At 47.4% G+C, this 72,089-nt stretch overlaps 2 protein-coding genes across 2 annotated transcripts; both read left to right on the top strand.

The window, feature by feature from the left end:
• The first annotated feature begins 51,182 nt into the window (after positions 1-51,182).
• LOC127295187 (putative serpin-Z5) lies at positions 51,183-53,250 on the top strand. Its single transcript, XM_051325087.1, has 2 exons — positions 51,183-51,702; positions 52,258-53,250. The coding sequence occupies exons 1-2, from the start codon at positions 51,307-51,309 to the stop codon at positions 53,107-53,109; spliced, it is 1,248 nt and encodes a 415-aa protein (XP_051181047.1). The 5' UTR covers positions 51,183-51,306; the 3' UTR covers positions 53,110-53,250.
• A 13,383-nt stretch (positions 53,251-66,633) lies between these two features.
• On the top strand, positions 66,634-68,322 carry LOC127295188 (uncharacterized). The gene is made up of 2 exons (XM_051325088.2): positions 66,634-67,337; positions 67,471-68,322. The coding sequence occupies exons 1-2, from the start codon at positions 66,797-66,799 to the stop codon at positions 68,040-68,042; spliced, it is 1,113 nt and encodes a 370-aa protein (XP_051181048.1). The 5' UTR covers positions 66,634-66,796; the 3' UTR covers positions 68,043-68,322.
• Positions 68,323-72,089: the final 3,767 nt, after the last annotated feature.

Raw genomic sequence — 72,089 nt, 5'->3', positions numbered from 1 at the left:
CGAGGGCCTTGCTCTTGGCCAGGACGGGGTCCTTGTTCTTGGACGAGGACGGCGCATGGTCCTTGGACGAGGACGGCACGACGTTCTTGGCCAGGGCCGACGCCATGCTCTCGGCCAGGGCAGGGACTGCGCGTGGCGGGGAGGACGCCGTGCTCTCGAACTGGCAGGGATCCTTGCTCTTGGCTGGGGAAGACGCCATGTTCGGGTCGAACTTCTTTTTCGCCATTCCCGCCGACCAAGAAGGGTTCTTGGCCGCGGGGCTGCTTGGGGGCGTGGCGGGAAAGAGCTCCGGAGAGCAGCGAGGCGGTGCGGCTGAACGGATTGTAGAGGATACTTGAGGTAGGGTTCTGGCGAGGTGTGCCGTGACAGTGGCCGGGGGGGAATTTCTCGATTCCCGGCGAGGTGGCGGTGGCTGATTTTAGGAGGCGAGAAGGCGCGGGGTGAAGGAGGAGAGGGGACGGGAAGGGAGAAGGGGCAGCCAGCCATGTACATATACTGTAGGAGCTAGCTGGGCTCCGATGGGCCTGTCAGCCATATGCGATGGGCTGGTTTCATTCTGGGAATGCACAAGCCTGCAAACTGCAACGATGCCATAAACAAGACACGTGTAGCTGTTCTCAAAAAAGAAAAATAAATCCCCTGAAAAAAATCATCAAAGTGTAGTTGATTGACTCTTATATCCAACGAATAGAGATTTGGTGCTCGTGGACATCACTCCTTTCGGTAAAAAAAACAAAAAATATATATTTATGTTTCAAGTTTTTGGAAAAATGCGGTAGTTAATAATATAGTTAGTCAGCCTTAGGTGTTGATGTCGTCGTGCCACAGATGAGGTGGCTGCCTACGGGAGAACCTTCGGCATAGATGGGGGGACTGGTTTGGGGACATACTCTCAGTACCGTGCGCCATACCCGGTGGGCATGTCACATCTTTGGGGGATCTAGCTAAAAGACCTTGTTACGATCCCTCTGCCGATACACCAATTGGTGTGTATTAAATCAGAGACGGTTGGTGGGCAACAAGACGGGATTGTGTCATGTAGGCAACGAGTACAACCTCTGTAGAGTTAAAATTATTCTAATAGTCGTGTCCATAATCATGGAGGGCACATGAATCTTTCTTGACATACATGAACCTGTCTTGCTATTTCCCTCTTTGCCTATATCCTTTCCTTCTTTCCCTGGAATCCGAATCCTATTAAATATGTGAGTTGTCAAGGACAATCACATTGATGAGAAATATTACACTCATTATAAAACATGTTTTCATCTAAAACACCTTTATCAAATATATTGCAAATAAAATGAGCTTTTATGCAAAAGAACCATACAGCCTTTCGTTGAAGCCTCATGTAGATATATTAGGTCTTGCATCGAGGGGGTGTGTTGAGTACTCTATGTACTCATGGAAATACTTTTGTTGATATCCAAAGTACTACAAAGACAAGGAAGACCTACGACAACTACAACGACATTGAAGAGTGAGGCCTCATGGACTACATCAACTGCGTGTGTCTAAGATGGAGTTGCTTCGCGTTTTAGTTATGCGATGTGCTTTCTGATTGTAATGAATGTCACACTATGTGGCTATTCAAACTTTGTAATAATTATTTTTTGTACGTCTGTAATGATATACATTTCGCTGTATCGTCAACATTGATCTTGGGATTGACGAGTAACACAGGAGGGTCGGAAAGTAAAGTTCCGATTTTCACAGTAATGCTAGTGGTAATGCCTTGTTTTCCCACGTCACGAGGTATTTTACAACACTGAATGCAAGTAGATGAGAGAGATGTGGCATGCGACATCAAACACAACTTTTGTTGTTGTAGTGTGTTTTTATGTAAAGGAGTACAATGTATGTTTATAAAGGGTGTAGCCGAGTGACAAAACAGTATGATGTACTACCATCATCCCAAAGCTTAAGGCTTATATTATTTTTACGAAGTCAAACTATGTCAAGTTTGACTAAGTTTTTACCAAAAATCATTAACATGCAAAATACAAAATCAATATCATTAGATATATATATATATAATGAAATATATTTTCATATGTTATCTACAAAATATTATATTTGTTGATACATTCTTCTAAAAGTTTGATCAAACTTAACTTGATTTGACTTAAAAAAACATAAGCCTTAACCTTTGAGATGGAGGTAGTATGTAGATAAAGGAGTATGATGTCTATAGAAATGGTACCAGCAACATCCTTTATCTAGGGTTAAAAAAAGGATAGGAGTATGACATGGCGGAGTGATAGAAACCACATGCTGAAGTGACGCAACATACATATGGGTACTTCTTCTTAACTATGCAGTAACTATGCCTTTTAGCACATATGTATCCATTATAAACGTTAACCATTAAAGCATGACAATTGTCTGTAACTTTTATCATCTTACAACATGATCACTACCATTGTTGAGAGAGAGGGATCAAGCGAAACTATGAACCAGGTCTATTGTTTCCATAAGAGTTAAACATCTATTTTGTCCTCCTAAATATTAGAGGATTGCGACACTTATATTTCATATTTTGTTTTTTCATAAGAATTAAACATCCATTATGTCCTCCTGAATATTGGAAGATTGTGATACTTATATTTCATGTTTTTTTTTACTTTCAAGCATGAAGTTAAACCCTATAGTTATTTTGTTTTGTTTAGTGCAGAGACAACTAGAATTATGACACTCTAGTTGGAGAGAGTAAATATCTTTTCCTTCTTGCTACTGCAGTTCGAATACCCATACATTCACATTAAGTGGTGCTACAGTGATCTCGTGCTATTGGAGCTTCTCAAGTACTTTTCTCGCGTGGGAGCGTAGCGCTTAAGATTTTATTCTTGTTTAAAATAGACATTAGTTTTATTTTTAGGTTGTTGCATATATACCTTGTAATCATCTAAGCTTGGGGATGTACACTCTAAGTTGGTTTGGTTGTAACACTTCTCTTACCTTTCAGTTCTGTATCTACTTTATTTACTTTCAGTTTTGTATCTTGTACTAAAAACCCATAAAATTTTAAAATGTAAAATATTTTTAAAACTCTTGCTATGAAGGGATTTGCTGAAAACTCTGCGTCTATATATTATAAAGAAATATGTGATGTTCATGATAACTATTGCTCAGCCCAAGAAGGAAAAAAAGAATTCAAACCTTGCTTAACACCTTAACCATATGACTTGAGATTTTTGTATGTTGCATGATGTGAGTTGTTGCACTAAGAACTTCCCTGCACATTTTATAGTAGGTCTCTAGCGATGTCACCCATGAGGTTAATTCTGCAACAATAGCACATATATTTTTGCTACGAGGTCTCCGGTGAAGTCCATATCTGACGTGTTTTGTTCTCTTGTTTTCAGTCAAACCGTTTTTTCTAGTCCCTCGATCCCAAATAAGTTGCTCAAGTTTATCTTAATATGGTTATATTTGAATATGTTTATAGTGTGTAGATACATCATACATCCTTATTTAGAAAAATTACGTAACTTATCATAGTAGTAATAAATGAAAAAAAGAACTTGATGGAAAAATAGACAAGCGTAAGAGAATCTCCACCGGGTGCTCAACAAGCCTATCCCCACTAAAATCAACTTTTTAGCACGCGGGAGGTGGAAATCGGCGCTTCAGCAGGCGTGCAAAATCAGTGCGCGGTAAAAAAAAAATTGTCGTGTAGGATAAAACGGTATTACTCGCTACACATTTGAAGCTTTCGCTCAATCCATCGATCGGCAAACCGACTTGTCGCTTGAGAAACACAACTGCTAACATGTTCTTCTCTCGTGCGCTCTCACCGTCGATGCTTCCTCCGCCCCTCACCTCCGCCAACCCCGCCGCGCTGAACCCCGACGCTAACACTGCATCGAGGTCCTTTCATAGACGCCAATGATATGTCACGGGTAAATCGCCACCGCTCTCCCATTTGAAATTGACCTTGTTGTCACAAAGCTGAGGTCGATTCGCTGCCGCTGATGCCCCCCCACCCCCGCACAAGGTGCTTGAAGGTATGGCGTGACGTCGACCCACCCTCCCACCCTTTTAATTTTAGCATTGTCATTTGTTTGTTGAATGTAGTCCGTTCTTCATTGTTTGTAGAGGAGTGATACGTCCAAATTGCATCACTATTTTATATCATAATTTACTGTTATTCATTGATATATTTCATATTTAAAGGTGATACTTATGTTATTTCATCTATTTTTTCATGTTTGATGATTATTGGAGAATTAACTGCCGGAGTCAGAATTCTGCTGGAAAAAGAACCGTCAAGATACCATATTTCTGAAGAACATCAATGCCCAGAAAACACCCAGAAGATCCTATTTTGCAAGATTCCGGAGGAAGCCAAAAGGAGAGCCTGAAGTGGGCCATGAGGGGCCCACACCACCCCTAGGTGCGGGCCACCCCTGGCCGCGCCTAGGCATGGTGTGGTGGCCCTGGCCCACCACTGACATTGTTCTTTCACGTATTTCATCCCCGAGAACCCAAAACAGAGGGGGAGCGAACAGGGAAATATTTCGCCGCCGCTACGGGGCGGAAAACCACAGAGAGAGAAAAGCTCTCCAGCAGGCAGAAATCTGCCGGGGAAATTCCTTCCCGGAGGGGGAAAATCGTCATCATCGTCAGTGTCATCGAGCTGGACTTCATCGGGATCATCATCATCATCATCTCCATCACCCGCACCATCATCACCACCATCTCGACTTCGTCCCGCTGTAACATTTTTGGTTTTGATCTTGTCTGTAGTTCATAGGGAAAACTTTCCCGGTGTTAATTACTCCTTGTAGTTGATGCTATTGAGTGAAACCATTGGATTAAGGTTTATGTCCAGATTGTTATGCATCATTATATCACCTCTGATCATGATTCATATGATGTCTTGTGAGCAGTTCGATTAGTTCTTGAGGACATGGGAGAAGTTAAGATGTTAGTAGTGGAACTATGTTGAGTAATATTTAATGGTTTGATATTTAAGTTGTGGTATTCTTCTTCTAGTGGTGTCATGTGAACGTCGACTACATGATACTTCACCTTTATAGGCCTAGTGGAATGCATCGTGTATTTGGCTACTAATTGTGGGGTTGCAGGAGTGACCGAAACCTAAACCCCCGCATGAGGAAGGTGTAGGATCTCAAAATTTAAGGCTGTGGTTAGATTTATCTTAATTACTTTCTTGTAGTTGCGGATGCTTGCAAGGGGTATAATCACAAGTATGCATTAGTCCAAGTAGGGGTAGTGCATTAGCATAGGTTCACCCACACAACACCTACCAAACCGATAAAGATTATTCAGCTGCGTGAAGCGAAAGCACTTGACGAAATTCCCGTGTGTCCTCAGGAACGTTTAGTCATCATAAGTAAAACAACCAGCTTGTCCTTTGCTCTAGAAAGGATTAGGCCACTCGTTGCAATTATTATTACTGTCTTTTATTTGCTCGTACTTTATATATTTGCAATATCAAATACCCCTGAAAACCTGTTTGCTAGTATTTAGAGTGCCCTCGATCAAAACTGCTTGTCAACACATCTTCTCATCGTTGGGTTCGACACACTTATTTATCGAAAGTACTACGATACACCCCATATACTTGTGGGTCATCAATACTATTTTCTGGCGCCGTTTCCGGGGAGTGAAGCGCTATTGAAGAGTGGAATTGGTAAAGGAAACTTTTACTGTAAGTGATGTTTTTATTTCTGATGCTACTTTATTTCATTATGGAGAAGTATCCATTTGACTCCCTATTTGGGATTACTACTACCACTGTTACGGTAGTAGATGAAGCACCTCATGCTCAATTGGATCCTTTTAAAATACCTAAGAAAATTGTTGAACGTGTTATGAATAATTGCTATTTAGGAGATGGAACTGTCCATCCTCGTGATCACTTACTCTTTATACATGAATTATACGAGTTGTTCAAGTGTGTAGGTATTTCAATGGACCAAGTTAAGAGGAAGTTATTCTCTTTATCACTGAAGAGCAGAGTTGCGGAATGGTATAAGATGCTGAAGAATGGCCAATCTATTGGCTGGGAGGAAATTGTACCTCTCTTTTATTCCAAATTCTATCCTCCTAGTGAGATTCATAAAGATCGGAATCAAATATATAATTTCTGGCCTCAAGATGGAGAGAGTATTGCCCAAGCATGGGGGAGATTGAATACACTAATCTCAAATGTCCCATTCATGAGCTCCCTAGTAATATTGTTATTGGATGCTTCTTGTTCTAGATCATTTACACGTATGAAAGAAGAAGCTAAATGGGATCTCCTCGACTGCACTCAGGAAAATACTGAAGGATGGGAGAATGACAAAGGAAGAAAGTCAGGTATAAATTGATTATGAATGCATTGAATCTTTTATGAGAACTGATGACTTTCATAATACTAGTGATGTTTATGGTCTAGATTCTCATATTCTTGCAAATTGTTTTAAGGCCTTTGCCTCTTATCTTGATGTTCCCAAAAAGGAGTGGAACAAGTACCATGCACCTTATAAAGGCATTGTTAATTGTGTTCCTGCTAGAAATATTGAAGTTTGTACTATTGATCGTGTTTTGCCTGAACCTTATATTGAGAAAGTACCTTTCCCTTCCAAGGTAAAGGAACATTCTATTATAACTAGTGTGGTTAACAAAAGTTCAAAGAAATCTATAGAACCTAATGAATAAATAACTATTGAACCTGCGGTAGCAATAGTAAAGGACCTTGTTACTGAAAATGTAGAAGATGGACACATTATCTTCTGTGAAGATGCTTGTAATATTGTTTCACATCCTAGTAAATCCAAGAAAACTAGTGTTCATGTGCTTTATGTCAGAATAGGTGATCATTGCTATTATGGTTTATGTGATATTGGTGCAAGATCAAGTGTTATTCCTTATGAGCTTTAGAGGGAAATCATGCATGAAATTGGTTCTTGTGAACTTGAAGAAATTGATGTGGTTATTCAGCTTGCTAATAGAGAGACCATCTCTCCAATTGGTATTGTTAGAGATGTGGAAGTTTTATGTGGTAAGATTAAATATCCTGCTGATTTTCTAGTGCTTGGTTCAGCTTCTAGTAAGACTTGTCCTATCATTTTTGGTAGACCTTTCTTGAACACTTGTGGTGCTATTATAGATTATAAGAAGGAGAAAATTCTTACTAAATTTGATGGAGAGTCTTATGAGTTTAATTTTTCTAAGTTTGCTAAAGCTCCTTATGAAACTGAATTGCCTAATGAAGATTTTAGAGTTGAACAACTTGCCTCTATTGCTCTTGCTCCTAACAATGCTTTGCAGCAATATATGGAGGACCACGAAAGTGAGATCTTTATGGAGGAAAGAAATGAGATCGATGAGATTCTTCTTCGTCAACCAGCGATGCTTAAACACAATTTATCGGTGGAAGACTTGGGTACCACACTACCACCCAAGGAGGATCCCGTTTTTGATTTAAAACCTTTACCTGATGATCTTAAATATGCTTATATTGATGATAAGAAAATATATCTTGTTATTATTAGTTCTAAACTTTCAGGGCAAGAAGAGGAAATGTTATTGGGAGTATTGAAGAAACACCGATGAGCTACGGGATAGACTCTTGATGATTTGAAGGGGAGATGTCAGCATGCTATTAATATGGAACCTGATGCAAAGCCAGTTGTTGAACATCAATGCCGTTTAATTCCTAAGATGAAGGATGTGGTAAGAAATGTGGTATTGAAACTCCTTGATGCTGGTATTATTTATCCTATTGCTGATAGTAGATGGGTTAGTCATGTGCATTGTGTCCCTAAGAAAGGAGGAATTATTGTTGTACCTGATGAGAATAATGAGCTTATTCCTCAAAGAGTAGTAGTTGGTTATAGGATATGCATTGATTTTAGAAAAGTTAAAAATGTTACTAAGAAAGATCATTACCCTTTACCTTTTATTGATCAAATGTTAGAAAGGTTGTCTAAGAAAACTCATTTTTGTTTTCTTGATGGTTATTCTGGGTTTTCTCAAATTGCTATTAAAAAGCAAGATCAAGAGAAAACCAATTTTACTTGTCCTTATGGAACTTATGCTTATAGAGGTATGCCTTTTGGTTTGTGTAATGCTGCTGCTACATTTCAAAGATGTAAGTCTGCTATCTTTCATGGTTTTTGTGGAGAAATTGTGGAAGTATTCATGGACGATTTCTCCGTCTATGGGACTTCTTTTGATAACTGTTTGCACAACCTTGATAAATTTTTGCAGAGATGTGAAGAAACTAATCTTGTTCTTAATAGGGATAAATGCCACTTTATGGTAAATGAAAGAATTGTTCTTGGACATAAAATTTCTAAAAGAGGTATTGAAGTTGACAGAGCCAAAGTGGAAGCAATTGAGAAAATGCCCTGTCCTAGGGATGTTAAAGGTATTCGTAGTATTCTTGGTCATGCTAGTTTTTATAGGAGGTTTATTAAGGATTTCTCTAAAATTTCAAAGCCTCTTACTAACCTTCTCCAAAAGGATGTACCTTTTGTTTTTGATGATGATTGTAAGGAGGCCTTTGAAACTCTAAAGAAGCTTTAACCACTGCTCCCATTTTTCAACCACCTAATTGGAATTTACCCTTTGAAATTATGTGTGATGCTAGTGATTTTGCAGTAGGTGCTTTTTTTGGACAGCGAGTAGATAAAAAGTTGAATGTTATTCATTATGCTACTAAGACTCTTGATGCTGCTCAAAATAATTATTCTACCACTGAAAAAGAATTCTTAGTTGTAGTCTTTGCTTGTGATAAGTTTAGACCTTATATTGTTGATTCGAAAGTTATTATTCATACTGATTGTGCTGCTATTAGGTACCTTATGGAAAAGAAAGACGCTAATCATAGGCTTATTAGATGGGTGTTTCTTTTACAAGAGTTTGATCTGCATATTGTAGATAGGAAGGGTGTAGAAAATCCTGTTGCTGATAATTTGTCTAGATTGGAAAACATTTCTTATGATCCTATTCCTGTTAATGATAGTTTTCCAAATGAACAATTGAATGCACTAAAAGTAACTTCGCGAGAGAGTCCTTGGTATGCCGATTATGCTAACTTTATTGTTTCCAAGTATTTGCCTCCAACATTTACAGCTCAGCAAAGAAGGAAATTCTTTTATGATTTGAGGTATTATTTTTGAAATGACCCACACTTATATAAAGAAGGAGTGGATGGTATTATGCGAAGATGTGTTCCAGAATACGAGCAACGAGAGATCTTGACAAAATGTCATGGTAGTGCTTACGGAGGACATCATGCTGGAGATAGAACTGCACAAAAGGTTCTACAATCAGTTTTTTATTGGCCTACTCTTTGTAAAGATGCAAGAAAGTTTATTTTATCTTGTGATGAATGCCAAAGAGTTGGTAATATTTCTAGACGCAATGAAATACCTATGAATTATTCTCTTGTTATTGAACCATTTGACTGTTGGGGATTTGACTTTATGGGTCCTTTTCCTCCTTCAGAAAGTTATACTCATATACCTGTTGCTATTGATTACATTACTAAGTGGGTAGAACCTATACCTACAAAGAGTGCTAATGGTGAGACCTCGTTAAAAATGCTTAAGGATGTTATTTTCCCTAGGTTTGGTGTGCCTAGATATCTTATGACTGATGGAGGTTCTCATTTTATTCATGGTGGTTTTAGAAAGACCCTTGCTAGATATGATGTTAATCATAGGATTGCTTTAGCCTATCATCCCCAAACAAGTGGGCAAGTAGAATTATCAAATAGATAAATTATATCTATCTTGCAAAAGCCTGTTAATAAATCTAGAAAGAATTGGGATAGTAAGTTAAATGATGCTTTATGGGCTTATAGAACTGCTTACAAAAATCCTATGGGTATGTCTCCTTACAAAATGGTTTATGGAAAAGCTTGTCACTTGCCTTTAGAATTAGAACACAAAGCTTATTGGGCAGTGAAAGAACTTAATAGAGACTTTAAACTAGCTGGTAAGAAAATGTTGCTTGACTTAAGTTCTCTAGATGAATGGAGGAATGAATCTTATGAAAATGCTAGACTCTAAAGAGAAGGTTAAGAAGTGGCATGATAGGAGAACTCTTAAGAGAGAGTTCCATGTTGGTGAGAAAGTTCTATTGTATAGGTCTCGTCTCAGATTTTTGCAGGGAAATTACTCTCAAAATGGGAAGGACCTTTCATTATTGAAGAGGTGTATCGTTCTGGTGCATTAAAATTTGATTCACTGAAAGATAATACTACACAAGTGGTGAAGGGGCAAAGACTCAAACATTATATTTCTGGAGATTCTTATAATGAAGATATTGATATTATTCAAGTGGTGACTCCGGAAGAATTTATTAAGGAGGAAATCCAGGAAATTACAGAGTTCATTTTCGAATAGGTAAAAAATTTAGTAAGAAAAAGTTCGCGTTAAATTTTCCAGCTTATAGTTTTGTCGTTTTTATTAAATATGAGAAAATACGAGACGAAAACGGGTAGGAGACGGTGCCCGAGGGCACCACACCACTCCTAGGCACGGGCCAGCCCCAGGCCGCGCCTAGGCCTGCTGTGGGCGCCCCAGATCCCCTCTCCGACCCGGTTTTGCCCTGTACCTTACTTTTGTTGTAAAACTTTATACTATATAATCCCTCGGATCCCCTGAGGTCTGTATATCGTGTTCTCGTCGTGTTTTCGTTTTGATCTGTTTTCTGTCAGGATTTGTTCTCAGTTTTAGAGGCACCATGGTCTCCACCAACAACGAGGAGGGCAAGGAGCCTTCGGGAGATGATCTCGAAAATCCCAAGCTAGAGGAGGAGGTCAAGAGTGAAGCTGAAGAGGAAGTAGAAGAAGAACGGCGTACATATCCTCGCACCACCATTGCAAGCATTGGAGTGGTGGCAAACCCTCTCAAGGCCAAAAGAGGAGCACAGTGGCGCACTGGAGGAGGAGGAGTTCCACGTCTCTTGTTAGCTGAGAGGACACCGTCTTCAGGCAACAATAACCCCTTCCATACTTGAATTCATAAGCATCAATTCCAAAGGGTGCATAAGGCGGAGTTACCCTCTCGTTGGCATATAGATCATTCTAACAATGCAGGGAAAGAAACCTCTTAGTTTGAAGAAGGATCGGGGAATAATTCCAAGAGCTAGGACTCACAGTCTGACAACTTCATGAATCGTATTGAGCACAATACGGAGTTGATTCGTCCTCTCACCTACAAGATTGATGAGTTGAAGGAGTTGGTTGATAAGCTTATTAAGGATGCACCACCACCACCAAAGGAGTAATTCGTCATTGGTATTGGCATCCGCTTGGCTTGTTCCAAGCTTGGGGGAGTGCCGCGGTATCACACTACTATCTTTTACCTTTTTTACTTTTTAGTAGAGTCATATCATGAGTAGTGAAGTTACATATAGGATAGTTTGCAGTGTGAAAATATCTCTCTTTTAGTCGATTATCTATGTATCCCTTGGTGTAAGTTGTCGTTATGGAATATTAATGAGAAGTTTTTATCATTTACTTTCTTTACACCTTATTTTAGTTTGTAATTTCTATCATATCATTAATATTGTTGGTTAGTATTGGTATCACTTTGGGAGCATCAAGTAATTCTAGTTGGTCTTGGCAAACTTAGCATTGGTCAGTAGCAACAATACTTTGAGGCTTAAGTAGAAAAGAGAGAAATACATGTAGATACATTATTCCATTATCTTTCTTTTTTCTTGGCTCATAAGCTTAGTATTCTTAAGTTAAAATCATTTGTATTTCCAAGGAAGATTACATGATTGTTTTCTATCACATGTATATATGTTTGTTTTGCTCAACTCTCATGCTTGCTACCCAGTCTTGCTAGCCAAAGACATGTACTGAGAGGGAATGCTTCCCGTGCATCCAAACCTTGAACCAAAAACTCATGCATTTTGTGTCCACCATATCTACCTATATGTGGTATTTCACCGCCACTCCAATGTAATTTGCTTTTGTGCTACCTTTAAAACCTTCAAAAGATATTACCTGTTTTATGCTCCTGTTTTAGCTCATAAGGAATCGTTGGATGCTTTATTATCTCTTTCATGTTTATTTTGGCTTCACACCTTGACTAGCATGCATAATGTGCTAGTCCTTAATACTGCAAAAAGAGCATGCGCGGGTGCCCAGCCCACTAAAATATAAAATGAACCAATAATCCAAATCTCCTAACACTATGTACTTGAGAAATCATGAACCTAGCTTGTTCAAACAAAGGAGAAGAGGAACTTTATTGTTCTCTCTATGGGAGCCGCTCTTGAAGCCATTAAACATTAAAGGATGATAAATCATTTGATGTCATTCGTTGAAATATACATACACCACTCTCAAAATTATATTTTCATACCTCTGATTCATTTGAAACAAAAAGCTCTAGCACATGAGTAATCTTGTTTCCCTCTACGAAGGACCTATCTTTTACTTTTATGTTGAGTCAGTAAATCTATTCCCCTCTATCTAAAGCAAGCATTTGAGTTGTTGTGATCCAACCATTTATGTATGTTGATGTATTCAATCATATCTTTTACCCTTCCTTGTGTAGCACAATGATTTTATCTGAATGAATATAACTTTGAAAGCTATCTATGATTGTAAAGAGACTGTAATGATTGAGCATGTAATTTCTGCAATATAAGCTCTAATATAAAGACTCTGCTCGAAAGATAAGTACAATCTGTTAATTGTTCTTTGACCAAGAACTAAACTTTGCCATCACCAATTATGATTTTCTCTGTGCACCTCTATTAGTGACTCCTTACGCATTGCAAGTAAGAAGAAGTTGTTGTCTATAATGACTTGTGTATTGGTATGTGTGATGCTTCTTGTCCGTATTTTGTTTATCGACACTTCACTCCATAAAACCGTGGTCTGGTTTACTAAGTTCAGTTTTCGCTTGGGGACAAGCGAGGTCTAAGCTTCAGGGGAGTTGATATATCCAAATTGCATCACTATTTTATATCATAATTTACTGTTATTCATTGATATATTTCATATTTAGAGGTGATACTTATGTTATTTCATATATTTTTGCATGTTTGATGATTATTGGAGAATTAACTGACGGAGTCAGAATTCTGCTGGAAAAAGGACCGTCAAGATACCATATTTCTGAAGAACAGCAATGCCCAGAAAACACCCAGAAGTTCCTATTTTGGAAGATGTCGGAGGAAGCCAGAAGGAGAGCCTGAATTGGGCCAGGAGGGGCCCACACCACCCCTAGGTGTGGACCACCCCTGGCCGCGCCTAGGCATGGTGTGGTGGACCTGGCCCACCACTGACATCGTTCCTTCGCGTATTTCATCCCCCGAGAAGCCTAAACAGAGGGGGAGCGAACAGAGAAATATTTCATCGCTGCTACGGGGCGAAAAACCACAGAGAGAGAAAAGCTCTCCGGCACGCAAAAATCTATCGGGGAAATTCCTTTCGGGAGGGGGGAAATCGTCGTCATCGTCACCGTCATCGAGCTGGAATTAATCGGGATCATCATCATCACTGTCGTCGTGGTGAACAGACAGATGCCATTGGATGTCTTAAGTTGGGGCCGAATGTGCGCAAGAGGATTCGGGGGAGCATTTTGGTAACGCGAGGATGTATTTTTGGGTGAAATACCAGTATCTTTATTGATGAACTTGGCCCTTGGCCAGAGGTTGAAGAACGTACGGACTACAAGGTGAGCACCTCTATCTTGTTCTACTTCTCTCTCTATCCACTAGTGTCGTGTGTTCCCCGCGCAGGGGTGCCCCTCCTCTCCTTATATAGGGGAGAGGATGGCTTACAGGGGAAGAAACCCTAATGGCATCTTCGATGATCTAAGCCACTTTATAAAACTTCTTTGGCCCGGATGACTCCGGTCTTGACTTTAATCAGGAAGAGATGACCTCGTCCGGTAGCTTTAACGTCATCTTGTTCCTTTGGCGCCAGGGCTTCTTTTAAAGCTACTTTGCTTCACTCATCCTTGTCCTCTAGTCCTTGATAGAATCTTTGACCAGAGTGCCGCCAAGCTACAGTGTAGCTCATGCCGGTACTCCGGTATCTCTCCTGTTTACCGAGCTCCGGCATACCCCTCCTAGGATACCGGTATAGTTTAACTTGGCCCTTGCCAACTTAACTGACTCATCCGGATTAATCTTTAATCCGGCACCTTAAAAGATAGAGGACAACTTTGCCATGCCCTTGGCCTACCGGGGGCCATCCCCCAATATTAGTCCCCGAAGCTGGTATAGTCCGGCGGATTCTATCGTACGGACCATGCCAGGTTCCACTCCAAACGCACCGGATTAATCCTTCCGATTTCAAGTTAAAACCTCCCGGCGTCTTCGCCAAACTTAGCTCAACGTACCGTTCTCACCAAAACCTTCCGGTATCTTTTTCCGGTTGCATCGCTATTAAATTCTCCTCGACGAAGTCGAGAATATCTCGGAAACTGCGCCTAACAGGGACACGCGCACTGTGTCTGGCGCACCAGTGTCAAGCGTCAAATTGCTCGACTCCTGCGCGCTCATTTAATACGCCGCATTGGATCCTTGCGGCCGTTCCGGATCCTTGTGGCCCTTGTGTGGCACTTCCGCGCAGCGCGTGTTTCTTTGTGCCACGTGGCAGCCCATGGACAAAGTGGAGCGGGCCTGGCCGTGCTCCGGCCCATGAACCCTCTCGGTATAAAGGGGCGCGACGGTTCCCTTCCGTCGCCCACGCTCCCACTTCGCCTCTCATCTTCAACCTCCAGAGCTCCTGCGCCCTGTGCCGTTCGAGTTCGCCGCGCCGCCGTTCGCCGTCAAGCCCAAGCTCTCCAGTGAACCTTCGCGCGAAAGCACTGCAGAGCTCGCTCACCCATCTCCGTCAAGAACCGCGGCACTGTCCCTCTTCTTCAGCACGACATCCTCTGCCTCCTCCCCGTTCGCCGCTGCCGACGCTCTCCTCGACGAGCTCCGGTGAACCATCGGGCCTTTCAACTCCCAGGACGTCCGCCGCCGCTCTCTGGACAGTCCTTTAGATCAGATTCGCTTCCCCTTTACGGTTGCTGTTGGGTCCGGTAGGGAATTTATTTCCTCTTTTTCTTTTGTTTTCCTCTCCTTCGTGGGAAACCAATTTTTAGTTAGTCTCCAAACTGAGCTGAAATGTCGTCTGAGGATTCCCTCCCGGAACTCTCTGCAAGCACCCGGAACAGCGAGATCCCGGAGATCTCGGGAGAAGAGATCCCGGTTGATCAGGCTGACGACGGGCTCTCAGAAAACCTCGCCCCATCCGAAGAAGAAGCCGGCGGCTCGGATCAAGATACCGGCGATGATGCGGAACATGCCGGCATAGATCTGAATTCTTACACGCGTGGTGCCTGGATGGGTTCCGATGTCACCCAGGCCGAGATTGATTGGCTCTACCGATCCCGTAGAATACCGGAAGAGGTATTCTGCGGGATCCCTGGCAAAGAGCGGGAGCCTGCACCCCGGCCAGGCGAACATGTTGTCTTCGCCGTCCAAGATAGGAAGCTTCCGCATCCCAATCCCTTCGTTCAGTGCGGGGGCTGCATCCTCTCGCCCCGCCAAGGGAGCATGTTCTACAAGCTTGCCGGTCTGGAATCTGTCCGGACTTGGCAAAAATATTTTTTCTATGTTCGGAACGGAGGCCCGGAAGATTTTATCAACCTTCCGGAGTATGTGCACGGGCCTCCAGCCATGACCAACTGGCTACACAACCCGAAGAACGACAAGGAGTCCATCCGGGTGGCCCTTTTTGTCGAGACGAACAAGAAGGAGACCAAGCTCTCTTCGGATGATATAGTCCAGTTGTTTCTCTCGCGCCGGGTCCTGCCCCTTCAGCGCCGTGCTCACAAGATGAGCCAGATGTCAGGCCAAAGGGATCCGACAATAATCACGACTCACTCGCTGAGCCCTCAAGACTTGGTCCTTAAGGCCAAACAGATCTGCCGGAATACCTTGCGGCCTAACGGGAAGTACGGGCTGAAGCCTTAGAGCCGCACCAACCCTCCTCTGCCCCGAGTAAGATCTCGGGATCTCCGGAAAGCTTCTTCCGGTATGATTGTAAATCATTTGTTCTGACCTGGTTTCTATTATGCTGCAGAACTTTGCCCGGATCGCCAGGGAGGAGCTGCCCTCCTACGCCCCCAAGCGCAAGTTTCCCGATGACATGGACCCGGATCCTTACGTGAGGGGACCGCACCAGGTAGGGCCAACACACTCCCGGCACCCCGGTAACTTTCCAACTCAGACTCCGGCAAACGATTCCGGTACCGATGATGAGGTCGTTGTTCTTGAGGTATTTTGCACATCTTCATCTATCTCATATACTTTTCTTGTGTAGCATCCCACTCAGTTCCTGAGAACCCCCAGATACTGGTGCACGTGACTCCCCTCGCCGCCCAAGTTGGTCCGGAGTTTGAGCAGGCTCTGGCCCAGGGTCAAGCCCCCAAAGCCCGGAAGAACAAGGCTCCGGCTGAGGATGCCGGAACGAGCGAGGCTCCTCCCGCCAAGCGCCATAAGAAGAAGGGGAGCACCGGGCCTCACGGAAGGAAGCGCAAGCACGAGATGCCGACCGCTACTGGGTAAGGCCCCGGTGTTACCTTTTTCCGGTTGAAACTCTTTCACTCTGTCTCTCTCCTAACTTGTACTTGTTTCCCTTTTCAGGGCTCCCCTGGTACTTACCAGGAGTGCTCCGGGTATGATGCCGGAAGCTTCCGAGGAACCCGCCAGGACCTCTCCTCCTCCTCAACCTAGTCTGGCACGCTCTGGTACCGGCAAAGCTCCATCCTCCCCTCGCGGGGGGGGGGGGGAACAAATTCGGGGTGCGCGGCCCCTAAGCCGCCAAACTCCCACGCGGAGGACTTTGCCTCCCCTCCAGACGTTGAAGACACCGGCGCCAGCAACATGGGTGCCGGTACCGAAGATGCCGGGTGGTCGGAACCTCTGGTTCCGCCCGTCCTCGAGAAAAAGAAGAAGAAGAAGTCCAGCGCTCCTTCCCCCTCCAAGACTGTGCCAGATTCTTCCGTGCCAGCAACTTCCTCGCCGTCCAAGGATGCGCCGGTGCCGGCGCCGGCACCTCCTACCGTCAAACCAGCTCCTTCTCCCGAGCCAACCCCTCCGGAAAGCACAATCGTCACCGCACAGCAGCTCACTGCGGCGGTCACCGCGGAGACCGCGCCCCCTTCCGGCTCGCAGTCATTGGTGATGCATGCCAGCCGCGCCGCGGTCGTTGCCGGCGAGAAGGCCTCAGCTCAGCTGGTCTAGATCGTTGAGCTGACCCGCGACGAAGCCGACCTGGGCTCGCTCCGGGATTATGTGGAGAAATGGAACTGGGCGGATCTCTCCCCAGCCACCTACGGCTTGGGCAAGGACAAGCTGCCGATCGTGGATAACTCCGGTCCGCGGAGTACGGCCCAACATTTTGGCCGGCTCAGGCGTGCCATGAAGGAGTTTGACACGGCGTGGCATGACGCCAATGCCAACGTGGTGGTAAGATTTTTTCTTAAACTTGAACTCTTTTCTTCATAACGATGCCGGTTTTTAATTTTTCACTTGTAGATATATCCTCATAGTCCCTGAGTTTCGGGTTAAGCACGTAGCACTTAGCGCGAAACTGCGAAAAACCGGCATAGCTAGTTCCCGAGTTTCGGGTTAAGCACGAAGTACTTAGCGCGAAACTGCAAAAAACCGGCATAGCTAGTCCCCGAGTTTCGGGTTAAGCACGAAGTACTTAGCGCGAAACCGTGAAAAACTGGCTTAGCTAGTCCCCGAGTTTTGGGTTAAGCATGAAGTACTTAGCGCGAAACTGCGAAAACCAGCATAGCTTGCCGCAACTTTTAACTTGTGCAGGGCACCCTCGACCTCCGGAAGCAGCTTTTCGAGGGGCTGCTATGGGAGCACCGGGACCTCTCCGAGGCCTTTGCCAGCCTTGAGCAGGCCCATGGCAAGTGCCAAGGTTAGTTTCCACTTGACGGCTTCTTTTGTACCAGTCTACTCTTCTGATGCACATTACATACAAGTTTCTTTGTGCAGCTGCCCTTCCGGAAGCCTCAGTTGAGGACCTTACCGGCCAAATCTCGGTGCTCAAGGGTAAACTTCACTTGCTTGTTTGTCTTTTATCTGAGATTATCGGCTCTTTTTCATTTTTTACTGAACTTTTGCTCTTCCGGACTACAGCCGAGAAGGAGAAGCTTTCCCTCGAGCACGACACTTCCCTGCAAGTTCAGCGGAACAACTTCGCTGAACTAAAGGACCAGCTGATCCAAGCCGAGGTACGCCACACTGAGGCGCTTAAGAAGGCCAAAGCTGCCGGTGAGGCCGGGGTGGAGGAGGTCCGGAAGGAACTTGCCGACACCACGGGGCAGCTATAGAAGGAGTTGGAGGAAAAGGCCAAGCAGCTAAATGAGGCGCAAGACCGGAATGCTGAGCTGCTGTCAGATCAGGCGGACTTTGACTGGTTGGTCATTGATACCGACAAATACGCGCTCAATAAGTACTTATCTTCTCATGCTTGGTAGTTTGCATTTTTCGGCGTGTATCTTTACACCGTTTTCTTTATCTTTTCTATCAGAGCTTTTTCCGGATTCCCAGCCGCACGCATATAAGAGGGTCACGGAGCTGCGAGCCGAAAATGCAGTTAGCGACCCGGATGCCCCGTGGAACGCATACAATCATCTCATTGCGCTCTACACCCGGATTGCTCATATGAAGGTTGTTGACCGGCACCTTAACGATGTGCCGGAGGTTGCCCTTCAAATCTTCAAGTTCCTGTGGCCCTGGGAACCCTCGCCGGATGACCTCACTCGGCTTGCCCAGTGGCTAAGGGACACCGGCAAAAGGTTCAGCGAGTGGAAACGCTCTTCTGCCCGTGCCGGAGCTAACGCAGCACTTCGTGTTGCCTGCTCCTGGTACGATGATCTGGACCTGGACGCCCTCCACAGCATGCACGCGGATGCTCCCACTAACACCGATCCGGCCAAAACTGCCAAGCACCGCGACCGCGCCTACCAGATCGCCCAGTTCGCTCCTACCAGCACCTTCATCCCTCCTCCAGCTGACACCGCTGATGAAATCTCTGAGGATGAGGAGGAATAAGATGCCGAGGAGGATGAGAGCGACGCCGAGGTGGAGACTCCGGAAGAGGAAGCTGCTGCCCCTCCAGAGAAAACTCCGGAAGCCCCAGATGCCCATGTTGTGCAAGGCCAAGATAACTCATCCCCTCTGTACCGTACTCCCTGATCCTGTCTTAGTGGAAACAATATCGTGAAATTTCCCCGGAATGTCGGGTGAGAGATGTAACTCAAAACAGTTAAGTTCTTTTGGTGATGCTACTTTAACTTAGCCGGTAGGCTTGTATGCTTGACTTTAAGCTTATATATTTTAATCTGGTAACTTATGTGACTTAAACCTTCCCGGTTCATTTTGGTTTGCTTTGATCTTGCACGATGAAGATTCCGGATTCGTTTCCGAATTCAATCTAATGCACACTTGGTTCTTTTGCTCTGGCTCCGCCTACCTCTTTTCGGTGTTTGGCGTATGAGTCACAAAGTTCTATTGCCAAGCAAGCACTTTCTTGAATTTAGAAAAAATTCGAAATTTTTCACAAAAAACCGGTGTAACCGGGGTTAGTTAAACTTTCCTCGGGTTGTTTGTTGTCGGTTCCTTTTTACGTTTTTCACGTGCTTAGATCCTTCTGGTTTATCTTGCTTGCCATGAAGCCGGGTTGCGGACAGCAGCAAAGTCGGAGACTCCTTTAGGTTTAGCATGTTACTAAACCGGAAAAGAAAGTGTCTAACAATCAAACCGGTATACAAAAAAAATAACACATTACATGCAATTCCGGTAGAGGCAGTCCCCGAGAAACATTCGAGGTGCCGGCATTTTATTAACAGCATAAGGTACAAAAAGGAACTTATTACACCACATCTTCAGCAATAGAAAGGACGGAGTAGAGCTATGTTCCATGGGCGCTTGGTTTCCTCTCCTGGCATGTCCTTCCTTCCCTCCTTGAATTCATGTGCATCGATCAAGTAATAGGCATCATTGTGCAGAGCCTTGCTCAAAATGAATGGCCCTTCCCACGGAGGTGAGAGTTTGTGTCGTCCTTCAGTGCGCTGCACTAGACGTAACACCAGGTCTCCTTCCCGGAATACTCTCGGGTTTACCTTCCGGCTATGATAGCGTCTGAGGTTTTGCTGGTATATGGTTGACCTTGCCAGAGCCATTTCTCTTTGCTCTTTAAGCAAATCAACATCATTTTCTCGAGCCTCTTTTTGCCTCTTCTTCGGTATAAAGCTGAACTCGTGGTGAGTCATGGAGAATGTCGGTTGGTATGACCTCTTCTGCTCCGTATACCATGAAAAATGGCGTATATCCGGTAGACCGGTTCGGTGTGGTTCTTATGCTCCACAACACTGATGGTAACTCATCCAGCCAACATCCCAGCATTTTCTCGAGCGGCTCAATTAGTCTTGGTTTTATACCAGAAAGCAAGAGCGCGTTTATTCTTTCAACTTGCCCATTGCCTTGCGGGTGTGCCATAGAGCACACATCCAATCTGGTATTGTGATCATCACAGAACCACTTAAACTCTCCTTGAGCAAAGTTTGTTCCGTTATCTGTGATGATGTTGTGCGGGTATCCATACCGCAAGATGACATCTTTCAAGAATTTCACGGCTGTATGCCCATCACATTTTGCAATTGGCTTTACTTCTAGCCACTTAGTGAATTTATCGACCATCACCAAGATGTGAGTCATGCTTCCTCTTGCCGTTTTGAACGGGCCAACCATGTCCAGACACCAAACCGCAAAGGGCCAAGTTATCGGTATAGTTTTAAACCGGATGCTGGGATATGATTTTGTTTGGCGTAGCTCTGGCACCCATTGTATTTTCGGACTAAATCCTCAACATCTTCCAAAGCAGTGGGCCAGTAGAACTCATGCCGGAACACTTTTGCCACCAGCGCCCTGGATGAGGCATGGTGCCCGCACTCTCCTTGATGAACTTCCATAAGCATTTCCTTTCCCTCTTTCGGTTCCACACACCTCTGGAGGACACCGGTAACACTTCTTTTGTACATATCACCGTTGATGATGGTGTACGCCTTGGAGCTCCTCTGGATCCTCCTCGACTCAGTTTCGTCAATCGGCAAGGTGTCGTTGATCAGGAATTCCTTAATAGGTTTAACCCAAGTTGGTGCTTCCCGAACTGTAAACACCGGTACATCTATCTCCATGCAATCCACCGTCATAGTTTCTTCCGGTTTCGACCCCGAAGTCCCCGGGTTTGCCGGAACAGTCCCCGGGTTTCCTTCATCAACGTCCATAGGTACGATGTGGGATTCCGGTACAAAGATTGACTCAGATTCCGGACTTGGTGTGATCGATGGTTTTCTCAGGTGAGCTAAAGCTATTCCGGAAGGAATCTCTTGCCTGGATGAGTCCATCTTGGACAAAGTATCCGTGGCTTCATTTTCTGCTCGTGGTACATGGTGAAACTCACATCCGTCAAAGAATCCAGCAATCTTTTGCACATGGAACCGGTATGCGGCCATGTTGGCGTCTTTTGCATCCCAATCTTCGGAACACTACTGCACCACCAAATCTGAATCGCCATAGAAAATGATCCGGTGCACTCCGATTTCTTTTGCCACCTTGAGCCCATGAACCAATGCTTCATACTCAGCGACGTTGTTTGATGCCCTGAAGTGTATCTGCAACACGTATCTCAAGTGATCCCCTTTGGGTGAGGTGAGAACCACTCCGGCACCTAGACCCTCTTTGAGTTTGGATCCGTCAAAGTGCATCTTCCAGTAGTCCATTTCCGGTTTAGGCGGCTTGTACTGCATTTCAGCCCAATCAACCAGGAAATCCGCCAAAGCTTGTGATTTTATGGCGTCTCTTCGTTCATACGCCGACACGTATGGTGATAGCTGAATTGCCCATTTGGCAATCCGGCCACTAGCGTCTTTGTTGCCCATGATCTCCGAGATGGGTGCCTCGCTAACCACTTTCATCGGGTGTTCCTCAAAGTAATGCTTGAGCTTTGTGGCGGCCATGAACACGCCGTAGGTCATTTTATGGAAGTGCGGGTAGTTTTGCTTTGAGGAGGAGAGCACCTCGCTCAGGTAGTATACCAGTCTTTGCACGGTTTTTTCTTCCTCGTCTCTTTCTACCACAACTACAACACTTACGACCCGGTTGGTTGCCGCTATGTAAAGCAACATGGGTTCCCTTTCCAAAGGTGAAGCCAATACCGGAGCTGTGGCCAGCATGTTTTTAAGCTCCTTGAACGATGCGTATGCCTGCGGGGTCCAGACAAAAGTGTCCGATTTTCTCATTAGGGCATTGTGACGCCCCCAAACCTGTACCATGAGGATTCCAGCGATCCCGCCGAAATCCGCACGATATCGATCCAGAGACGCCCTCCGACACGACGTGCGCGACAAATCACACACGTGATGCCAGAGGAATTAACACGAGCGGTAACATTACAACAGGATTACAATAGAGCCCACAAGATACATATATTACAACAATGACTCCAACGAGTCAAGATACAAATATACAATACAAAGATCCAAATCATACAGAAGATCGAATACATCCGAGTAAAGACAAGATACAAATTGGACTAAGAGTCCTGAAGATAACCAGTGGCGTCCATAACCCTGCCCAGGCCAAGCCGGAAGGGTAACCTTGCTAACGTCGTCTTCATCGAACATATATCTTCATACCTGCCCGGTTATAACCCGTAGAAGCAGCAATAAGTACGGGTTCGTACTTAACAAGACTTCAAGATGTATAAGCATTCGTCAACCAGTCGTCCTTTGTACTTGAGGCACGCAGGGGACTTAGAGGACGCAAGAGGAACGTCATATGCAATATGGTGGAGTTAAGCGGCAGCGCGAGCACTAAAAAACCTATAGAGACACTCTACAACATTCGTCTAATCAGAGAAGGTGAGAGAGCGCATAAGGTAACAGATAAAATACTACACAAACATAACCCAGCCGATTACACATATCCCCTCCAACAATTGCGAAGAGGCAATGTAAAAGGCACTCAACGGTGGACAAGTTTTATTAGGTATCGATTGTAGTAAGGCTATATTACTACGCAAGTTATTATCAGATTATTAGCAACAAGATAATGGTGTAAGTTGTTCTATGATCAAGCTATACAATTCCAAGTCGTCCATAACCGCGGACACGGCTTATCGATAAGATGTACACCCTGCAGGGGTTGCCCAAATGTAACCATACGCATGCTCGACCCGCTTCTTACAGGCGATGTCTCACAACAAGACCGTTCCCAGTTCAACAAGAAAGTCTAGGGGAGCCACCCAACTAAGCTACCCGTGACGAAGTTCGGCCGTACTCCGAAACGGACCCAGAGGTTGCGTAGGCGTCTAGGCGGGCACTAACGGCCAAGCACTAGATAAGTCGTCTAGCCGGTTATGCGGTGCGATACGAGAAATAAACCACCCGAAGGCAACAGGAAGTAAACACCTGAAGGCAACAGTAATAAACATGCATGCGCCAAATAAAACCAAGGTTGTGGCCCCCTTTTCAACTAACTCGAGAAAAGGTAATGTGTGAGGGGGGTCCCAGTGAATCCCCACGCATGGGTAGAGCGCTCAATCTCGGAACAGATAACAAGAACTCGGGTCCTAGGGGACATTAGCAAGTCAAAGTTCCGATGCTTTCGCAAAGGGGCTCACAGATGCCTCTGCTTACAATTTTAGTTGTTAACAAATAAGTAAAACATGTGTATCTCCATCAACTGATATAGCATGTGATAACCTCCCAACAACCCAACATATCCCGATAAGATAACAGCAACGGTAACGAGATAAGACAGCACTAGCATGCACTATGACTCGCAAGGCAGACCCGATAACCAAACAATAGCCGTAGGAGGTGGTGGTGGCAATATGGGCTGCTTGAGGTAACAAGTGGAAAGGACACGTGACAAGAACGCAACTTAAGGATAGCATGAGGGAGAAGGCAAAAATAAAATAGGTAAGCGACTTCTGCAGGGGCAGGAGTATAAGGGAAATGCTTGCCTGTTAAAGTTTACCGAGGGACATCCGGAGAACTTGTCGTATCTCACAGCACCACTTCCCGATCCTATCCGGGAAGAAGCAAATGCTGGACAAACAACGTATGCAAGTCTTACTACTACGGATAAAGAAGATCCAGCATGATCAAGATGATATGCATGGCATGGCAGATATGATGCGATGCACTTATCCATATTAATCGGAGTCGGAACCCCGGACAAACAATTTAGAGTTGGAGTTGCATTTTCTACCGACAAGTTTAAGTGTTGATTAGCATGGCAAGACATGGCAGGGGTGCGCTACTTCAGTATTAAACAGAGCGAGGAAAACCTAGGTGGTGTTCCGAAATACTCCGCATGTTATGTGAGGTGAACATGCATAACTATCACGTCGCGACATGATGCGAGATGCAAACATGCATATAGATGGCATATTAATGTTCAGCACATTTTTCTGATCAATATTCATATATAACACTTTTAATTTGGAGTTATGGATCAAAAGTTATTAACAGATTAAGTTTTATTATTAATTAAAATAGAAAACAGGTTATTTATTTGGGGTAAGGGCCTGGAAATAAAAATCTATCCAGGGAGGGACCCCGGGTTTGTTTTACAAAGGAGCAGGGGGTTTTGTAGAAAAGCTTCCACAAGAGGACCGCGGGTTGAGAAAAGAATAGATGCAGGGGGCTATATGAAAAAGAATCAGATCCAGATCTGGGAAAGGGATTCTCACCGCGGGGCTGGCTAGCCGAAGTGGATGACAGGTGGGGCCGGCGGATGCTGACGTGGCAAAGCATGTGCGGCATGCACGGTAGGTGTTCGGCGCGGAGATGCCGTGCGCGGCGAGGGGAAAACGCGGTGACTGTGGCTCGGCGTCGCGCGGCGCGGGCGTTGCCGAGGGCCCCCGGATGCGCGCGTGCGGGCGTCGGGGTCGCCTCGTTGGCGCGGACCAAGCGGAGGTGGTGGCGTCGTCGGGGACCACCGGAGAACTCGCCGGCGATGGCAGCTGCAAGAAGGCCGATCGGCATCAACGAGGGGAGGACGAACCAGAGAAGGGGAAAAGCAACCGAGGGTCCAGGAGGTTCAAAACGTCACCAGAAACACGATATTGAGGTCGATGTCGCCGGAGAAGAACCACGACGGCCGGAATCGGTGATTTTTCCCACCGGACTTGGAAAAGGGAAAGGCGATTTGCCGTCGATTGAGGAAGCGCAAGGTCGATTCCTTCGGGGATGATGACGAGGGAGGCGAGGCGAAGCCGCCGGTGGTCCCAGACAGGGGCGGGGCGCTCTGCAGCGGCGGACGGCGACGAGGTAGGTGGCTACTGTGAGGTTTTCTCCTTCATTCCTTTGCGTGGGGAGGAGGAAAGGAGGAGCAGGTGAGATTGGGGTTGCGTGGAGGAGCGGCCTCCGTGTCCACAGATAAAACAGAGAGAGGGATAGACTCACGCGCCCGGCGTGGAGGTGGGGAGGAGGACCACTGCGCTGCTGTCGTTGTCCACATTGGCTGTCGATGGCGAGAGGAGCAAAAAGGTGAAAGGGAGAAAGGAGGCCGAAACGGTACCTGACCGTGGGCTGGGCTGGGCCAAAGGGAAGAGGAGGGAAGCTGGCCACGCGGGCAGGGGAGAGGAGATGGACCAGAGAGAGGGTGGCCCAAGGTTAAAGGTTTCTTAGATGAAAGGAAAAGAAGAGATTTTATTAAACCATATAAGAAGGAAAATAAAATAGTTTTTTATTTAGAAATAATTTTTATTTGATAAAATCTTGTGGATGATATGATGCATGTTGATGCACAAAAAGAAAATAACAAACAAATCTAGTAGGGGTACTACCCGGGGCCGTTACAGGCATAGAGAGGCAAGGCCTTCTCCCCCAACCGGCTGATGAACCGACTCAACGATGCCAAGCTCCCGGTAAACTTTTGGACGTCCTTGAGGTCCTAGGGTATGGTCATACTTTCGATGGCTCGAACCTTTACCGGGTTAACTTCTATACCGCGGCTGGATACTAAGAAACCGAGAAGTTTTCCAGCTGAAACACCAAAGGTGCATTTTGCCGAATTAAGTTTCATCTGGAACCTTCACAAGTTGTCAAATGTTTGCCTCAGATCATCGATCAAGGTATCTTTCACCTTAGTTTTTATCACAACATCGTCCACATAGACTTGCACGTTTTCGCCAATCTAATCAAATAAGCATTTTTGCATACATCGCTGGTATGTTGCGCCAGCATTTCTCAAACCAAAAGGCATAGTGACATAGCAATAAGCCCCGTGCGGGGTAATGAACGCAGTCTTTATTTGATCTTCCTTTTTCAAGGGAATTTGGTGGAATCCGGAATAACCATCCAGAAAAGACAACAATTCACAACCAGCAGTAGAATCGATCACTTGATCAATCCGAGGTGAAGGGAAAGGATCTTTCGGGCACGCCTTGTTCAGGTTGGTGTATTCAATGCACATGCTCCACACCTTCGGAGCCTTCGGGTCTTCTTCTTTTTTGTTCTCGACCAGCACCGGATTGGCCAGCCACTCAGTATGCAGCACCTCCACGATGAAACCGGAAACCAGTAATTTGGTAACTTCCTCTCCAATGATCTTCCTCCTATCTTCAGTGAACCGGCGTAAAGGTTGTCGTACCGGATTTGCATCTTTCCGGACATTCAAAGAGTGCTCAGCCAACTCCCTCGACACACCCACCAAGTCATCAGTAGACCAGGCGAAGATGTTCCGATTCTCACGGAGGAAGCTGACGAGCGCGCTTTCCTATGCCTGACTCAGGCCGGCACCGATACGAATGGTGCGCTCTGGGCATGCCGGATCTAGCACAATGTCCTTTCTTTCCTTCGTTGGCTTGCCCAAGTTGCCGCTCATGGCCGCTAAGTTTAGCTGGGAGGACTGAGCCAGCGCCACAGCGGTTTGCATCCTCTTCTCTTCCTCGGCTATCACCAGTGATTCAGCCAGATTCGATCCGGCGGAAGCGGTTTCCAACGAGATCTTGTAGTTTCCCACCATAGTTAAGGGTCCACGGGGTGCCGACATCTTCATCTTGAGATATGCGGTATGAGTTGAGGCCATGAAGGCCGCCAGTGCTGGTCTCCCCAACAAGGCATGGTAGGGGATGTCCAGATCAACCACCTCGAACAGAAGGTTTTCCACCCGGAAATTGTCACGTCCTCCGAAAGACACATCCACCCCGACTTTGCCCATGGGTGAACAGGACAAACCCGGAACAATCCCATGGAATGTTGTGTGAGTTGGCTGCAGCATGTTTTCTGTTATGCCAAGCGTACGCATGGTGTGCCGGTACATGATGTTTATGCTGCTCCCGTTGTCCACCAGCACTTTGCTGAACTTGACTCGTGTAGTTGGTCCATGCATGATTGAATCCACAACTAGAGCATACCCTCCCGGATTCGGCATTATCTTCGGGTGATCCTTGAACGACCAGGTGAGCTCCTGATCTGACCACAACATGTATTTTGGTATTGCCGGCATCACCGCGTGCACTTCCATGGAACGGCAATGCACACTGATACGTCTCCAACGTATCTATAATTTCTTAAGTTCCATGCTAGTTTTATGACAATACCTACATGTTTTATTCACACTTTATAATGTTTTTATGCATTTTCTGGGACTAACCTATTAACAAGATGCCACAGTGCCAGTTCCTGTTTTCTGCTGTTTTTGATTTCAGAAAAGTTGGTTTACAAATATTCTCGGAATTGGACGAAACAAAAGCCCACGGCCCTATTTTCCACGGAGTGTTCCTGTTATCACCAGAATTTGACCGAGTCAGAGGTGGGCCGTGATCAAGATGGACTTGAAGAATATATATGGAAGAAATACGTGAATCAGCCTGTTATGCAAAGTTTGGGCTAGTTTGCCCGTGTATCTGTAATATAGTAGGATACGTGTCCGTTAGTTAGAGTTTGTCTCGTGCACGGTGGGGATTATTCCCACATTAGAAAGTCTACGGACTATAAATATGTATCTAGGGTTTATGAAATAAACAACAATCACGTTCACCACAAATCAATCTAGGCGCATCGCCAACTCCCTTGTCTCGAGGGTTTCTTCCGGGTAAGCATCATGCTGGGCAGTACAAGTTTATTCGTTGTTCATGCGTTGCTCGTACTGAAGCCTTTTTGATGGCGAGCAACGTAGTTATCTTAGATGTGTTAGGGTTAGCATTGTTCTTCGTATCATATGCTATCGTAGTGCAACCCTTAGACATCTAGCCGCCCTTACACCTATCTTAGGTGTAGGGGCGGCACCCCGCTTGATCATTATTTAGTAGATCCGATCCGTTATGGTTGCTCCTTGTTCTTCAAGGATTAGTTTAATATCTGCATAGTTAGGCCTTACAAAGGGTTGGAGGATCCAGCGGCGCGTAGGGTGTAGTTTGCTAGCCCTAGACAGGATGTTCCGGGGATCAACCTCGTGTTGGTTTTTAGGCCTTGTCTAGGATCGGCTTACGATCACCGTGCGCGGCCGCGAGGCACAATCGTGAGTAGGACGTTCCGGTTATGCGGTGAAAACCCTAAATCGTCGTAGGTCGTTTTAGCTTTATCTTGATCAAGCAGGACCACCATATATTCGTACACCTCGTGCGAATCATGGGTGGATCGGCTCTTTGAGCCGATTCACAGGATAACCTGAGAGCCGATCGAGGCTCGTATTTAATGTTTACGTGTATGCCATGCAGGAAACTAAGCGAGGCATCTCCATCACCTTCCTGACCAGGTATAGGTCAGGTGGCACGCCCTTGCACCAGCATCGGACGTGCGTGCCGGAGTCTTTGCGGGCCGTCGCTCGGAGGGACCAGGGCCAGCCGCAGCCCTAAGTTGCTCCCGGCTCTCCTGTGTTGCCCGTCGCTGCTCGCCGGTGGGTTTCTGACCGCAACACATTCTGGCACGCCCGGTGGGACAATCTTCGACATCAGCCACATCGCCATCTACATCTGAGATGGCGGACGGCACTCCAGTCACGTACGAGGATCTGACCGAGGAGCTCAAGAAGAAGTATGACGAGGTCAAAGCGATCCTCGAAGCCGACCTCATCGGCTCTTTTCACAGAACCCGTTCACATGGCATCAGGTGGAAAGGGTTCTCACCGGAAGGTGCGCTCGATGGGATAGACCTGTCCGCCCCGTCAGAAGAACGCACCAGGTCCCTACGTCAGGAGATTAACTACCTGGTGGCTCACTCGCTGCACCGCCACTCTGAGAACCTGGTGAACACTTTGGAGCGTGTCGCTCTTCGGGTGATCCAGGAGATCATGAGGCACCAGTACTCTCCGTCAGGACCAGCTCTCGGGACATACCAAGGAGAGATGCCACTCCAGTCCCGTCCACCGCTGCCATTCGCGTTGGCAGCACCAGAAGTGCCGAATTCACCGACATTCGTCGTCTACAAGATCGGTGGTGACCCTAGTGACTGCCAGTTCTTGCATGAGGCGCCTAAGGAGATCCCTCACGGGTACACGTGCACATACGTGCCAGACTGCGGTAACTGGGCGCTCACAAACAGGCCGCAACAGCAGGGACTTCTGGAACAACAGGAGGAACTTCGGGAACAGATCTTGAGAAGCAGACGTGGCTAGCTAAGTATGCCACTCCGACAAACCTCCAGAGCTCAGCTCCTGCAGTTGGCTCAGAGCTAGAAAAGCAAGCATGGCTGGCTAAGTATGCCACTCCGGTGAATCTTCAGAGTTCGACTCCTGCAGCCAGCACCGCGGATCAAATCAGTACGATCCTGAGAGACCAGTTCGGCATGGTGCCGAAAAGGAGGACAATCGGCTATTCCAAGCCGTACCCCGACAAGTACGAGTTGGTCCCGCTACCACCCAAATATCGGCTCCCTGATTTCTCCAAATTCAATGGATCAGATGGTTCCAGCTCCATCGAGCGTGTGAGCCGATATTTGGCGCAGCTAGGAACGGCCTCAGCATCGGATCCACTACGCGTGAGGTTCTTCGCACAGTCCCTCACGGGATCGGCTTTCGGGTGGTACACTTCGTTGCCACCGGACTCGATCCGGACTTGGAAGCAGTTGGAAGAGCAGTTCCACATGCAGTTTCACTCAGAAGCTTCCGAGGCCGGCATTGCCGATCTAGCTCAAATTCGTCAGAAGCGTGGAGAAACCGTGGCAGAGTACGTCCAGTGCTTCAGAAATCTAAGGAACCAATGTTATTCGGCTCGTGTGACTGAAAAGGAAGCAGTCGAGTTGGCAGTGGTGGGCCTTGCGTCACCAATCAAGGACATGGCCTCCCAAGCAGACTACCCTTCACTGGCGCACATGGTTCAGAAACTGTCAGCATATGAACAGCGCCACCCGGACTTGTACCAGGACAAATTCAAGCGTGCGGTAGTCCTAGTTGAGGCAGATGAAGACGAAGGTTCTGCGGGAGATCAAGAGGTAGCAGTGGCTGAATGGACTCGGGGGGCAACCCCCGTGTCCTGCAAATGGGTGAAGCCACCAGGTCCGCCCAGAGGGTTTGATTTTGACGTGACTAAAACTGAGCAAATCTTCGACCTCTTACTCAAGGAGAAGCAGTTGAAGATACCCGAAGGCCTCAAAATCCCCACGGTACAGGAGCTGAACGGAAAGCCATACTGCAAATGGCATAACTCGTTCTCCCATGCCACCAACGACTGCAGGGTGTGGCGTCAGCAGATCCAAATGGCGATAGAACAAGGACGTCTGATTTTCAACCAGTACGCCATGAAGGTCGACACCCACCCCTTCCCCGCCATTAACATGGTGGAGTGCACTTACCCTGAAGGTTGCCAGCCAGGATTCTCGTTCAACATCAGCATGGTAGGACCTGGACACCACTCTGGCAAGGATGGAGACGAGGGCAGCTGCTCTCGTAGCAAGGACACAGAGGAGGCCGCTCCACGCGATCGGCTCCGGCACGATGGCAAGCGCTACATCACAGAGGGAGAAGTGAGGAATGTAAGATATCAGCGACCTCTCTCCGATCACCTCCTCAACAAGTACGTGAGTCAATACAGCCAACGCCGACGATCCAGCGACGATGATGATAGAGACCGTCTGGCTAGGGACGCCAGGAGACATCGTCGGCATGATCACGATGAGGAGGAGTACGAGCGCCGTGCCAAGGAAAAATCGAGGGAGCAAGACGACGAGGATAGGCACTGGGACTGCCCCTTCTTCAGACACTGCTGGGATTCAGGAATGAGCCGATTGCCGACAATCGGCAACTGCCCAGAATGTAAGCAAAAGAGGAAGGATGCAGCTAACGTGTCCGTGTTCAAACGGCTAGGGCCTCTCCCACCTCGAAGCAAGCACGCTGAGTCCCCTCGGGTGGAAGATCTCGAGGATTTGGAAGACGATGAAGAAGAAGAAGACAGGTACCACCGGCCAAGGTGGTGCCCTGATGGACTCAGCCGTTCCCAAAAGCGTAGGGTTCAGCGATTGCGCGGCTTGGAGGAAGCCGAAAGGTTATACCTGCACACGCTAAGGAAGGCGCGGCCTGATCTGGCCGCGAAAATTCAGTGAACCCTGGATGAAGAGGGTCGACCACAAAAAATGGTGTGGCGCCCCAAGCAAAGGAAAGCCGATGATGAAACATCGGCTGGCACAAACATGGTGTTCATCCTTCCTACGGAGTTCAGTGCTCCAGGATTAGACGAGGCACCTGTGGCACAACTTGACTGCGGCCCACGGCCGGTTATCTTTGAGAAGCCACGAGAAAGAAGCTACAGACATCTGAAGGCCCTATACTTGCGAGGTTATATCGATGGGAGGCATGTCAACAAGATGATGGTGGACACCGGAGCGGCAGTCAACATTATGCCATACTCTATGCTACGTCGGTTGGGACGCTCTAGCTCGGATCTGATCAAGACCAACGTGACATTGAGTGATTTCAACGGCCAAGCGTCTGACGCACAAGGTGTTCTGAACGTGGATCTGACCGTAGGAAGGAAAACCATCCCTACAACGTTCTTCATCGTCGATAGCAAGAGCACCTATGCTGTTCTGCTAGGAAGAGATTGGATCCACGCCAACTGTTGCATTCCCTCCATGATGCACCAATGCGTAATACAGTGGGATGGAGATGAGGTAGAGGTCGTCCAGGCCGATGACTCAGCCGAGATTTCAACGGCTAGCATGAACGCTTGGGAAACAGCAGGCCAAGAGCCACTCTCAGGTATCAATTTGGACGACTGCGAGCGCATCGACGTGACGAAGGGCAGGGTTAGGCTGGTCTTATCCACCGGCCTGACCGTGTAGCAAGAACAAACTGATGAGCAAACGTGGCGAGGCCGATCCTTGGGATCGGCCCCAAAGATCTATGAAGGAACATTACAAAACCTTCATTGCGTGATTCAATATGGAGGCCGATTCCAGCAATCGGCCAAAATTATCCTCACCACATGTTCTGCTTGTGTTCAACATCGATCTACTGGGCAGCGGTTTTACGTCGGCTGATGAGTTAGGAAGAATCAACATTGGTCCTACCAGAGCCGACGTGCAAATACATGTGCCTTGGTTAACTACAGAGCCGATATCTGCAGTTCCCTAACAGATTCGGCTCGGGGGGCACCTAATCAGATGAACATGTGTGTAGTAAAATGTTGGGGGCCGATAGAAAAAATCGGCCAGTAAAAAAAAAATTTCATGATATACAGCCGATGCAAGGACATCGACTTTAGAACTAAGAAACAAAGCCGATGCACAGCCATCGACTCTGGTTCAAGACGCGGCTACAATGATCTACTTGCGGCTTGTTCAAGACACGGATCTTCACCAAGTCCAGTTCAGCTGTGAGGCCTTCTACGTCCTCGAGGGAGTGAACAAGGAGAGCTTCCTCAGCTGCAATGAGCCGATGTTGGTGCCCTTCTTGTCAAGAGCTTCCAAACCCTTTGCGCCAGTTCAGCAGTACTAGCAGAAACATCAGTTTTGGCACAAGGCAGCCCTTTGCTCTCATTAAGCCGTTGGTACTTCATCTGCAATATCGGCTTTCAAAGGAAGAAGGATGATCGGCTCTGGTGCGTCTACCGTCGACCTGGCTAAGTTGGCCACTGTCCCAGCTGCGCTCGTAGGCGTGATTAGGACCTCTGCATGGCGGCTGTCTCAATTTGCCTGAGTTCAGGGCCCTTGGACTGAACTGTGCATCCTCACCACTGTTCTCACTTTAACTGAGGCTCGGGGGGCAGCCGATTTGGTAGATACTCTGTTTTTGGAGCCGATTGGAGTTGCATCGGCTAACCCTGCATCATAACCTCCTCCGAAAGCCGTGAGTTGTTACGGAAGAAGACTGCTAGAGCTACGGAGAGGAGCCGGAAAGGGAAGCCGTCGTCATTTACGGGGTTTGGACCGTCCTGTTGCTGCAAGAATATGAAGGAGATTGGATTCTCAAAATAACCGATGAACAGCCATCGGCTATAGGATTGCGAAATATTATGGTCAGGTATCAAATCACAGTCTGAATTTGAGAGGTGCTTGACTGACGGTCTAATCGATATCTGAGTCTGGCTTCATGGGCGTTTAAAGAAAAAAATCCGATACATTGCTATCGGTCTTGGTGTGGCGAGCGGAAGGCTTGAAATTGGATTAATTTAAAGACAAATTGGAAGAACAATTCTTATTGATCCAAAGGAGCGGCTTTACAGGAAAGAGCCGATGGCTCTCAAAAGGGGGATCTGATGCCTAGTGCACTGCTACTACTAGTCCTACTCTACTAGTCGTCGCTGTCCTCATCGTCGCCGTTGTAGCTACCGTCGGTGCTGCTCCCAGGAAGTTCCTCATCGCTGCTGCCCCAGCCCTCGGCCGGAGCTTCTTCTTCCTCGTCATCATCATCATCCTCGCTGTCCTCCCAAGAGCGGAAGCGCTTTGCCGGCGGATATCCGGCGGAGGAGGAGGATTCATCCTCCTCCTTTTCCTCTTCCTCCTCGTCATCATCATCGTCCTCGCTGTCCGCCCAAGCGCGGAATCGCTTTGCCGGCGGATGCTTAGCGGGGGAGGAGGAATCATCCTCCTCCTTTTCCTCTTCTTCCTCTACTTCTTCTTCTTCCTCCTTCCCGTCGGAGGAGGTGGGTTTCACCCAGGGATGGAGGTCGTCTTCGCTTTCGCTTATCAGCTCCCCTTCGATGAGGAACTTGAGGTCGTCTTCCCCATCGGTCAGAGGCAGGTCGCCATCTGACCCGACGAGTGCTTCGGGCGGGCCGTCTGGCACATGATCAAAGTTCCACTCTGGCTCGCTCGAGGAGGAAGACTGGAGGGAGAGGCCGGAGGAGACGGAGGAAGAAGAAGACATTGCTACAGGGAAAGAGGATTTTTCGGTGCCGATAACTAGAACAGAGGAAGGAGATGAAGAGGGCTAATCAATCGGCACGGTTAAATAAGGAGGAGCCTAGTGGAGATTTAATGCCATTGCAGTTTCCGAGGAAGTGATGCTAAAGCTATCAAATTTTGCAGAGAAGTTGAGAAGACAAGGCATCATGATGAAGGATACTGCGACGGTTCTGCTCTGCCACGACATGACCCGACGAAGAAAAAGCAGAGTGATTTTGGAATGATCAATTCCAAAACCAGGGGGGCATGTGTTATCACCAAAATTTGACCGAGTCAGAGGTGGGCCGCGATCAAGATGGACTTGAAGAATATATATGGAAGAAATACGTGAATCGGCCTATTATGCAAAGTTTGGGCTAGTTTGCCCGTGTATCTGTAATATAGTAGGATACGTGTCGGTTAGTTAGAGTTTGTCTCGTGCACGGTGGGGATTATTCCCATGTTAGAAAGTCTACGGACTATAAATATGTATCTAGGGTTTATGAAATAAACAACAATCACGTTCACCACAAATCAATCTAGGCGCATCGCCAACTCCCTTGTCTCGAGGGTTTCTTCCGGGTAAGCATCATGCTGCCTTGATCGCATCTTGCGATCTAGGCAGTACAAGTTTATTCGTTGTTCATGCGTTGCTCGTAGTGAAGCCTTTTTGATGGCGAGCAACGTAGTTATCTTAGATGTGTTAGGGTTAGCATTGTTCTTCGTATCATATGCTATCGTAGTGCAACCCTTAGACATCTAGCCGCCCTTACACCTATCTTAGGTGTAGGGGCGGCACCCCGCTTGATCATTATTTAGTAGATCTGATTCGTTATGGTTGCTCCTTGTTCTTCAAGGATTAGTTTAATATCTGCATAGTTAGGCCTTACAAAGGGTTGGAGGATCCAGCGGCGCGTAGGGTGTAGTTTGCTAGCCCTAGACAGGATGTTCCGGGGATCAACCTCGTGTTGGTTTTTAGGCCTTGTCTAGGATCGGCTTACGATCACCGTGCGCGGCCGCGAGGCCCAATCGTGAGTAGGACGTTCCGGTTATGCGGTGAAAACCCTAAATCGTCGTAGGTCGTTTTAGCTTTATCTTGATCAAGCAGGACCACCATATATTCGTACACCTCGTGCGAATCATGGGTGGATCGGCTCTTTGAGCCGATTCACAGGATAACCTGAGAGCCGATCGAGGCTCGTATTTAATGTTTACGTGTATGCCATGCAGGAAACTAAGCGAGGCATCTCCATCACCTTCCTGACCAGGTATAGGTCAGGTGGCACGCCCTTGCACCAGCATCGGACGTGCGTGCCGGAGTCTTTGCGGGCCGTCGCTCGGAGGGACCAGGGCCAGCCGCAGCCCTAAGTTGCTCCCGGCTCTCCTGTGTTGCCCGTCGCTGCTCGCCGGTGGGTTTCTGACCGCAACAGTTCCAGAAGACCGATGAAGAGTCGAGGAAGGCCAGCAGGGGGCCCACACCATAGGGCGGAGCGGGGGGCCCCACTGCCGCACCGACATGTGGGGAGGGAGCCCCTGGCTCCCCCGACGCTGCCCCTTTGCCTATTTATTCCTTCGTCCCCGAAAACCCTAGCACCGAGAGCCAAAATACAAGAACAGTTCCAGAGACGCCGCCGCCGTCAACCCTATATCGGGGGGTTCAGAAGATCTCCTCCGGCACCCTGCCGGAGAGGGGAATCATCACCGGAGGGCTCTACATCACCATGCCCGCCTCCGGATTGATGCGTGAGTAGTTCATCATTGCACTACGGGTCCATAGCAGTAGCTAGATGGTTGTCTTCTCCTATTGTGCTATCATGTTTAGATCTTGTGAGCTGCCTATCATGATCAAGATCATCTATTTGTAATGCTACATGTTGTGTTTGTTGGGATCCGATGAATATGGAATATTATGTCAAGTTGATTATTGATCTATCACATATACATTATTTATGATCTTGCATGCTCTCCGCTGCTAGTAGAGGCTCTGGCCAAGTTGATACTTGTAACTCCAAGAGGGGGTATTTATGCTAGATAGTGGGTTCATGTCTCCATTGAATCTGGGGGGGTGACAGCAACCCCTAAGGTTGTGGATGTGCTGTTGCCACTAGGGATAAAACATCAATGCTTTGTCTAAGGATATTTGTATTGTTTACATTACGCACAGTAGTTAATGCAATTGTCTGTTGTTTGCAACTTAATACTGGAAGGGGTGCGGATGCTAACCCGAAGGTGGACTTTTTAGGCATATATGCATGCTGGATGGCGGTCTATGTTCTTTGTCGTAATGCCCTAAGTAAATCTCATAGTAGTCATCATGATATGTATGTGCATTGTTATGCCCTCTCTATTTGTCAATTGCCCAACTGTAATTTGTTTACCCAACATGTTATTTATCTTATTGGAGAGACACCACTAGTGAACCGTGGACCCCGATCCATTCTTTTACATCTGAAATACAACCTACTACAATCATTGTTCTCTTTTGTTTTCTGCAAGCAAACATCATTTTCCACACCATACGTTTAATCCTTTGTTTTCAGCAAGCCTGTGAGATTGACAACCTCATTGTTAAGTTGGGGCAAAGTAGTTTGATTGTGCTGTGCAGGTTCCACGTTGGTGCCGTAATCCCTGGTGTTGCGTCGCACTACACTCCTTCACCAACAACCTTCACGTGATATTCATCTCCTACTGGTTCGATAACCTTGGTTTCTTACTGAGGGAAAACTCGCTGCTGTACTCATCATACCTTCCTCTTGGGGTTCCCAACGGACGTGTGCTTTACCATCACAAGCACGCACTTTGCCTATCTGTTGGCTGATGTCTACGTTCCCCCTCCTTTCCTGTAGACAGTGTTGGGCCTCCAAGAGCAGAGGTTTGTAGAACAGCAGCAAGTTTTCCCTTAAGTGGATCACCCAAGGTTTATCGAACTCAGGGAGGAAGAGGTCAAAGATATCCCTCTCATGCAACCCTGCAACCACAAAGCAAGAAGTCTCTTGTGTCCCCAACACACCAAATAGGTGCACTAGTTCGGCGAAGAGATAGTGAAATACAGGTGGTATGAATAAGTATGAGCAGTAGCAACGGTGCCAGAAAATAGCTTGCTGGCGTGTAGTTGATGGTGGTAGTATTGCAGCAGTAGTAACGCAGTAAAACAGTAAACAAGCAGTAGTAACGCAGCAGTATTTAGGAACAAGGCCTAGGGATTAGACTTTCACTAGTGGACACTCTCAACATTGATCACATAACAGAATAGATAAATGCATACTCTACACTTTTGTTGGATGATGAACACATTGCGTAGGATTACACGAACCCTCAATGCCGGAGTTAACAAGCTCCACAATTACTGTTCATATTTTAGTAACCTTATAGTGTAAGATAGATCAACAGACTAAACCAAGTACTAGCATAGCATGCACACTGTCACCTTCATGCATATGTAGGAGGAATAGATCACATCAATATTATCATAGCAATAGTTAACTTCGCAATCTACAAGAGATCATGATCATAGCATAAGCCAAGTACTAACACGGTGCACACACTGTCACCTTTACACACGTGCAGGAGGAATAGAACTACTTTAATAACTTTGCTAGAGTAGCACATAGATAGTAGTGATACAAAACTCATATGAATCTCAATCATGTAAAGCAGCTCATGAGATCATTGTATTGAGGTACATAGGAGAGAGATTAACCACATAGCTACCGGTACAGCCCCGAGCCTCGATGGAGAACTACTCCCTCCTCATGGGAGCAGCAGCGGTGATGAAGATGGCGGTGGAGATGGCATCGGTGTCGATGGAGAAGCCTTCCGGGGGCACTTCCCCGCTCCGGCGGTGTGCCGGAACAGAGACTCCTGTCCCCCAGATCTTGGCCTCGTGATGGCGGCGGCTCTGGAAGGTTTCTGTGGTTTTCGTCAATCGTTTTCAGGGTTTTCGATCCAGGGGCTTTATATAGGCGAAGAGGCGGCGCAGGAGGGTCGAAGGGGCGGCGACACCATAGGACGGTGCAGCCAGGGCCTGGGCCGCGCCGGCCTATGGTCTGGGGGCCCAGTGCCCCCCCTCTGGTCCTTCCCGGGTGTTCTGGATGCTTCCGGTGAAAATACGTTGATTTCGTCCGATTCCGAGAATATTTCGTTACTAGGATTTCTGAAACCAAAAACAGCAGAAAACAGGAACTGGCACTTCGGCATCTTGTTAATAGGTTAGTTCCAGAAAATGCACGAATATGACATAAAGTGTGCATAAAACATGTAGATAACATCAATAATGTGGCATGGAACATAAGAAATTATCGATACGTCGGAGACGTATCAGCATCCCCAAGCTTAGTTCTGCTCGTCCCGAGAAGGTAAAACGATAACACAGATAATTTCTGGAGTGACATGCCATCATAATCTTGATCATACTATTTGTAAAGCATATGTAGTGAATGCAGCGATCAAAACAATGTATATGACATGAGTAAACAAGTGAATCATAAAGCAAAGACTTTTCATGAATAGCACTTCAAGACAAGCATCAATTAAGTCTTGCATAAGAGTTAACTCATAAAGCAATAATTCAAAGTAAAGGCATTGAAGCAACACAAAAGAAGATTAAGTTTCAGCGGTTGCTTTCAACTTGTAACATGTATATCTCATGGATATTGTCAACATAGAGTAATATAATAAGTGCAATAAGCAAGTATGTAGGAATCAATGCACAGTTCACACAAGTGTTTGCTTCTTGAGGTGGAGAGAAATAGGTGAACTGACTCAACATTGAAAGTAAAAGAATGGTCCTCCATAGAGGAAAAGCATCGATTGCTATATTTGTGCTAGAGCTTTGATTTTGAAAACATGAAACAATTTTGTCAACGGTAGTAATAAAGCATATGTATCATGTAAATTATATCTTATAAGTTGCAAGCCTCATGCATAGTGTACTAATAGTGCCCGCACCTTGTCCTAATTAGCTTGGACTACCGGATCATCACAATGCACATGTTTTGACCAAGTGTCACAAAGGGGTACCTCTACGCCGCCTGTACAAAGGTCTAAGGAGAAAGCTCGCATTGGATTTCTCGCTATTGATTATTCTTCAACTTAGACATCCATACCGGGACAACATAGACAACAGATAATGGACTCCTCTTTTATGCATAAGCATGTAACAACAATTAATAATTTTCTCATTTGAGATTGAGGATATATGTCCAAAACTGAAACTTCCACCATGGATCATGGCTTTAGTTAGCGGCCCAATGTTCTTCTCTAACAATATGCATGCTTAACCATAAGGTGATAGATCGCTCTTACTTCAGACAAGACGAACATGCATAGCAACTCACATGAAATTCAACAATGAATAGTTGATGGCGTCCCCAGTGAACATGGTTATCACACAACAAGCAACTTAATAAGAGATAAAGTGCATAATTACATATTCAATACCACAATAGTTTTTAAGCTATTTGTCCCATGAGCTATATATTGCAAAGGTGAATGATGGAATTTTAAAGGTAGCACTCAAGCAATTTACTTTGGAATGGCGGAAAATACCATGTAGTAGGTAGGTATGGTGGACACAAATGGCATAGTGGTTGGCTCAAGTATTTTGGATGCATGAGAAGTATTCCCTCTCGATACAAGGTTTAGGCTAGCAAGGCTTATTTGAAAAAAACACAAGGATGAACCGGTGCAGCAAAACTCACATAAAAGACATATTGAAAACATTATAAGACTCTACACCGTCTTCCTTGTTGTTCAAACTCAATACTAGAAATTATCTAGACCTTAGAGAAACCAAATATGCAAACCAAATTTTAGCATGCTCTATGTATTTCTTCATTAATGGGTGCAAAGTATATGATGCAAGAGCTTAAACATGAGCACAACAATTGCCAAGTATCACATTACCCAAGACATTAATAGCAATTACTACATGTATCATTTTCCAATTCCAACCATATAACAATTTAACGAAGAAGAAACTTCGCCATGAATATTATGAGCTAAGAACACATGTGTTCATACGAACCAGCGGAGCGTGTCTCTCTCCCACACAAGCATGATGTAATACAATTTATTCAAACACAAACAAAAACGAAAGCACACAGACGCTCCAAGTAAAGCACATAAGATGTGACCGAATAAAAATATAGTTTCAGGGGAGGAACCTGATAATGTTGTCGATAAAGAAGGGGATGCCTTGGGCATCCCCAAGCTTAGACGCTTGAGTCTTCTTGATATATGCAGGGGTGAACCACCGGGGCATCCCCAAGCTTAGAGCTTTCACTCTCCTTGATCATAGTATATCATTCTCCTCTCTTGACCCTTGAAAACTTCCTTCACACCAAACTTCTCATAAACTTCATTAGAGGGGTTAGTACATAATCAAAAACTCACATGTTCAGAGGTGACACAATCATTCTTAACACTTCTGGACATTGCTCAAAGCTACTGGAGTTTAATGGAACAAAGAAATCCATCCCACATAGCAAAAGAGGCAATGCGAAATAAAAGGCAGAATCTGTCAAAACAGAACAGTCCGTAAAGACGAATTTCTAATAAATACTTCCGTTGCTCAAATCAGAAAACTCAAAACTAATGAAAGTTGCGTACATATCTGAGGAACACTCACGTAAATTGGCATATTTTTCTGATTTTTCTACAGAGAGAAAATCCCAGATTCGTGACAGATAGAAATCTGTTTCTGCGCAGAAATCCAAATCTAGTATCAACCTTCGATTAGAGGCTTCACTTGGCACAACAAAACAAAAAACTAAGACAAGGAGAGGTTGCTACAGTAGTAAACAACTTCTAAGACACAAAATAAAAACAAAGTACTGTAGCAAAATAACACATGGGTTATCTCCCAAGAAGTTCTTTTCTTTATAGCCATTAAGATGGGCTCAGCAGTTTTAATGATGCACTCGCAAGAAATAGTATTTGAAGCAAAAGAGAGCATCAAGAGGCAAATTCAAAACACATTTAAGTCTAACATGCTTCCTATGCAAAGGAATCTTGTAAATAAACAAGTTCATGAAGAGCAAAGTAACAAGCATAGGAAGATAAAACAAGTGTAGCTTCAAAAATTTCAGCACATAGAGAGGCATTTTAGTAACATGAAAATTTCTACAACCATATTTTCCTCTCTCATAATAACTTTCAGTAGCATCATGAGCAAACTCAACAATATAACTATCACATAAAGCATTCTTATCATGAGTCTCATGCATAAAATTATTACTCTCCACATAGGCATAATAAATTTTATTAGTTGTAGTGGGAGCAAATTCAACAAAGTAGCTATCATTATTATTCTCATCATCAAATATAGGAGGCATATTGTAATCATAATCAAATTCACTCTCCATAGTAGGCGGCACTAAAAGACCACTATCATTATAATCATCATAAATAGGAGGTAAAGTATCATCAAAGAAAATTTTCTCCTCAATGCTTGGGGGACTAAAAAGATCATGAAAACCAGCTTCCCCAAGCTTAGAACTTTCTATATTATTATCAACAATGGTGTTCAAAGCGTTCATACTAATATTACTACCAGCATGCAAATAAGATTCCATAGGTTTTTTAATTTTCGCATCAAACAATCCATGTTTTAAATCAGGAAATAGAATAAGAAGATCATTCTTGTCCATTATGCCAAACTAGTGTAAACAAGAAACAAAAAGATGCAATTGCAGGATCTAAAGGAAATAGCTTCGAGTACTTACGACAGGGGAAATAGCTTAGTAGCCGAGATCCGGAGTGTGAGTACCTTTTACCTTTCCTCCCCGGCAACGGCGCCAGAAAATAGCTTGATGTCTACGTTCCCCCTCCTTTCCTGTAGACAGTGTTGGGCCTCCAAGAGCAGAGGTTTGTAGAACAACAGCAAGTTTTCCCTTAAGTGGATCACCCAAGGTTTATCGAACTCAGGGAGGAAGAGGTCAAAGATATCCCTCTCATGCAACCCTGCAACCACAAAGCAAGAAGTCTCTTGTGTCCCCAACACACCAAATAGGTGCACTAGTTCGGCGAAGAGATAGTGAAATACAGGTGGTATGAATAAGTATGAGCAGTAGCAACGGTGCCAGAAAATAGCTTGCTGGCGTGTAGTTGATGGTGGTAGTATTGCAGCAGTAGTAACGCAGTAAAACAGTAAACAAGCAGTAGTAACGCAGCAGTATTTAGGAACAAGGCCTAGGGATTAGACTTTCACTAGTGGACACTCTCAACATTGATCACATAACAGAATAGATAAATGCATACTCTACACTTTTGTTGGATGATGAACACATTGCGTAGGATTATACGAACCCTCAATGCCGGAGTTAACAAGCTCCACAATTACTGTTCATATTTTAGTAACCTTATAGTGTAAGATAGATCAACAGACTAAACCAAGTACTAGCATAGCATGCACACTGTCACCTTCATGCATATGTAGGAGGAATAGATCACATCAATATTATCATAGCAATAGTTAACTTCGCAATCTACAAGAGATCATGATCATAGCATAAACCAAGTACTAACACGGTGCACACACTGTCACCTTTACACACGTGCAGGAGGAATAGAACTACTTTAATAACTTTGCTAGAGTAGCACATAGATAGTAGTGATACAAAACTCATATGAATCTCAATCATGTAAAGCAGCTGATGAGATCATTGTATTGAGGTACATAGGAGAGAGATTAACCACATAGCTACCGGTACAGCCCCGAGCCTCGATGGAGAACTACTCCCTCCTCATGGGAGCAGCAGCGGTGATGAAGATGGCGGTGGAGATGGCAGCGGTGTCGATGGAGAAGCCTTCCGGGGGCACTTCCCCGCTCCGGCGGCGTGCCGGAACAGAGACTCCTGTCCCCCAGATCTTGGCCTCGCGATGGCGGCGGCTCTGGAAGGTTTCTGTGGTTTTCGTCAATCGTTTTCAGGGTTTTCGATCCAGGGGCTTTATATAGGCGAAGAGGCGGCGCAGGAGGGTCGAAGGGGCGACGACACCATAGGGCGGCGCGGCCAGGGCCTGGGCCGCGCCGGCCTATGGTCTGGGGGCCCAGTGCCCCCCCTCTGGTCCTTCCCGGGTGTTGTGGATGCTTCCGGTGAAAATAGGAACCTGGGCGTTGATTTCGTCCGATTCCGAGAATATTTCGTTACTAGGATTTCTGAAACCAAAAACAGCAGAAAACAGGAACTGGCACTTCGGCATCTTGTTAATAGGTTAGTTCCAGAAAATGCACGAATATGACATAAAGTGTGCATTAAACATGTAGATAACATCAATAATGTGGCATGGAACATAAGAAATTATCGATACGTCGGAGACGTATCATTGGCTCAGTGACAAATACAACACATCACATATCCGGATCCTTATAAACGTTCCGGCCCAAGGGTGCCGGTGGTGGCGGTTGATTGTTATCGTATGCCACCTGATGAACTCCTTGCTGCTGTTGCGGCCGATTCTGCTGAGCAAAGACTGGCTGCGCATTTGCGCCGGTTAGCGGCGACGGTGGTGGTAGCTTTGCGAAACCTTGGTTTCCGGCATCTTTTATCGCGCCCCTCTCCATGAACCTCTTGGTCCAGGAACAATCTCTTGTCAGGTGGTTTGCCGGTCTTGCCGGATTAGTTGTGTGCCACCGGCATGGTTGATCCATGGCTGATTCCATGGTGTATTTCTCCTGATCTTGCCACGGATTTTTCTCAACCCATTGCTTTTTTGGACCAGCCCAAGGCTGTGTTCCGATTTTCTTCCTTTGGCTTTGCCTTCTGCTGGTGCCGGAATTATCCTGCATCGCGGCCACTTGCTGCAGACCGTACCTTCAATCCGGGAAATCTTCTCTTCTTTTGTTATGCCGGTTATCCCAGTATTGATCCGGACGCGGTGAGCCCTTTGCCAAAGGATCACCCGCAATTGCCGGTTGCATCGGATCTCCCAATGCGTAGCTATCTGCTATCCAGATCATCTCAGCCAGTGTGGTTGGCATGCTTCTTTGTAGCTTTTGCCAAAGTGGGGACGCTCTCCGGCACCCATTGCAGAACCAAGCGATTGCATGTGCTTCTATTAGACCCTCACAGAAATTTCTCACGGAGTTCCACCGGGTTAGAAAATCCCGGTCTGTTTCATCTTGACACTGCTGGCACATAGCCAGCTGTTGCGGCCTGTTTGGACTCCGGTAGGTGCTACTGAAGTTGCTCACAAATGCTTCTTCGAAATCCAGCCAGCTGTTTATACTTCCTTTGGTAAATTGTTAAGCCAAATTTGTGCCGGTCCCACTAGTAAGGACGGTATGATTCTCACTGCCCAGCACCGATTTCCTCCACCGGTCGCTGTTCCTCCGCCAGCAGCAACGTAAACCGATGTGACATAATCAACCAGCAAGTCTTCCAGCTTAGTTGTGCCATCGTATGTTTTTGTATCCCGGGGCAACTGGAAGTTGCGTACCTGTGGTTCTTCTCTCATGATCCGCGGGCCAAAACATTGTGTGTCGGGCGGACGCTCAGCTTCGATCATCTCGGAAAGATGCACTCTGTCCAGCTTGTGCCTCGCATCCTGGTCTGGCAGGCATCTTTCTCCCAGACGTTCCCCCAATGGGTTCCGGTATGCTCCGACTCTTTCCATTCCGGAATCGGCCTCATCGTATCTTTCCTGCACCGCGGCCCTTGCCTGCCGGTACCTTCGTGGTGGCATTTCCTTAACATATGCCGCCCTGGCCGCTCGATAATTTTGCCCGGTTTCACCTTTGCCGGCATAAGCGTTTCCGGCATAGCCATTTCTGGCATAGCCATGACCTGCCCCTTGGCTTTTTCTACCGGCCTCATATTGCCCGGCTTGTTGTTTTCCGGCAAGAACCGGATCGTACACAGTCATCTGCTGTGTGTTTACATATTTTTATCTTCTTCTGTCCGGATGGGGGGACGATGCCTGCCCATGCGACCTGCTACCGGCATTTTTTGCCGAGCGAACTGATTTTGACGCTACAACTGCTTTGTTGATTCTAGCAAGCTCAGCGTTCTGTGCCTCGATCATGTCAAGCAATTCTCTCACTCTATCTTGTTGTTTTGCCAAAGCCTCACCAGAAAGAGACTCACACATCTGTACAGCAGCCCTAGCAGCTTTTATCGTTTTATCCGGACTGCTATACTTAGGTTTTTCCACTATGCTCAAAGATACCGACGCACTCTTTCCGGCAAGAACCTCCCGGCGCAAGTCCTGATCTACGTTGTGAGCCTTAAGCCGTTGTTCTGCTGCTCTAACCGGTTGCGCGCTAACGGAAGCAAAACCATGGGCAGCGTTGTACTCACGTAGGGTTAGGTTCAACTCGCGCTGTTCCTTGATGATGTCTGCACCTCTGGAGAGCAGCTTCTGCCGCTGCACCTCTAGCTCAGCTTGCGCGGTAGCCGCATCGGCATTGTGCGCGATGGGCGTGGCCAGCACATTCATGACAGCTTGCAACAGGGTTGCTTCCGGAAGCGCGGAAGAAGCTCCGGCAGCGCCCTCGTCGCGCTCGGTCGGCTGCTTGGCCGCGCGCGTGGACTTGGTTTGCCCAGCTCCCTCAGCCGCGACTTCCTTGCCAGCGCCTCCTGCGCCGGCCATCATCACCTCCACGCTGCCGGCGGCGCAGCCGGTGCGCATCCCACGAGCAGCAGATCTTGGCGGATTCGGTGCCACCAACACCGGCGAGAGGTACTGGCGCTCCGGTACGGTGCCGAGGTAGATGCGGTGGGTGCCGAACTCCATGATGCAGCCGTTCTTGGGGAACTTACCGCCGTTGGCGTAGCAGCCCGCGTTGTCGTCGATGAAGTCCAGCGAGCCGAGGCGCTGGACGAGCCCAGACACCACGCGCTCACCGGAGACGGTGAGGAGGCCCGCCCGAATATGAACTCCAGCAAGCGCAGCTGCTGGCCCCATGATGGGCGCCAACTGTCATCGTGGTGAACAGACAGATGCCATGGGATGGCTTAAGTTGGGGCCGAATGTGCGCAAGAGGATTCGGGGGAGGGTTTTGGTAACACAAGGATGGATTTTGGGTGAAATACCGGTATCTTTATTGATGAACTTGGCCCTTGTCCAGAGGTTGAAGAACGTACGGACTACAAGGTGAGCACCTCTATCCTGTTCTACTTCTCTCTCTATCCGCTAGTGTTGTGTGTTTCCCGCACAGGGGTGCCCCTCCACTCCTTATTTAGGGGAGTGGATGGCTTACAGGAAGAAACCCTAATGGCATCTTCGATGATCTAAGCAACTTTATAAAGCTTCTTTGGCCTGGATGACTCCGGTTTTGACTTTAATCAAGAAGAGATGACCTCGTCCGGTAGCTTTAACGTCATCTTGGTCCTTTGGCGTCAGGGCTTCGTTTAAAGCTACTTTGCTTCGCTCATCCTTGTCCTCTAGTCCTTGATAGAATCTTTGACCATAGTGCCGACAAGCTACAGTGGAGCTCATGCCGGTACTCCGGTATCTCTCCTGTTTACCGAGCTCCGGCAAACCCCTCCTGGGATACCGATATAGTTTAACTTGGCCCTTGCCAACTTAACTGACTCATCCGGATTAATCTTTAATCCGGCACCTTAAAAGATAGAGGACAACTTTTCCATGCCTTTGGCCTATAGGGGGCCATCCCCCCGACAATCATCATCATCATCATCATCATCTCCATCACCAGCACCATCATCACCACCATCTCCACTCCGCCCCGCTGTAACATTTTTGGGTTTGATCTTGTCTAGTTCATAGGGGAAACTTTCCCGGTGTTAATTACTCCTTGTAGTTGATCCTATTGAGTGAAACCATTGGATTAAGGTTTATGTCCAGATTGTTATTCATCATTATATCACCTCTGATCATGATCCATATGATGTCTTGTGAGTTGTTCGCTTAGTTCTTGAGGACATGGGAGAAGTTAAGATGTTAGTAGTGGAACTATGTTGAGTAATATTTACTGGTTTGACATTTAAGGTGTGGTGTTATTCTTCTAGTGGTGTCATGTGAACATCGACTACATGATACTTCATCTTTATGGGCCTAGTGGAATGCATCGTGTATTTGGCTACTAATTGTGGGGTTGCGGGAGTGACGGAAACCTAAACCCCCGTTTGGAAACCAATGCATGGGGAAGTGTAGGATCTCAAAGTTTAAGGTTCTGGTTAGATTTATCTTAATTACTTTCTTGTAGTTGCAGATGCTTGCAAGTGGTGTAATCACAAGTATGCATTAGTCCAAGTAGAGGTAGTGCATTAGCATAGGTTCACCCACACAACACCTACCAAACCGATAAAGATTATTCAGCTGCGTGAAGCGAAAACACTTGACAAAATTCCCGTGTGTCCTCAGGAGCGTTTAGTCATCATAAGTAAAACAACCAGCTTGTCCTCTGCTCTAGAAAGGATTGGGCCACTCGCTGCAATTATTATTACTGTCTTTTATTTACTCATACTTTATTTACTTGCAATATCAAATACACATGAAAACATGTTTGCTAGTGTTTACAGTGAATCGTTGATCAAAACTGCTTGTCAACACCTTCTGCTCCTCATTGGGTCGACACTCTTATTTATCAAAAGTACGACGATACACCCCCTATACTTGTGGGTCATCAATGAGTTTGTCGTACTATTCATCCGATGAGGAATGGGATCTTCAAGAAAAAGAAGACATGTCCATATTGTTGGTTATGCATGCAAATAAAAGGTCGAAGCACGGTGGTTCCATTTTCGTTCAACATAAGTTGTGGCGGGAAGGGACAAAAGGCCACAACAAGTTGATGTGGAGCTTTTCTTTGTGGTGAATCCAACATTTTAGGAGAGCAATTTTCGTCGTCTTTTTCGGATGAGCATCAATTTGTTCAAGCATATCACAGAGGAGCTGATGAAGTATGAAAAGTTTTTGAGCAAAGAATAAATACCGTTGGAGAACTTGACGATGGGTGACAGTCAAGCTATCAAGTTTGTCAAGCAATTTGCCGTAAGAATTATGAAGTGTTTGGCTAGGTATACTTGAGAAACCCCAATGCCGAAGACACGACAAGGCTATTGGAGTTCAACAAAAATCCAGGATTTCCAAATATGCTTGAGAGCCCCTCAATTTATTACATGCATTGGAGGTGGAAGAACTGTCATGGAACATGTAATGGATAATGAAAGGCCACAAAAAGGATTCCACCATAATCCATGAAGCTATGGCTGATCATGAGACTTGGATTTGTCATGCTTTCTTAAAAAATCTCGGTTCATGCAATGACATGAACGTTCTCCAACTGTCACCACTGATGAAAAAAAATGCATTGGGTGAAACTCCACCAGTGGAGTTTGTAGCGAACGGCCACAGCTATAACTATGACTAGTTCTTAGCCGACGGCATCTACCCAAGGTGGCAAACATTTGTGAAGCTGGTTCACAAACCATCCGGCAATATAAAAAAAATCAGTTTCATAATGCACAAGTGGTAGCTAGGAAAGATGTGGAGAGAGTACTTGGGATTGCAAGCCCAATTTGCTATTATGAGAGGATCGGCTAGATTTTGGGATCAAAAGATCTTTTGGCACATCATGAACGCGCGTGTCATCATAACATGATCATCGAGAATGAGCAAGGGTAAGACAATGACTATTTGTACTATGAGTTGATGGGGCGCCCTTTGCAAGTGCGTAAGAGCGAAGAGAGGGTAGCCCGATTCATTGGCTCATACAGAGCTATTCGAGACTACGATGTGCATGATCAACTTCAGGAAGATCTCATCGAGGTGTGGTGAACGTGAAATGGCCAACAATAGTACGGTTCATCCCATATGTATGTTTGTTGTATTGTTAAAAAAAAACTATCTATTGTATTATTGGTGAGATCTATTTGTTGTATTGTTCATGAACTATATGTTGTATTACCAATAAACTATTTGTTTGTGTTATAATAATATAATTTAACTATTATTGTCGTTCTTTTTGGTTCAGTTTGATCGTCATTCTTTCATATTTGCTTTTGTTTGATGTTTGCAGAGGTGAGAAAGGGATGCTACCTGCCCACGATATTTTCAGACGTACAATAAAACAATCCAGTACCGTGCGCGCAAAACAGATAAAAAGACAGGCACTGCAAAAAGCACGGGCCGGGCCCCGGGGCTGGGAATCAAACACCCAGCAGTGTCCCTTAAAAAATGCGATTTTGTCGATCTGTTTAGAGCACACAATCGGAATTCGGAAAGGGAAACGCTGCTAATCCCCCGGAGGATCGCACGCGCTGCATCCTCCGGACGCGCAGCCGTCGGATCATTGCCATCGTGCCAACGAGATAGCAGCAGCGCGTCCGCACCACACTGCCACGCGTCATCAGCCCCACACGCACCTCCTTCTCTCTTCCTTATCTCTTTCTTTTCCAATCGCTTCTCCATCCCCAAACAATTTTTCCCCCATGGAACTCGAGAGTTCGGGCCTCAGGCAGATGCTCCACCAGACCACAACCACGTGCACCGCCGCCTCCGTCCACGCAAACGGCGCCGCCTCCACATCCCTCTGCCACGGCCATATATCTCCCTGCCTCTCGTGTTCTTCTCGGATTTCGCCGGCGTCGGCCTTGCAAGAGGGAGGTGTCGCCGGTGCTACGGGGAGGGGCGCCGATGCTGCGGGCATCGCCGGTACTTCGGGGATCCATCGCCTTCTTCCGCTCCTTTTTCTTCCACACCACCACTGCAAAAGACTGGCGCTAGTCGAGCTCACCACTGGCTGCAAGGACAAAGCCGACGACATGTACATGTACGCCTCCGCTGGTGGCGCTACAAGCAGCGATAGCGTTTGCTACAATAGGCACCGGTGGCCGCTATAACCGCCGACGGTGCAAGCGTCGGTGGTGGGCGCTGCAAGCTGCGCTGGCGGTTGCTACAAGGGGCGGTGGCGGTTGCTACAAGGGGCGGTGGCGGCTGCTACCATCGGTGTCGGCGCTTGCATCAAGGCGCGTTGCCGGCTGCTACCATCAACGGTTTCCGATTTACATCAGCGGCGGCGGTTGCTTCAAGGGGTGTCGCTGCCTGCTACAAGGAGTTGTGGTGGCTGCTACCATCGACGACGGTGGCTGGTTCAAGGGGCTTCACCGGCTGCTACATGGGGCATCGTCGGCTGCTACAGGCGGAGGCGGCGGTTGCTTCAAAAGGCGGCGGCAGCTGCTACCATCGGCGGCGGCGGCTGCTTCAAGGGGCCACGCCGGTTTCTACATGGGCCATCGCCAGCTGCTACATCAGCGGTGGTGGCTGCTATAAGGGCCACGCCGGTTTCTACATGGGGCATCGCCGACTGCTACCATCGGCGGCGGCGCCTGCTACAAGGGGCCACGCCAGCTGCTACATGGGGCATCGCCGGCTGCTACCATCGGCGGCGACGGCTGCTACATGGGGCCACGTCGGTTGCTACATGGGGCATCGCCGGCTGCTACATGCGGCCGTGGTGGCGGTTGCTTCAAATGGCGTCGACGTTCAGCGGCGGCAATCTATGGGCACGCGGCGTTGCTGCTATGGGCTTTGGTGTTGCTGCCTTGGTACCCGGCCAGCAACTAGCCCGTTGCTGCTAGCCACGGTCGGTGCTATTGCGTGCAGATTTTCGGTGGAGTCGCTGGCAGCGGTCACCAGGCAGGTTGCACGGTGCTGCCGGCGAGCGGATGAGCTACGTTTAGATGTGGTGCAAGGGGAGTCAGGGGAACATGCGAAGTAGGTAGACTTGGTCAAATACGAACCCGGTTGCGAGGCTCTCTTGTTTTTTATTGCGTTGCGGGTTTGTGCTGGTCCCGGTAACACGTGTCAAGCACCAGAGGCGGGGGATCAGAGCTTTGATCCCCCGGGGGACGCTCAGCACGATCCATTCGGAAATCGCTATCGTATTCTCGCAAAGAAAGGTAAAACCCGATCGTTCGTTTGGAAATTGCAACCAAACCGTCAGGCATCCTCCTTGCGCCGTTGCACGCACGAACCCCCACCACCTGCACCTCCCATGGCCGCCGCCAACGCAGCCCGCGACGGGCAGACGGCCCTCGCGCTCCGCCTCACCAAGCACCTCGCCCCCACGGACGCCACCGGCAAGAACGTCGCCTTCTCGCCCGTCTCCGTCCACGCTGGCCTAGCGCTGGTGGCCGCAGGCGCGGGCGGCGCCACGCAGGCCCAGCTGCTCAGCTTCCTCGGCGCCCCGACGGCGGACGGCCTCGCTGCCTTCGGTCGCCACGTCTCCGAGCGCGTCCTGGCCGATCGTGCGGACTCCGGTGGACCCCGCGTGCTCTTCGGCGGCGGCGTCTGGATCGACCAATCGCGCGGCGGTCTCAAGAAGGAGTTCCAGGATATAGCCGCCAAGTCCTACAGGTCCGAGGCACGCACCGTGAGCTTCACCGAGGAGGTTAGTAGATTGATTAGTTCCTCTGTTAAAGTCCAATTCATGTACGGAGTATTTGTTTTGTCTTATCTAATCAACCTTGCCAAATTATTCTGTTCTGGAAATCTGACCCTTCAACTAGAAGATAGGTAGTCACAACTCCATTATATTGATGGATTATCGTAATTACTTGAGAGTTGATTTGCTATGTTGCGGTATACCTTGTACAGTTGTACGTACACACTCGGTTCTTCTTGATAATTTTGTCGCACTAAAACGAAAAATAATTCGACATATTGTATGTTGGTCTACAAAGTTTCATGTTAATATCGTGTGTTGTTTGATGGATAAAAAAGAATACAACTAGTGAGTTTTATATTCACACACATTTGCTACCGCTCCTATTCTTGTTTGTGTGACAATTGTAAAAAATTGTACTCTGAAGCTCCTATTCTTGTTTGATTGAACTGTAACTTCCCAAATTAATTTCTGAAATGAGTGGGTGTACCTACTAGGTACGTACGCCTCAGCTCATATTCAACTTTCTCTAATTATTTTAATGCATGATGACATGTTAAGCCGGAGGAAGCGGTGGAGATGATCAACAGCTGGGTCAAAAAGGCCACAAACAACCTCATCGACTCCATGATCTCACGCAGCGACATCACCGCCGACACCGACCTCGTGCTCGCTAACGCTGTGTACTTCAAGGGCAGCTGGCTCGACCCATTCAACTTTTGCCACACCTCACCTGGCAAGTTCCACCGGCTCGACGGCAGCCATGTCGAGCCAAGCTTCATGTCGAAGCTCAAGACCATGTACATCTCGTGCATGGACGGGTTCAAGGTTCTCAAGCTCCCATATGGCCCGGAGGGGGTATATGAGTATATAGAAGGAACTTCCTACAAGATCCACCGTGGCCCAAGGGCTACCTCCGTCAAGAGCGGCAATGCCACGCAGTTCTCCATGTTCGTCTTCCTCCCGGACAAGCGCGACGGCATATCCACCATGGTGGACTTGATCACCTCGGCACCTGGGTACCTCTACAGCGTCCTGCCCACGGAAACCAAGCTCGTCAGCCTTGAGGTACCCAAGTTGGAAATCTCCTTCGACTGGAACCTCGGGAAAGATCTCCGTCAGCTGGGGCTCACGCTGCCGTTCTCGACGGAAGCAGGCGACCTGCGAGGCATGTACAAGAATGACGACGGGCGGCCGACCTTCTTGACCAAGGTTGCACACAAGGCTGTCATCAAGGTGAACGAGGAAGGGACCGAGGCTGCCGCAGTCATGACGTCTTTGCGTGGTGGTGGCGGTCCCCCGCCAGACATGGTCAAATTCGTCGCCGACCATCCATTCACCTTCATGATCATGGAGGAGCGGTCAGGGGTGATCGTGTTCGCGGGCCACGTCCTCGATCCTACCTGCAAGTGATCACCGTCGACACTCAAGAAACTCCATGCGTTAGGATATTTTGCCTTGTGGAATAGTGGTCTTCGATCTTATTAGCTGCTCTGCTATATATTACTCGAGCTTATTTGAGATATTATTGGCACTACTCATTATTAGATTGCACATGCATGCATGCTTGCCCCTGTTTTTTTGCGAGAAATCCACCGATCTATTAATAATCATCAACAGTGGTACAAATAACTCAAAAAGTAAAGAAAATTACAAATTGGTACTCGGACCACCTAGCGACGACTACAAACACTAGCACGAGCCGAAGGCGCGCCGCTGTCCTCGCCTCTCCATCGCCGGAGTCAGGCAAAGTTTGTAGTAGTAGTAGAGCTTGTTGTAGTAGACAGACGGGAAGTCGTCGTGCTAAGGCCCCAAAGGACCAGCGCACCAGAGCATCAACCATCGCGAATGATGACAACCGTAGATCGGAAAAGACTATCATCAAACCACACCAATAAACACGAAAATCGACCGGATCCTAGGAGATCCGACGGGCACACAACTCCACGCGCCCTCCGTCAGCGCTAGATGCACCACCGGAGCGAGGATAGGGCGGGGAGGACCTTATTCTGACTTTAGGATGTAACCGCCGCCTCACCATCCGAAAAAAGAGACTGAAAAGCAAACTAAATTAAGAACGGAAACTCCCCGCCAGCGAGGAACCGTGGTCCGCCACACCTCCAAGGCTCCAAGGCCACCGGAGGCGAAGCGGACCGGCGATATCGCCGGCGAGGAGGACGGAACCCTAGATGGGTTTTGTGGCTTCTTTCCGCCGCCTCGTGTGTTCGTTAAAGCTCATCTACGCCCGCAAATTAGACATGCACCGAAACAAACATGGCACCTAGTGGCCTACTGTAGCTGCCAAGAATCAACATTATTAAGACCAAAATATTGATAAGCTGTGCTGGACGGTGGGGCTAAGCTTTGTTATCTTTTCCTGTAACTCTCCGCATAGATGCTTGTTGCCTTTTTCTTTAATAGAAAGGTCCACCAATATGATTTGACTAACTAGCAAATATATCGATGAAAAAGCTATCAACAAAGCGACTGCAACAAACTTTCTCATCAAGCACCAATCACAAAAACTCGAGGGTAACAGGAGAAGTGTTTCCAACACCTTCAAGAACAAAACAACGCACAACACTACAATGAAGCAAACATATTTTGTCCAAACCCGCTGCTGTTTTTGATGAGGTCTAAGACCTAGATTGTGGCCCAATCTTGCGAATTCGACCCGAAATCGAAAGGGGAAAAGAGGGGAAACGAAGAACGCGATGAACACGAAGAACACACACACCACAACCCAATACAAACCAATTATACTCCCTTGGTTGGTTAGACCAAGCCAATAAAATCAATCCTTGGAGAGACCCTTAGGTTGAATCCAAGAAGAGAGAGATTGGAGGAGGAGATCTACCCTAGAACTTGGATGAGAGAGGTGTTGCCCTTGAATCATCCATGGAGAGAGTAAGATTCCACTAGAGTGCCTTGGATACAAAGAACAAGAGTTCTAGGGAGACAAAGCTCAAATCATGTCCAAGCCAAATCTTGTCTAACCCTAACAAATGGGGAGTACGGGGATACATATAGCTCAGATTTGAGTCAAGGGTAGTTTGGGCAAAGGCTAAATAAGTTACAGCAGCTGGATGGCGAATGGACGGTTCAGATCGGGGTCACTTCGCGCGCGGGCGGTACCTCGGGCGGTACCTCCGGTGGAGGTACCGGAAAATGCCTCCAATTCGAGCAAAGTATCCAGGGTACCTGGACGCGCGAGCGGTACCTCGGCCGGAGGCTCCACCCGAGGTACCGGGGAGCAAGTTCTTCATGTACTGGGGAGCGGGTACCCCCAGCGGTACCACGACCAGAGCCTCCGGCTGGAGGTACCGGCCTTCCCCCTCTGCCCGCGCACCAAATGGTGCCGCCCAGCACCCCACCGGTAGTACCGGCCAGGGGTGGCCGTTAGTACCAGCCTGGCCCTTCCCGCGTGGGGCCCCTCCAAGGAGTGGTACCGGCCAGGTAGGCCTGGAGGCTCCGGCCCCCTCCATGGGTGGAGGCTCCGGCCTCCTTCTCTCTTCCTCTCTTCTCTTCTTCTCCTTCTTCTTTCTTCTTCTTTCTTTCTTCTTCTTCTCTTCCTTGCACCATGGGGGTTCCTCCTCTATTGGTCCTTGTCGGCATTTGCACCTAATGACACAACGAATATAGGCATGAGGTAGCATACCATCCACGGTTGTATCGAGGTCGACCATAGAGAGGATAGGGTTCACCTTGACATATATGGCGTGGTTTTGTGTTGTTGGTCCACTTGGGGGACTCCTTGGCCATGGTGTAGCATCGACGATAGGCGGGGCTGCATCATCTCCCCCCCTTGGAGAAGAGTCGTCCTCGACTCTTGTTCCTCCGCATCTCCATGATGTGGTGAGAGGTCCGAGATGGTGAACGTCTCGCTCACCAAGTATTTGGAATATTGTGTGTCGATGATGTAGTCGTTGATCCTTGTAGCTTGGTGAAGTACTTGTATAGTTGCCCTTATCCTTAGGGATGTTCGTCGTGGTGCGGGCGTCCTTGTTGTAGTCCATGACGGTTCTCCCATGAAGTGGTGGAGGGAAAAAGTCGTGGTCGAAGAAAAACTTGGGGAAAAGCAACTTGCGAATAGAGAGCTTGTGTATGCCAACTTTGTTATCGGTGGAAAATAAGCTCTCATGTAAATATGAAGCATCAAGTCATTTCTCCAAGAGGCATTTGGCAAAAATGGGAACCAAAAGAGTGTCGATGTATCCAAAATGTGGTAGGGCAAAAATTTGTGCATGTAAAAGTTTGCTTTGTAAGGTGTCAAAAATGTGTTGTGAAGTATTGTCCCACACAAATGGAACAATCAAAAGGCAAGTAACGGCGGCAAAATTTTGGGCAAAATTGTTATGTGCAATGGCAAATAGATGGAAACTTCTAGCTTGGGGAAGTATGGTTGGCGTGAGCCGAGTATGAGTATCCTCAAGTTTCAAAGAATCCATTTCAATTGCCATAGATGAAAGGGGAAATCCAAAGAAGAGCAACTTTTTGTGTGACATGTGGCACAAGATGTATAAGGTGTCTCTCTCATGTATGACATGGTCCTTGAGATTCTCGGAGTGTATGATGATATCATTAATACATACAACAACCATTGTGCCAACAAGATGTTTCAAGATATGTTGCATAAGAGGCAAAAGAGGTGACGAGGAATTGGACCAAACCGGAAGCTCGACAAGAAAAGTCGGAAACACACGAGGGCAAAGGCTTTTGGGAACATACCCTTTGGTGTGAATCTCACGGGTTGGATCATGTATCTCGTCCTTGTTGGGGTAGCTCTCAATTGCGCGTTTCGTGAGCTCATGCTCCGTAGCGGTGGAAGTTGTCATTCGTGTACCTATACACACCATAGAGAAAACAAAAAGCGTGTGTGCATGGTAGAGAAACACATCATCCATCATGATGTTCCATGTCTTGTGCACATCACCATTAGTGTCAAGAAAGATAGTATGAAATGCATGGCGATGGTGCATATGGCAAGAAGGTGCATTCATGGCATGTGGTAACTTAGGATCATCAAAAATTGAGAAGGCTATGGGGGCCATCTCTGGACAATGAAATAAGCATTATTGCAATACCAAGCATAAGAAAGAGCCATTGTTCATAATATTGGATGCAAGGAACATGGAATAGTGCAAACATCTTGGGCAAAGCATGTTCAAAATTTTATCATTGTTGTCGACAACCCTATGGAAAGAGCAAATGTTCATCAAGGGTGGCACAACACAAGCGTTATCATAATCATTATCATTGATAGCAAGCGTGGAAAAAGTGAAACTCTCATAGCATGGCATGGTCATGGTATCACAATCAATCAATTCCACATGATCAACAATGTTATCAAGCAAAGCATCACATGGAAAAATGAAAGAAGCATGTGACGTAGCAATTGTATCCGCAAGATCATGCATGCACTCATAAGTCATCATGTCCACTAGTGGGATCATGGCATCATCAACACCTATGGTGTTACCTTTGTAGGCCGACTCATTTGAAATAGGTGTTGTGGAAGTAGGAGGATCCATGTGGTCGACATGTTCATCATGAAGCAAGCATTGTGTGATATCGTCATTTTCATGCACCATGTACATCTTCTCCATGATCGGGAACTCGTCCTCCATGGAACCTATTGCAACATAAGAAGACACCAAAGAGGTAGAGGTTAATGTGTTAGCAAATGTGATGTCCTCCATGGACCTATCAACTACCTCTCTCAACTCACTTGGTGTATCACTCATGTCCTCCAAATGGAAGCACTCAAATTCACATATGGGGTGGGAGGCACTCAACTCACTATCACTCTCACTCAAGTGGGCTAAGTGGCTCTCATGCTCACATGGGATTGGTACCAACTCATCAATCAAGCATATAGGAGTAGGTTCGACTTTCTCATCTCCATGCGCCTCCTTGGTTGAAGGGAAATTCCCATGCTCAACCATCTCAACTCCATCGTCTCCCAAGTGGTCCTCAAGCGGTGGCACCGTAGTGTCGTAGATAGCTAGGCGCGGATCCACATCATCCTTGAGGTGACCTTGTTGATCTTCATCTTGAAGTGTGGGCGCTATAGGCATCTTGAGGAGTTGTGCATTTAGCTCGTTGAAGTAGAGCGTCTTGGCGCTTGGCGTTGTGCATTGCCATGCCACGTGACCATTGGCCTTGCACACCTCACATAAGAGGTTGGGACATTCCCGTGGAGGGTGTCCTTGTTGCTTGCACTTGTAGCATCGGAGTCCATAGGCATGTGACGAGGTAGGGGCCATTGTGGTGGTGGCACAAGATGTGGGAGTCGCCTTATGAGGAAGGTATGCGCTATGTGCGCTTGCCATCCTTGGAGTGGTAGACACCGAATGATGGTGTTTGTCGTCTTCATGTCGAGGCTCTCGTCGTCGTGCATCATCACCATGGCTTGAGTGGTATCGTCGAAGATCCGTGGAAGATGTTGGTCGATGGCGCTCATGGGGTGGCTTGTGTCGGCGGTGCTCATGTGGTGGCATATGTCGATGGGATCCATGCGATGGTGGTGGTCAACGACGATCATGAGAAGGTGTGCGTCGATGACGATCCTCTACATGCCTAGATGATAGCTCATGTGGCTTGGCATGTTGCTTGTGGCACCTTGCGGAGCTTGGAGAAGAGTGTCGATGACGATCATGTTGGGGACACTCTTGATGCTCCATATGATGTACTTGAGGTCGACGATCTTGTGCATAAGCACTCTCATGGTGGCGCCTTGTGGAGCTCGGAGACGAGTGTCGATGACGATCATATTGGGGACGCTCTTGATGATCCATATGATGTGCCATCGTGGAGATCCTCTATCTTCATATGTAGCTCCATTGGCCAAGTAGGGGTACGTGGGAGCATCGTCTTTGTTCATTGTGTAGTCTAGGTGAGGCTCCGCCATGGTGTCGATGTCGTAGGCGTGGTGTTGCTCCACCATGTCGTCGATGTCGTACTCGTGGTGTTGCTCCACCATGTCGTCCATGTTTGGTGAGCCATTGTCGATGTAGAGCTCCTCGACGTCAGTCATGTCGGTGATGCTTGGGGAGCCATGGTCGTTGTCGAGCTCCTCGATGTCGGAGATGCCGAAGATGCTTGCGGAGCCATAGTTGGAGAAGAGCTCCACATGTTCCTCCACATCCGCGATGCTTGAAGAGGTATCCTCCTCGAAGTACTCCGTGTACTCCTCTGTATCTTCTTCTTCGCTATCCATGTTAGCACGACAAGAGCTATGTGGTGGATGTTAGTGGAAGAAACAACCTTCAAGTCTCACCTTGGAGTGATCAAATTGGGTCAACTAACTAAACCAAGAGAAAAAACAATTTGTATTGGGTTACACACACAAAGGCACACGCAAAAGCTAGAAAATATGGTGGTAGGTGAGTATGGTGGAAAGCCAAAAGACGAAATCCGAAATCAAGTTTGTTGTTAAGAGTGGGTGAAATCCAAATATCAAATGTCAAAGCGATGATCACTATAAACACGGAAAGATGTGGAACGCACACACGAGATGAACGGGGTTAGTGCGACCAAGGAATGAGCGGAAAAGTGTAAGAAGCCCTTAGCAAGGGTGCTCGGTGTCCCACTAACACAAGGAGAGTCAAAGCTTTGGTTGCAACATGAGAGACAACAAGATTTACACGCGGCCTCTCTTCTCTTTTCTCTCTTTTGCTTAAAAGCTTTTCCTCTTTTGTATTTGGTGGCACTTGACACTCTTTTGTATTTGGTGGCACTTGCACTCTTTTGCTCTTTTTGTGTTTTTGTGGCTTTTTCCCACACTATGTTAGTGTTAGCCTCGCTTTTGCTATTTTTCCACACGAGTTTTGCTTATAAGCTTGACTCCCCACTACACGCACACCTCACAACGGGGCCACGTGCAATGTCTCACAACACTTGACAAGCAATGCTCGGGAGGTTAGATCGCAAAAGGAAAAGGGATTTGCAAGTTATACCTAGATGGGGCGTAGGCGGTGATGATCACACAACTTGCATTATGGTGGTGGGATCAAGAGTACGTTTGCAAGTTCGGGGTGCCGAGAGTGTCGTCGCTTGCTTCGGAGCTGCGGGTTAGTGTTACACACAAGGCACTCAAACCGGAACAAGCAAACACAAGTTAGCGGAAAAGTCGGGTCAAAGTAGCTTGGCGTCGATGGCGGTGGTATGCAGGCGGTGATATCGGTCAGCTTGCGGCGGCGGTGGTGGTGGTGGGGCAGCGGCGGTGTTTGCCGGTGGTATGCCGATGGCGGTATCGGTGAGCTCGCGGCGGTGGTGGGGCAGCAGCGGTGTTTGCCTGTGGTATGCCGATGGTGGTATCGGTGCGCTTGCGGTGGCGGTGGTGGTGGTGGTGGTGCCGCGGCGGTGTTTACCGGTGGTTTGGGGGGTGGCGGTGTTTGCCGGTGATTAAGGGGGGTGGCGGTGCTTGCCGGTGGTGGAGAGGAGTGGTGGTGGTCGGCGGTGGTGGGGCAGAATCGGTGGTGGTGGCCGACTTGGGGGAGGAGGAGCGGTAGTGGAGGGTAGAGCCTCCACCCGGAGGTACCGCTCGTGCACGGGTGGAGCCTCCACCGGAGGTACCGCTCGTGGCTGCCTGGAGCCTCCACCGGAGGTACCGCTCACTCTTTCTTCTTCCCTGGCAGCACGCGTGCCCACTCTTTCTCTCTCTTGTTCTTCCCCAAATCCAAATCCAAATGACCCAAAGCTCGAAAATCGAAGGAATTTGTGGATAGAAAGTGGGGGAATTAGTAGATCAACACTAGAGACACCAAATCCATGGACCAAAACCACTCAAAACTCAACAAAATCGCAGATCCATCAAAAGGCAAATTAGGGCTATTTTTGGGGAATTTTTTGGGAAAATTTTTTAGAGATGAAATTGGGTGGGTGGGGGGTCAAATTCGCGGTAACCTTGAGCTGCTGATACCATATGATGAGGTCTAAGACCTAGATTGTGGCCCAATCTTGCGAATTCGACCCGAAATCGAAAGGGGAAAAGAGGGGAAACGAAGAACGCGATGAACACGAAGAACACACACACACCACAACCCAATACAAACCAATTATACTCCCTTGGTATGTTAGACCAAGCCAATAAAATCAATCCTTGGAGAGACCCTTAGGTTGAATCCAAGAAGAGAGAGATTGGAGGAGGAGATCTACCCTAGAACTTGGATGAGAGAGGTGTTGCCCTTGAATCATCCATGGAGAGAGTAAGATTCCACTAGAGTGCCTTGGATACAAAGAACAAGAGTTCTAGGGAGACAAAGCTCAAATCATGTCTAAGCCAAATTTTGTCTAACCCTAACAAATGGGGAGTACGGGGATACATATAGCTCAGATTTGAGTCAAGGGTAGTTTGGGCAAAGGCTAAATAAGTTACAGCAGCTGGATGGCGAATGGACGGTTCAGATCGGGGTCACTTCGCGCGCGGGCGGTACCTCGGGCGGTACCTCCGGTGGAGGTACCGGAAAATGCCTCCAATTCGAGCAAAGTATCCAGGGTACCTGGACGCGCGAGCGGTACCTCGGCCAGAGGCTCCACCCGAGGTACCGGGGAGCAAGTTCTTCATGTACTGGGGAGCGGGTACCCCCAGCGGTACCACGACCAGAGCCTCCGGCTGGAGGTACCGGCCTTCCCCCTCTGCCCGCGCACCAAATGGTGCCGCCCAGCACCCCACCGGTAGTACCGGCCAGGGGTGGCCGGTAGTACCGGCCTGGCCCTTCCCGCGTGGGCGCCCCTCCAGGGAGTGGTACCGGCCAGGTAGGCCTGAAGGCTCCGGCCCCTCCATGGGTGGAGGCTCTGGCCTCCTTCTCTCTTCCTCTCTTCTCTTCTTCTCCTTCTTTCTTTTTCTTTCTTCTTCTTCTCTTCCTTGCACCATGGGGGTTCCTCCTCTATTGGTCCTTATCGGCGTTTGCACCTAATGACACAACGAATATAGGCATGAGGTAGCATACCATCCACGGTTGTATCGAGGTCGACCATAGAGAGGATAGGGTTCACCTTGACATATATGGCGGGGTTTTGTGTTGTTGGTCCACTTGGGGGACTCCTTGGCCATGGTGTAGCGTCGACGATAGGCGGGGCTGCATCAGTTTTCTTGCCAAATGTATTTTTGGCCCGCCACCGACACAACAACGAGGTCGTTGCATCCAACCATGGAGGTCAGAATATTGAGTTTTCACCTGACGAGAAGTTTGAGCAAACTCCATACAATGCATTCACCCCATTGCCAAACTCAACCGATAAAGAGTGAACATAAGTCTTTCACCCCTAAAACTCGAGACCCAGCACTCAAAGAGCATCACCGTACCAAAGTCGTCATGCGCCGACACCACATGTTTGATCCATCATTGTCGTCCCACAACTGTGCACACACGTACCAAGACTTGGCCACGCAATTGGGACCATGCACGCGCAACGTGTTGTCAAGCAGCGTCTAGGGACGCCCAACATCAACACAGATCCCCAGGCGCATGACTGGTCCACCTACTGACCTACATAGAATCGATAGGCCAATCATGTGTGGCACATTACACAAGGTCTAAACCCACGCACCACCAATCTAGATTCGGCGCCATTGGACCCTTTTATTACTATTAAATAAAAGTATGGTATCAACGTAGAATTTGTTTCCGGTTTAGGAAAAGAAAATCACTTCTCCAGCACTAGCACTTGCTTGAATAAGTACTTGCTAAGGAACCATCATTATTTAAGATATTTTATAAGCTGATGCGTGAGAGATGGACGGATCGAGGGGCAACATAGCTAGAGGAGAAGACTTATGTTATACTATATAGTAAAGGTTGCTCCTATAGTACCCAAATTATATCTCAGCCTTCTTGTGAATTCTATCTCGACCATCATTTTTTTGATAGGTGGATTGAGCTGAGTTGTGATAGATCAGTTGAGAGTGTGTTGATTTCTCTTTGCCCTTTGATTATACTTTTCCTTGAAAAATGAGGTGCATAAGTCAAACATCAGATGAGTTTGCACCCATTTCTTCTTATCTTTTCCATCTTGTGTCTTGGAAACCTTTTCAAGAGTTCAGAGCACCCCAAAAGAAAAACCGCCTGGAAGTCTAAGGAGGACCTTTAGCGATAAATGCGAAAAAACTCAACTACAAAACAAGGGTGGCCCCTCTCTTTTCTTTAAACCAATTAGGTACTCCTCTTATCCCTTTTCTTCGACCCACGCCTACCGACGATGGGCCTCGCTTCGCTCTGTCATTAGCCTTTTTGAATTTGGATCACAATATAAAAATTCCACCTTGAGACAAATTTAATCTTATTGCATCAACAACAACACTGTTGGACAACAACGAAAACACTTTTGGCGTGAAACAACCACTAGGGCTAAACAGTTATACCAACCAAGCTCGAGTAAAACTCACTTGGAAACATGATATCAGCGGGATTATCATAATTACTTATCTTGCATACATTTAATTTACTCTGTGCAACAATGTCGCGAACATAACGGTACTTGACATCAATGTGCTTTGTTCTCTCATGAAACATTTGATCCTTAGTAAGGTATATGAAACTTTGATCGTCACAAAACAAGTTAATGCAAGGATCATCTCAACAAAGCTCAGCATACAAACCATTCAACCAAAAGACTCTTTGCAAGCTTTAACAATATCGATATATTGACTCTTTGCAAACTTTATCATTATCCATATATTCTGCTTCGGCTGTCGACTGGGCAACGTCAGGTTGTAACGTTGGCTTTCAAATCACAACACATCCACAAACATGAACATATAACCTATGAGGGGCCTCCTCTTATCCAAGTCGGCAGCAAAATCTGAATCCACATGGTCAATGAATCCCTCGCCGGTCTTGCCAAAATTCAAGCAAGCTTTGGATGCACCGGCGAGGGTACCTGGAAATCCACTGGACAACTTTCCAATGTTCTTTACCATGATTAGCTATGTATCGACTGACCTAACTTATAGTATATGACAAATCAGGACGAGAGAACAATCATAAAAAGGGTCGATTAAGCAACTTCAAAAAGACCTCATGCGTTGCTCCCGCGAGCGACCGGGAGGAAACCCTAGCCACCGTCCTCGCGCACCCCCACCCTCTCTGACCGCTCTCCTCGCCGTCGCTAGGGCGCGCATCGAGGCGAAGCCCGACCAGCATCGATGGCGGCTGGGCTCTCTCTCACCCCGTCCGGTGGCGACAGCGCGAGATGTCGGCGTCGAGCGGCGGCGACGTGCTATCGTGGGGATCAGCGGTGCGGCGGCGGAGCTGGGGGTGCTGGGTGGTGGCGTGGTGGGCCTCGACGTGATGATGTTGGCGCTCGGGATGGCGGTAGGCGTGGCTCCCAAGAACTGGTTTGTCCCAGATCGGTTGGTGTGGATTTCAGCGTCTCCTACCTCGGTGGTAGGGCGCCCACCCCTGGGCCTTGGTGTATTGCCATCTCGGTGGCATTGGGCGTGGGCCGGTCCTCTTGCTGGTCGGTGTGGTGCCAAGCGGTGTTGTGCTTGCTTGTGGTGTGCCGGCCTTTGGTGGTCGGTGGCGTGGCTGCGAGGGCAGTCGCCTCTTTCTCAGCCATCAGCCTACAGGGGGATGTCGCTGGGGTTGACGAGTGCCATGGTTTCACAATGGCGGACATGGTGGTGACGCACTTACCACCCGGGGGGTGTGGGGTTGTCGTGGCTAGGCATTGAGCCCTTCTTTCCTGCCATCAGTGGCAGTATGGTAATGCAGATGGCGGCCATGGGTGCGCCCTCCGCTCGGATGCGTGTGAGCCGTGGCAGTTGTGGTGGTGGCTTCTTCTGGTTGGTTGCTAGACTCTAGTGTCGAGTCATTGTCGAAGCTCGTGGGCGCGTTGAGGGTGCTCCATGCGTGAGTACTCAATGGGAGCATCTCTGCTTTGTGATGCCCTTCGACTCCAGCTAGTGGCACATGGGCGGCGTGGCGTCATCTCCGCCACCGCGACCTTTTGGCCACACCCTCGACACAGATGGTGTCGGTGCGTAGTGTGGTCTCGGATGCGTGTTGTCATTCGATTACGTCGATAATGCAGTGTCGCTGCTGGGTATGTGGACGAAAGCCGTTTGATTGCTCCGGGTGGCCTCGAGCTGGTATGTCCCTCCTGCGTTTCATGGGGCTCTTCCTTGTGATCGATGTGCTTGGGTCACGATGAGTTCTTCTCATCGACCAACCGTCCGTAGGTTTGGGGGTTGGCCACATTTTTTTCTCCTCGGTCTTGTGTGTTGTCGGTGTTTTTTTCCTTATCCACCCGTGTAACCTCGTTTATTCTGGTTCATTTGAACCCATCTTGTAGAGGCCAGAAAAGTTTCATAGGCAACTTAGCTGAATATATGTTCAGGATGGCTGATGCCTGCCGTAGTCACATAATCAGGACGAGACCAAACTATAGAGCCTCGATTCGTTCCATCGTTAGGCTTTTTGAGCATCTAAGGGCATATACAATAGGGGTTGATGTCAACCTTCTCTTAGCCTAGACACGTAGGATTTTTGCTTAGTTGGAGGAGAAATAAATAAGAAAGTGAAGGTTATCTTCTCTTAGCTAAGATATTATCTCTTAAAAAATAAGAGAAGGTCATTTTATGCGTTGTACGATATGTCTTTCCTTAACAAATTATTTCTTACTAAAAAAATATTATTTATCATTAATTGATAGGGATGAAAATAAGAGATAATGCATCTCTATTGATTTCTCTAGATGACGTAGAAAGTTAAGGGAAGGCACGCCTTCTATTGTGTACGTGCCCTAATAACCTCCTGAGGTCACAATCTAATCTTAACACATTCCATGTGCCTCAAGAGCCATCTTAATTAATGCTATAATTCTCATATAAAAATTATTCTACTGCTAAAAGTAATTTGTATCTATGTCATCTAGAAAAAAGTTTATATCTATGTGAGGTGGATAGGATACGGCTGCTGCTTGGCAATTACATCACGGCTTGCGTCACTGCCTACTAATTCTCGCAAGCACTACGGCCTTGTCCTCGTCGATTCAGCTAGTGAGGGGGCCAAGCCAAGCAGAGCTTCCTTCTTTTTTTTTTTTTTTTTGAAAGAACTTGTATTCATTCAACCAGTAGTAAGGATACAACACAAAGACGCGCACAAATACAAGAACACAAGAAGTGGATACATAAGGAGAAACCGCTGAGGGCCCTCGTCTTCGTCTACCTCCAGCCGTCGAGAGGAACCTCCACCAGCGCGCACTGCGACGAAAGCGCCCACGACGACGAACCTTGGAGGCGGATGAACCCCTAGCCAGAAGGCTTTGAAGAGCCGCAGTAGCCACCAACTCCGAAGAACTGGATCTGAGACGTACTGAAAGGACATCGGCCGGCGACACACGCCGAGTTCAAGCCGCTTCCGATCTGGCCACAAAAGACCAGATCCCTCCCCCGCAAACCGCCCAACACCCTCAGCAGCACCTCCACCCGCACCACCCGTTATTGAAAGCGCTGACATCCTCCGCGCCATGGCCAAGACCATTGCCGGCACCAACACCAGCTCAAATCTCAGAAAGCCAGAAGACAACCAGCGCCGGACTCCTATACAGCTGGCCAGATCCCACCAGAACCGACCAGAACTAACCTCCACAGCCTCCCTAGCGGCGCCGGAGCTAGCTACGCCAGGACGGGGACGGAGACGGGAGGACAAAATCCACAGAAGCGCCGCCGCCCCCGACTCCGCGACGCCGCCAAGGAACCAAAACGCTCCCCACCGACAAAAGCACCGCGGTCCGGCCCGCCTCCCGACGCCCAAAGGGCAGTCGGAGGCGAGTCGGACTGGCGGTCTCGCCGGGGGAGCGAACGAAGCTCGAAAATCGCCTCCCAGTCGCCTCTCACCACTGTAGCAAGAGGATAAGACGAGAGGAATGAGCCGGGGTGGAAGGGCTTCTTAGCAGAGCTTCCTTCCACTCTCATTCGACTGTCCCAACAAATGAAATTTCATTTACCGATACAATGCATCAGAGTGCACTATATATACTAGCTGGGTGCGTCTTCCCTTGATCATCATCTCCATCACAACATCGATCATCTCAGATCTCACCTATATACACTAGCTCACTCACTCACCGCTAGTTAAGCCAGCTCGACCGACATATGGCGCAAGGAGGAGGAGAGGCAGGGACAATTCCTCTGCTGACGCCGTACAAGCTTGGCCCCCACCTCGACCTGTCCCACCGGATCGTGCTGGCGCCGCTCACTCGGCAGCGCTCCCCGGGGAACGTCCCGCAGCCGCACGCCGCCGTGTACTACGCGCAGCGCGCCACCGCCGGTGGGCTGCTGATCACGGAGGCCACGGGGGTGTCCGACACGGCGCAGGGCCACCGGCCCACCCCGGGAGTCTGGACGACGGAGCAGGTGGAGGCCTGGAAGCCCATCGTGAACGCCGTCCACCAGAAAGGCGCCGTGTTCTTCTGCCAGCTCTGGCACGTCGGGCGCGTCGTGGGTGCCCTGCGGCCGGACGGGACGACCGCGGCGGCGCCGCCGCCGGTCTCCAGCACCGACAGGTGGATCGCCACCCCGCGGATGAACGACGGCGTCGAGGAGGAGTTCGCGGCGCCGCGGAGGCTCAGCGTGGAGGAGATACCCGGGATCGTCGACGACTTCCGAAGAGCCGCCCGGAACGCCATCGACGCCGGTACGTCGAAGCACCAGGCACGGACGAGCTCCTCTGCTCGCCGTTCATACTTCACTACTCTGTACTCTGTTCAAGTGTTCATGCTCTGCTTTGATTGCTCGGTCCGTCCATGTCCATTGCGTGTATGCTGCAGGGTTCGACCTTCGACGGCGTGGAGATCCACGGCGCGCACGGGTACCTCGTGGAGCAATTCCTCAAGGACAGCGCCAACGACCGCAACGACGACTACGGCGGCACCCTCGAGAACCGGTGCCGCTTCGCGCTCGAGGTCGTGGCGGCCGTCGCCAAAGAGATCGGCGGCCACCGTGTCGGCGTCCGCCTCTCCCCATTCGCCGACTACATGGACTGCCACGACTCCAACCCGCACGCCCTCGCGCTCCATATGTCCACCAAGCTCAACGACCACAGCATCATATACCTCCACATGGTGGAGCCGAGGATGGCGCGCACGGACGGCCGGCGAGTGGTACCGAAGCGACTGCGACCGTACCGGGAGGTGTTCGAGGGGACCTTCATTGCCGCCGGTGGTTACGACAGGGAGGAGGGGAACAAGGTGATCGGCGAGGGGTACGCCGACGTGGTTGCTTTCGGGAGGTTGTTCCTAGCGAATCCGGACCTTCCAAAGAGGTTCGAGCTTGCCGCGGAGCTCAATGGGTACGACAGAGCCACCTTCTACACTCCCGACCCCGTCATCGGCTACACTGACTACCCGTTCCTCGCATGACCATCCATCGTTCGGGCTAATTTGTGTTTACTTTTGTACCGCTGGTATCAGCAACTTTTAAAACTACTTGTGACTAGTTCTAGGATTTCACCCTCAGCGGCCAGCGGTTAGGTTACTATTCACCAGGAGATTTGACCATAGTCTCTGGTGGGGTTTTTTTTAAATAACCATATAGTATTTCATTAGACAATTCTTTTACAGAGTTTTTTTTGCATATGTATTAAGACACTCGGCCTGAATTCGAAATTGTCCAGAGTTTTATATGTTGTTTTCATTGCAAAATGATGGGTCTCCTCCGGTAACTTTTCAATTACAAGTACGAGAATTGAAAGGTCACCACACGAGCCAAATATGTGTGTTAAGCAACTTTGTACAAGGAACCTCACAAGACGTAAAATAACAATTCCACTCTTGGAGAAACTTGTGCCTCGCTAAAACATGGTCCGTCGTCCTCCACCGCCACCATGGTAGTGTTGAAAAAAGAGGCGAATGGCGGCCATACATTAGATCTGGGAGAGCACCATCGCATTTAAAGAAGCTTTTCGAGCCGATGAACAGGGCATTCGCAAGCGACAGGCTCGAGATTTTGTGACACGTCGGCCGAGGATCTTCCATGTGGTCACCAAATTCCAACGACGGCATCTTCACCTGACATAGTCGAAGAAGAGAAACGCCGCCGCATACCGCCATCCACATGCCCAACTGCAAGACGCCACACACAACTGCAGTAGTTGGCACGATTGTCACCCGCGAGAGTGTCGAACGCCAACCACCGAACACAAATCTCACCAGATCCGGAGACCAGCGAGACGACCAGGCCATCCGACGTCACCGGTTGGAGCGACGCCGAGATGGAGGAAGTGCGGAGGCAAATTATTACGACACGACGTAGTCTCCTCCATAGAAACGGTGCCTCAAGAAAACACCAGGCAACACAGACTGCAGGCCGGAGCATCACTCCGGGATCGCCACCCCCTCTCGTCGCCGAAGCGGCCTTCAGAGGAGGCAGGACCAGCGACTTGGCCGACGTAGTCGGGAGCAGATGGTCGCCGCCCAGATCTCTTTTTCCTAGAGCGGTTCCTTTGGGCGGACATTTCTTTTTTCGGTTTTGGAGTGGGGCTAGTCTCTGGTGGTTGGATTCATGTTTTGGTAGAATGTTTTGAGGTTACCGATCCTTTTTCTTTTTGTTGTTGAGGCAATGCGTCATGGCGCTTTATTGAATACAGAGTATAGTAAACCATTCAACACAAACGGTTTGATGAATCCCAGAGGATCACCATCCCAAACTAAAAAATGTTGTGACATATAAGCAGTCCTAGCTAATTGATGCGCTACTTAATTTGCATTCCTCGGATAATGCCGAAACAATATTTTCTTCATTGTGCTAACTTTTGTAAAACAATCTTCCATGATCGCGGAATATGGGCTCTGAACCTCGATCTCACCATTACATGCTTGGTTCAGCTCCAAAGAATCACACTCGATACACACGTTTGTGCTTCCTAGCTGCTCAAGGAACTCTTCACCTGGTAGAAGAGCCGGAGCTTCGGCAGTCGCAACACTAAGAATATTATCAAGGACACATGCCATACCGACGATTGCTTCTTCCTGTGTTTCCGCAGGACTGCTCCTATTGCCCCTGATCCATCGGCATGGTAAGACGCATCGATGTTCAGCTTGTATGATCCCAGTGTTGGTTTTGCCCATGTAACTTCTTTCTGTTTAGACTTCGACTCCGCCATATTAAAATTTTCTGCAAGTGTTTGGATTGGGAAGTCCAAGCTACACGGTGATGCCACATTTTCTCCTTTACCCCATTCCTTTCTTTGCCACCAGATATACCAGCAACTTACTGTGTCGAGTTCTTGTAAACAGAGTTGTTCAAGATTTGGAGACATGCTCTTAGGATTACAGAAAATATACTCTAGCACCACTGATCCGGACATGTCAAACTTTAGAGCATGTTCAATATTGGAACTCAGCCCCAGTTCTTTAAAAACATCTCTTGCTCTAGGGCATGTAAATGGGCTCAGCGGACGAAAGTTAAACATATTCAAGAGGGGGAAAATAATACGAAATATTTTCATTTAATTGCAAATAGAAAACACAGGAAAAAGAAAATATTCCAGTTAGAGCAACAGGAGGGAACTATAGTTGGAGAAGATAATTTAAAGGTCTACATTACGGAATTTTATAAAAAAATGTTTGGGGCACCGGAATTAAGTAATATTTCTTTAGCAGAGGAAGTGATTCAAGATATACCGCAAATTTCATCAGTCGAGAATGAGATCTTAACAGCTCCTTTTTCGGAAGAGGAGGTGTTTGAGGCAATCTCACAGATGGAACTTAATAAAGCTCCTGGACCGGATGGTTTTCCGGCGGAGTTTTATCAAAAGTTCTGGAAACTAATAAAGAAGGACTTGATGGTGCTATTTAATCAGTTTAGTGCTGCTTTATAAACTTAATTTTGGCGTGATCACTTTACTTCCCAAGAAAGAAGATGCGGTTCAAATACAGCAATATCGACCTATTTGTTTGTTAAATGTATGTTTCAAGAATTTTACTAAAGTTGGAACTAATCGAATAATGGGGATTGCCCCAAGAGTTATAAAACCGACACAATCCGCTTTCATGCCAGGTCAAAATATTTTGGAGGGGGTGGTCATTCTTCATGAAACAATCCATGAGTTGCATACTAAGAAAATGGATGGGGTGTTGTTTAAAATTGACTTCGAAAAAGCATATGATAAATTGAAATGACCCTTTTTGCAACAAACATTGACAATGAAAGGTTTTGCTCCGGAGTGGAGTAGAATAGTTCAGCAGTTTGTTCAAGGAGGGAGTGTTGGTGTCAAGGTAAATGATGATATTGGTCATTATTTTCAAACAAAAAGGGGACTAAGACAAGGGGATCCGCTCTCTCCGATGCTTGTTAATATTGTAGTAGATATGCTTGCCATTTTGATTGAGCGTGCTAAACAAGATGGTCAAGTAGGAGGACTCATCCCGCATCTTGTTGAGGGTGGTATCTCTATATTACAATATACGGATGATACGATCTTTTTTCTAGAAAATGATCTACACAAGGCGGTTAACATGAAATTGATTTTATGTCTGTTAGAAGAGCTCTTGGGCCTTAAAATTAATTTCCATAAAAGTGATATCTTTTGTTTTGGAAAGGCCAAGGACGAGAAGGACCAATATAGATAGATCTTTGGATGTGATGTTGGTTCACTTCCCTTTAGATACTTGGGTATTCCAATTCACTATCGAAAGCTTAGGAATTCTGATTGGTATCTGGTGGAAACCCGATTTGAGAGCAAGTTGGGATGCTGGAAAGGAAAAATTATTATCCTATGGTGATAGGTTAGTCCTTATCAATTCAGTTTTAACTAATCTACCAATGTTTATGTTGTCTTTCCTACAGATACCTGTTGGGGTAAGGAAACGGTTGAATTTTTATAGATCTAGATTATTTTGGCAGTCGGATGAGCAGAAAAAGAAATATAGACTAACAAAATGGAATATTGTCTGTAGACCTAAAGATCAAGGGGGTTTAGGTATTAAGGTTCTCGACATTAAGAATAGATGTTTATTAAGTAAATGGCTTTTTAAACTTCTTAATGAATACGGGGTGTGGCAAGAATTGCTACAGGCCAAATACTTAAGATAGAAAACTCTATCTGAGGTTCAGGCTAAGCCTACTGATTCTCCCTTTTGGAAGGGGCTGATGGGGGTTAAGGATGATTTCATTTCTAGAGGGTTTTTCAAAGTAGGAAATGGAATAAGTACATGATTCTGGGAAGACATTTGGTTAGGAAAAGTGTCTTTAGCACATCAATATCCGACTTTATATAATATTTTACATCACAAAAACGTAATTGTGGCTCATGTGTTGGCTCAAACCCATTAGTTTCAGACGGGTTTTGAATGGCAACAAATAGACTTCTTGGTTACAATTGTGTCGTAAATTAATGAGGGTAAATTTAAATAAAGACAATGACGTCTTCGTATGGAATCTCACGCCA

This window comes from Lolium perenne, chromosome 4 (assembly GCF_019359855.2).
Source record: "Lolium perenne isolate Kyuss_39 chromosome 4, Kyuss_2.0, whole genome shotgun sequence".
NCBI classification, from domain to species: Eukaryota; Viridiplantae; Streptophyta; class Magnoliopsida; order Poales; family Poaceae; genus Lolium; species Lolium perenne.
Note: the sequence above shows the minus strand (reverse complement) of the source record. Positions and strands in the feature narration are given on the sequence as shown.

Bases quoted from the DNA above. Each gene is read 5' to 3' on its own strand.
- LOC127295187 (XM_051325087.1), top strand. From the start codon at position 51,307: ATGGCCGCCGCCAACGCAGCCCGCGACGGGCAGACGGCCCTCGCGCTC. The intron at 51,703-52,257 runs GTTAGTAGATTG...TGACATGTTAAG, and splicing joins CCGTGAGCTTCACCGAGGAG to CCGGAGGAAGCGGTGGAGAT.
- LOC127295188 (XM_051325088.2), top strand. From the start codon at position 66,797: ATGGCGCAAGGAGGAGGAGAGGCAGGGACAATTCCTCTGCTGACGCCG. The intron at 67,338-67,470 runs GTACGTCGAAGC...TGTATGCTGCAG, and splicing joins CCGGAACGCCATCGACGCCG to GGTTCGACCTTCGACGGCGT.